General features: G+C 35.5%; 5 protein-coding genes, 1 long non-coding RNA gene and 1 pseudogene across 6 annotated transcripts; 4 read left to right on the top strand and 3 right to left on the bottom strand.

The window, feature by feature from the left end:
• The first annotated feature begins 10923 nt into the window (after positions 1-10923).
• On the top strand, positions 10924-12827 carry LOC142523033 (cyclin-D3-3-like). Its single transcript, XM_075626675.1, has 4 exons — positions 10924-11649; positions 11765-11966; positions 12137-12267; positions 12359-12827. Exons 1-4 carry the CDS (start codon positions 11149-11151, stop codon positions 12620-12622), a joined length of 1098 nt encoding a protein of 365 aa, XP_075482790.1. The 5' UTR covers positions 10924-11148; the 3' UTR covers positions 12623-12827.
• Positions 12828-17282: 4455 nt separating this feature from the next.
• Positions 17283-20341, bottom strand: LOC142523062 (putative LRR receptor-like serine/threonine-protein kinase At4g37250). The gene is made up of 2 exons (XM_075626701.1): positions 18510-20341; positions 17283-18026 (listed from the first exon to the last, which is right to left on the bottom strand). Exons 1-2 carry the CDS (start codon positions 20095-20097, stop codon positions 17329-17331), a joined length of 2286 nt encoding a protein of 761 aa, XP_075482816.1. The 5' UTR covers positions 20098-20341; the 3' UTR covers positions 17283-17328.
• An 11738-nt stretch (positions 20342-32079) lies between these two features.
• On the top strand, positions 32080-33648 carry LOC142522751 (uncharacterized). Its single transcript, XR_012814520.1, has 3 exons — positions 32080-32503; positions 32737-32792; positions 33348-33648. It is a non-coding gene; the product is annotated as an uncharacterized LOC142522751 (long non-coding RNA).
• A 1252-nt stretch (positions 33649-34900) lies between these two features.
• Positions 34901-43332, bottom strand: LOC142522140 (putative cadmium/zinc-transporting ATPase HMA1, chloroplastic). The gene is made up of 12 exons (XM_075625290.1): positions 42726-43332; positions 42285-42620; positions 41058-41204; positions 38385-38580; positions 37958-38070; positions 37420-37658; positions 37012-37117; positions 36589-36753; positions 36187-36403; positions 35624-35811; positions 35451-35537; positions 34901-35267 (listed from the first exon to the last, which is right to left on the bottom strand). The coding sequence occupies exons 1-12, from the start codon at positions 43203-43205 to the stop codon at positions 35088-35090; spliced, it is 2454 nt and encodes an 817-aa protein (XP_075481405.1). The 5' UTR covers positions 43206-43332; the 3' UTR covers positions 34901-35087.
• Positions 43333-44971: 1639 nt separating this feature from the next.
• Positions 44972-51580, top strand: LOC142523467 (putative cinnamyl alcohol dehydrogenase 1; annotated as a pseudogene).
• Positions 51581-57448: 5868 nt separating this feature from the next.
• Positions 57449-59985, top strand: LOC142522763 (putative indole-3-acetic acid-amido synthetase GH3.1). Its single transcript, XM_075626293.1, has 3 exons — positions 57449-57811; positions 58203-58304; positions 58436-59985. Exons 1-3 carry the CDS (start codon positions 57489-57491, stop codon positions 59814-59816), a joined length of 1806 nt encoding a protein of 601 aa, XP_075482408.1. The 5' UTR covers positions 57449-57488; the 3' UTR covers positions 59817-59985.
• A 639-nt stretch (positions 59986-60624) lies between these two features.
• On the bottom strand, positions 60625-62069 carry LOC142522737 (uncharacterized). The gene is made up of 2 exons (XM_075626271.1): positions 61517-62069; positions 60625-60906 (listed from the first exon to the last, which is right to left on the bottom strand). Exons 1-2 carry the CDS (start codon positions 61994-61996, stop codon positions 60826-60828), a joined length of 561 nt encoding a protein of 186 aa, XP_075482386.1. The 5' UTR covers positions 61997-62069; the 3' UTR covers positions 60625-60825.
• Positions 62070-71032: the final 8963 nt, after the last annotated feature.

The raw sequence follows: 71032 nt of genomic DNA, 5'->3' as shown, positions 1-71032 counted from the left end.
ATTTGGGGATTAGGGTTCTTATTTTTGTGGAGAATGATATTGGGAGAGCATATCACGATTGATTTGAGACTAATATGGGCAAGCACATGGGTTTATCAGGAAGATAACGTTAGGGATATTTTTGTAAGAAATTGGAAAGTTAAGGGACGAATTACGCAGCCAACAATGAAGAGAACACTAACGAGAAAAGGTGCAAACACTGATGAAAGAATTTCTTTTTAATGTTGGCATAAAATAAAATATTCCATATAAAAATAATGTATGCACAACAAAGCTGGTTTTTTTCACAACATGAAACTCGTAGACATTATTATTCGGTGTGTGCTGGATAAATTTTTCAGTCTAATACAATATCTTACAAACTAAGTTAATCAGGTAAACCGTATTGAAAGACAAGCACGACCGAAAAATTATTTGTAAGGATAATCAAACTCTTGACCATTGATCAAATACTCACGTGTTATACCAATTCAGATATCCAATTGTTCTAATGTTTTTTTATTTTAGACTTGACATTGATTCTTTAGCATGCGAAAGTCTTAGAATACACGGTTTCGGTAAAGAAAATTTATATAGTGATACCCCATGGATGGGCCCATTACCCTTGGCCCATCCCTAGCTCAAAAGGAAGACAAGCCCATCAAGGGCCCATGTATTCTCCTATAAATACCAGGTTTGAATGTTCAGTTATTGAATTCACTATATTATTTTCAGCAGCGCCCTTAGCTGCTCCCCCATATATCCTCAGTCTCTGACTTGAGCGTCGGAGGGGCTACGCCAGGATACCCTCCTGGCCCCCTCCTAACGGTCTTATTTGTGATTTCAGGCCCAGGGTGATTTTGGAGCCCGTGTCTGGATTAGTGACGCTTGCGTGGATCGGACCCTAAATTTCCCGTGAGTATCACTTGGCGCCGTCTGTGGGAACACTTGAGTTGAGACGTAGAGATGGTAGGCAAGAAAGGAAGTAGAAGAGTTACCTCGGCATCATCGCGTCCTCAGAGGGGACCCGAACAATCTCATGTTGAGACAAGACAAGAACAACCGCATCTTGAGACGAGACATGAACAACCTCGTCAAGAGGCCAGAACTGAGCAGCCCATCCACGAGACGAGGGTCGAGCAAACCCATCCCAATGAGAATGTGGGAAACTTGACCCTGGAACAGCTGGGCCAATTTATCACTCGAACAGTGGATGAGGCCATGAAGAGGAATCAAGAGTCTATGTTTGCAGAAGAGCAGGCCGCTCGCCAGGAGCGAGAGGAGAATGTGAAGGGCAGTCAGAGTAGGGTGGAGGAGACGCGACCCCTCCCAAGTGAGGAGAATCCGGAGATGGAGGAGATGTGGAGGGAGATACAGATGTTGAGGCAGCAGTTGGGAAGCAGAGCACCGGCACCCAAGAGAGGAAGTCCCTTTTCACTAGCCATTTTAGAAGAAGAACTTCCTCCAACTTTTCGACAGTCGAATGTGGGAGAGTACGATGTACATACTGACCCCGAGGAACACTTGGGGAGATTTGAGAATGCGGCCATGTTACATCAATATTCAGATGGAGTCAGGTGCAGGGTGTTCCTGGGCACGTTGGTGAGGTCAGCCCTGCAATGATTTAATACCCTGCAGCCCAACTCCATACAGTCTTTTGACGATTTTGCTACAGCTTTCTTGCACAGATTTGCCAGCAGCAAGAGGCACCAGAAAAATTATTTGACCCTGTTCGTGATGAAACAGCAAGAGAATGAAACTTTGCGAGAATTTGTCCAGCGTTTCAACAGTGCAGCGCTGGAAATACCAGCGGCTACCCCTGACATCATGATAAGTGCCTTCACACAAGGACTGAGGGGAGGGGAGTTTTTCAAGTCGTTGGTCAAGAAGCCTCCGTTGAGCTATGATGATCTGTTGGCTCGAGCTGAGAAATATGTAAACTTGGAAGATGCCCAACGGTATAGAAGGATGGAGAGCCGGCCCGGAGGAAGTAGAGTTGAGGGAGCGGAGAAAGGAGGAAGGAAGAGGGGTGCGGGGGAAAGAGAGGAAGACAGAACTAGTAGTAGAAGACAATTCTCATCCCATGTTCCCCTAGATAGGAGTCGGGACGAGGTGATGGAGGTGAGGGAGCCCGCGGGGAGGTGGGAGAAGTCGCGAAGAGTTGGGTACAGTGCTAGATTATCTTCACGGGATAGACGAGAAGGATCCTCATTAAGGAGTCGACAAAGGTCTCGCTCGCCCCCTAGGCGTGGTGAAGGCCCTCCATGGATAAATCAGAGGATGGGTGAGCAGAGAGGGGAAGGTGGATGTCAAGATGTCCCTCAGGAGCTCGTGGAACCGAGGAGGGGAATGAATGAGGATAACCACCCTACGAGAGGAATGATTCATATGATCTCGGGGGGTGCTACTGATGGAGACTCTGGGCGAGCTCGGAAAGTACATGGGAGAAAATTGGAGAACTTTGAGATATATAGTGGTGCAGACTTACCACAAGACCCCGTCATCAGCTTTGGGCCGGAAGATCTCCGGGGCGTTGTGACTCCACATAACGATGCCTTGGTGGTGACGGCCACCATTGCCAATTATGATGTGGCAAGGATATTTATTGATAATGGAAGCTCCGTGAACGTCTTGTTCAAGAGCACGTTGGATCAAATGAAGATGAGAGGATTTGAGTTTGAGCCGGTATCCACCCCGCTGTATGGGTTTGCAGAACACGTCATCTTGCCTTTGGGTCAGATTGTTCTTCCCCTATCCTTGGGGACTGATCCTCGGCGGGTAACAAAGGTGATAGCCTTCACTGTAGTAGATACCCAGTCAGCGTATAGTGGAATTCTAGGACGACCAGCCCTGAAGGATTTTAGAGCAGTAGCTTCCAGTTATCATCAGAAGCTTAAGTTTCCTGTGGGAAGAGGAGTTGGAGTCCTGTGCGGGGACCAAAAAGTCGCACGTCGTTGTTATGAAAGAATCGTGAAGGAAGAAGAAAAGAGAAGTCACGAGCATTCGCATGGAAGCTTGAGCTCAGTCTTGCAGTTGTAGAGTCATTCGGAGAAGCTTCAAAATGGGTAACTTTGTCCTGTGGAGGTACAAGAGGAGCTGAGAGGAAAGTTGGAGAATGCGCTGGGTAAGGCTCTAAAGAGGCATGGGAACGCTTACCACCTTAGAGAACATCTTTACTTCATTTTTGATGTATTTCGTTCCTGAATTTGTCTTACGTTATCAGTTGATATTTAATAAAGCCAAGTTCTTATATTAAGTTCGTGGTTGTTCTTGTATTATGAGGATTATATGAATTTTATTTTACCTGCTTAGGCTGCGCCTAGTAGAGGAGAAGAGTGGGGGGGAGAAAAGTTAAATTTTTCCTGCTAAGGCATCGCCTAGCAGAGGAGTAGAGGCTGAGGTGGAGAATATTTATTTTCCTGCTAAGGCATCGCCTAGCAGAGGAGCAGAGTCGGCGATGAGAGGAGCGGAGTGGAAGAGAAGAATTTTTATTTTCCTGCTAAGGTATCTCTTAGCAGAGGAGTTAAAGGGTGGAGGTGTTGATTCTATTTTCCTGCTAAGGCCCGGCTTAGCAGAGGAGTTAGGAGATGATGAGGTGAGAGTTTGATTTTTCTTGCTAAGGCCCGGCTTAGCAGAGGAGTTAGATGGTGGAGATGTTGATTTTATTTTCCTGCTAAGGCCCGGCTTAGCAGAGGAGTTAAAGGGTGGAGGTGTTGATTCTATTTTCCTGCTAAGGCCCGGCTTAGCAGAGGAGTTAGGAGATGATGAGGTGAGAGTTTGATTTTTCCTGCTAAGGCCCGGCTTAGCAGAGGAGTTAGGAGATGATGAGGTGAGAGTTTGATTTTTCCTGCTAAGGCCCGGCTTAGCAGAGGAGTTAGATGGTGGAGATGTTGATTTTATTTTCCTGCTAAGGCCCGGCTTAGCAGAGGAGTTAAAGGGTGGAGGTGTTGATTTTATTTTCCTGCTAAGGCATCGCCTAGCAGAGGAGTTAGAGGATGGAGGTGTTGATTTTATTTTCCTGCTAAGGCCCGGCTTAGCTGGCTTAGCAGAGGAGTTAGAGGATGGAGGTGTTGATTTTATTTTCCTGCTAAGGTATCACCTAGCAGAGGAATTAGATGGAGGAGTTGAATTTTATTTTCCTGCTAGGGCCCGGCCTAGCAGAGGAGTTAGAGGGTGGAGGTGTTGAATTTAAATTTTCTTGCTAAGGTATCACCTAGCAGAGGAGTTAGATGGAGGAGTTGAATTTTATTTTCCTGCTAAGACCCGGCTTAGCAGATAAGCTAGAGGGTGGGGGTAGTGAATTTTTATTTTCCTGCTAAGGCATCACCTAGCAGAGGAGCGGAGTTTGAGAGGAGAAAAATGTTATTTTCCTGCTAAGGCATCGCCTAGCAGAGGAGAAGAGTGGATGAGGAGAATTAAATTTATTTTTCCTGCTAAGGTGTCACCTAGCAGAGGAGTTAGAGGGTGGAGATGTTGAGTTTTTATTTTCCTGCTAAGACATCGCCTAGCAGAGGAGCAAAGTTTGGGAAGAGAAAAATTTATTTGGTTAGTCGATAACAAAAGATGTTTACGGGGAGCAGAGTTTACGGGGATCGACCTGCCCGGTCAGGTCGCGGGGATCGACTGGACGAGCGCTCGATGCGTTGGGCGAGCGTGAAGAGGCGAGCGAGTGGCTGCGGGCTGAGCGGGTGTGCGAGGCGAGATGGGGGGCGCTGGACGAGCAGGCGCACTTGGGCGAGGGTGGAGCGGCGTGAGGCGTGCTAGGGGCGCCGGGCGAGCGCTTGGCTGGGCGAGCGTGGCGCTCTGCGGGGGCGAGCGTGGCGCTCGGAGGGGACGAGCGCTTGGCTGGGTGAGCAGGCGTGCTGGGGGCGCCGGGCGAGAGCTTGGCTGGGCGAGCAGGCATGCTGGGGGCGCCGGGCGAGAGCTTGGCTGGGCGAGCGTGGCGCTCGACGAGGGCGAGTGCTTGGCTAGGCGAGCGTGGGCGCTCGGCTGGGCGAGCTTAGGCGAGGGGGCGAGGTGGCGAGGGCGAAGCTTGGGCGAGGTGCTGGCAGGCGAGGGGGCGAGGGGCGAGCGTGGCGAGGAGCTGGCGCGTGGGCTTGGGCGAGCTCGGCTGGGCAGGGAGACGGCGAGGCAGGCGAGGCGGGCGTGTGGGCCTGGGCGAGGGGCTAGCGTGGCACCCAGCAGGGCGAGCGGGAGGATGGCGAGGCGCGACGCGCGGGGCTGGGTGCCTGGGCGAGCGAGGGGCTCGGATGGGCGCTCGGCAGGAGACGAGGGGCAGGGGCTCGGCTGGGCGAGCTCGGCAGGGCGAGCGGGAGGATGGCGAAGCGCGGCGCACGGGGCTGGGCGCTTGGATGCGTGGGGCTGGGAGAGCTTGAATGGGGTTTCGGCGAGGGTAGCGAGGCGAGGACTCGGGCATGGGTGGGGGAGAGCTGGTGAACGAATTGAAGAGAAAACTATAACAAGATTGCGATATGATTTAATTTGTTTCCAAATCTTTGGAGACTGACAAACGACCGGAAGAAAATACACAACTCGTATCCGGTGACCCGAGGACAACACATCTAATCGAACTTTGAACCTACGATTCAGTTCGACTCGGGAGGGGAGACTGGTGATACCCCATGGATGGGCCCATTACCCTTGGCCCATCCCTAGCTCAAAAGGAAGACAAGCCCATCAAGGGCCCATGTATTCTCCTATAAATACCAGGTTTCAATGTTCAGTTATTGAATTCACTATATTATTTTCAGCAGCGCCCTTAGCTGCTCCCCCATATATCCTCAGTCTCTGACTTGAGCGTCGGAGGGGCTACGCCAGGATACCCTCCTGGCCCCCTCCTAACGGTCTTATTTGTGATTTCAGGCCCAGGGTGATTTTGGAGCCCGTGTCTGGATTAGTGACGCTTGCGTGGATCGGACCCTAAATTTCCCGTGAGTATCATATAGTGATTGTAAAATATTTTCTTATTAAATTTTAAAAATAATATATTCGTATGGTAATTGGGTGTCAAATTTACGTTGACCTAAAATATCTTGGATCTCGTAAACCCAGGTAATCGGTACCAAAATGTTTTATAATGAAGCATTTTATGCATCGTAAATAATGTAAAATTGTGTTTGATTTAATGGATTTGAGTGGATTTGAGTCAAATCTACACATCAAATTTATTGTATTCATTTGGTTCAAAATTAAAACAAATGATTAAATCTCTTGTGTTTGTTAAGTAGATTTTTTTGTTTCAATTTAAAATACAATCTCAACTTGGTTACTTCAAAATCCATCAATTTCGAATGTTTTGATTTGAAATCCTCCGATAAATCAAAATTCAACTTAAATGAAATACTAGAATTTCAAAGTAGTTAGAATTTTTGTATAGATCGAAGAGTTGAAATTTAAATGGATTTAGTCCTCCGCTAGGGCCTATACGAGCTCACGGCAGGACAAAAATTTCCATAATTTGGTCTATGCTTTCCTGATTCGCAGCTTGACAAAGAAAATTAGGGCCACGTCCATTATTTTATTTATATATTATTTATTGTGAGCCCATTCAAGAGTGGACTGACTCTCGAGAGAGATGTTTTTCCTTGTAAAAAAAAACAAGGGGATGTCTGATTTTCGTAAGTTGGAATGTCATTTTCTTGAACTTCGATTAATAAAAACAATATTTTTTTTGTCTATTAATTTATTTTATTTTATATTTTAACTTTCTAAGTATTTAAACTTTTTTCTTGGTGCGATTTTTTTTAGTTATATTTCGCCGGATATGCTCATGTAATAATGTTGAAAATTGATGGTGAGCATCCAAAATTTTTTATGTGTGGTGTGATCATGTCATTATTCAGACCAAAATAACCGGAAATAAAAAATTAATAATGTACCAAAATCAAACATAGAATACATGATAGGACCAAAACTGTTGAGGATAAAATAGTGGTAGAAAGAGTTATTTACCTGTATTATATATAGAGATATGAAATGAAACTTCCATGTTAATTTGTAGGTAAGCAGAATGACCGGACAATCGAGAGCAGAGAACTTCGGTGAAAATTCCTAGCTAGACCGAATGAGGTTGAAATAATATACACAAATACTAACAGTAGGTATGTTACGTTGTCTTTATATATGATTTCATGAGGCATATAAAGTTAAAAAAATATATTCCAATTTCTAGTAAATTACATAATACTTTTAAATTTAGAACCTTTTTAGAACCTGTTAGGACTTGTTCTATTTCTTCGTAAAAATAAGTATTTCATCGTGTCTTCGTAGGTTGTTGTTCAGTTTTCGGTTGAGCTCTATCATATAGAGGTAATCACCATTCATTCCTATGGTCGGGGTGAAGCCGAATCATTATGTTTGAGTTAAATAACTCGACATTCAATTGGAGAAAGATTAATTTATATAAAATAATGTTTTCCTCTAGTTTTATATTTTGCATTCTATCATGTTTTAAAAATCTAATAACATAGATTGTTTATTTTCAGTACATACATCGATCCTTTATTAGATTATTAATTAATAATTTGATCAGTTCAATTGTGATTAATATAACTTCGAATTAGCCATTTAAAAAATTTGGATAGAAAACAAAAGCGACACTTGACTTGAACAGCACCAACCATCTCGTGGGCCGAGGCGAAAAAGGATATCGAAGACATAAACAAAAGTCTGGGGGTACAGTCTCCCTCTGCGCGCGTGTGTGTGTGTGTGTGTAAATAGCATACGAAAAGCAAAGCACCATTTGACCCATTCTGTTTTTGGGCAACGTTATTCTCAAGTAATTCGGTTCCCACCCGTGTTTTTTTAGTGTATGGCCAATGCATACGCAACTTGTCCCTCGTCACAGACAATCTTCAAGCAAGATGCATTGATACATATTCGTTGTTTTCTCGTTCGGTAAAATCTGACAACACGGCGGTCATGTGAAAGTGCATGGAGAATATGTAACAGATTTAAATTTAAGAAGAAGAAAAAGAAATTGAGAAAATAAAAAATTAAATGGTTGGCAATGGCAGGCACAGATTGATTGATAGAGGAGGTAGGCTGTATAAAAAGTATACGCAAGTGAGGAGAAAGGGGTGTTGGCAGAGCAGCAGCATTGGCGTATGTTATATTCTACCACCACCAGACTAAAGGACTCGCCCCATGCACGTAACCTCGGGAACTTGGGCTTTTAATTTTTTTTAAAAAAATATATACATATAATTTCGGTTAAGAAATATTTCCATTTCCCCGACAAATGGCCCAACATGTCCACATTTATGCAATACTGTTTTTGAGAAATATATTAATTCGCATTCCCATGCACGAGTTTCAAATCTTTATTAGCCTGGCATGTTTTTATTAAAAAATAAGAATTTACCTCGAAACATGAACAAATAATATAAACCTATGGTTTCCAGAAAAACTATTTATGTATTTTAATTAGCATTTTTTTATATATAAAAAAGTTCAGGGATTGAATATATATAAATTAAAGCCGAGGACGGATGAATATTACTAACATTTTTTATATTCGAATTTAAATTTACTTTGCTCGAGATTGGCGTTGAATTTAAAATTAATTAGTTTGGGATCATGTTATTGGGTTTATACTATAGTTGGAATTAACTAAACTTAACTTATTTTGTTCAAACGACACATAGAAAATGTCAAATTAACCATGATCGAACATACGGGCTTGTTCGATTTTGAAATATATTTATGATGTGGCAAACATGAATGACTAGCAGTAAATAACCTACTGATAAAAATTGTGAACGAAATTAATTATCTTCAAGTTGCTTGGTTCTTCCTTACGATAGTTAACCAAAAAACAATACAAAATTATTTTTAGTACAATTTAAAAAGGAAGAAAATATATATAATTGAGACGAGACGAAATCGTGAAAAAATAGTTAGTACTTAATAAATGATTAATAGACCACATATACTCATAATGAGTTCATATAAAAACTCTCTATCATGGTCTCAAATTTAATTTATATATTTTTTCATGTGTGATTAAACACATAATCTAATGTATAAATCAGTGATAATTATTAGATCCCCATTGGTAATCTCAATAATCACCTTCTGATATATTACTGTTGTGGTTTGTGGTGGTGCATGTTTAAACGAAACTAGTACAATGAATCCCCAAGTGAAACGTACATCACCCCTCTTCTCTCTCTGTCCACACCTGCCGACTAATTTTAACTTACCTGCTCATTCTGATAATACAGCAAGTGTAACAGCTCAAACCAAGATAAAAACACATTTATATTTATATATATATAGAATACAAAAAATTTGTGAGACTAGGATGTTATTTTGTGAGGCATATTTTTTATTTGCATTATCAATGAAAAATATTATTTTTATGCTAAAACTATTACTTATCATTGTAAATATGGACATGATTGACTCATCTTACAGATAAAAATTCGTGATAGCATTTATTTTACAAGAGACAGACTGATATATAAAATAGTCACGTCTGGATTTTATGAGATAATTAGGTAGATGAGAGTATTATAAAATGCGAAATTATAACAAAAAAATTTCTTTTAAACTTGAGAGAGACATGTTCGTATGTAATATGTTCGATTTCGAAACATTGCAAAAATATAATAAATGATTTGATGTGGGACTGTTTGATATATATAGATATAGAGTAGGTGAGACAGTCTTAGGTACATTTTCGAATTGAATATCCGAATAAAAAAATTGGCACGTGAAACGTCTAACTGGATTTTTTTTTGGATATATTATATAGTAGTTAGAATATTGTCATGATTATTGTCGTATATATATCACAAAAACTCATATAAGACCGTCTAAATAATTAATTTTGTCAAACAAATCTACAACTAGATCTGATTTATATATACAAAAATATTATTTTTCCCAAATGCGAGTGCTAAATTAGTGTGGTGGCTAAGAGTTTTGACTAGTGGGTTGAGTAGCCCTTTGTTTGTTAGAGACTGGATTTCGATCGATCCAATCAATTATCGCTTTCCTCAAGATTGGCATTGTTGAATTTGTTTTTCTTTGCAACGCAGTGGATCTGTCGTGCTTGTGATGCATCGATTGTACTCTGATTTACGTTTGATCCAAGCTCAGATGGCATACATTTTTTTCCAAAGATTGATGGAGGAATACATGGATGGGATCTCAATTAAAAATCTTTTTAATGTGAAACTTCGACCCGAGTTAACATCACAAATATTAGTTTAGTTTGAGTTTATCTTTTATTATTATCATTAAAAGGCTCGAACATCTCCCGAGATTCTCATGTAGGACAAACACGTCCTAAATTGTCAACGTTCAAAAAACCACCGAATTCTTCAATACATTCAGATCGATGCATGAGTAAGACATAATTAGTAGTTTAGTTCTAACCACGATTAGATAAATAATTAAGTTAAACAAGTTGTGATTTGCAATGAGGTGGTCGGAATTTGTACTGGCTTCCTTCTACTTGAGTGGTGTGTGGATCCGCGGGTCTTCCAATGCATCAAACGCCAGTGGAATTTTTTTGAAAAAACTTAACAAGATCATATTGCGCTTGGGAAATTGATAACTTTATACCAGATAATTAATTAATTTATTTCAAAGTGCAATATAATTATTTATATATAATATAAGACTATAGATTTAAGTTTATTGGAAGATATCATACAACGAAATTTCCACTTAATTGAAGAAATAGTCAATAAATGATTTATTTATATTGAACTATTCTTAGTTTTAATTAAAATCAATAAAATAATCGAAATTATGATGTAAAATTGAAAAAGTTTATAAGAGAGTAACTAATTATGTAATTTTTTTTAGCAGTGAAGGTTTATAAAAAGATAATAGAAAAGTTATATATAAATAATCAGTCATGTAATAATCAATAAAACTAAGACACAATTACTCGGAGCGAAATTTGCATTTTAAAAGATTTGTTAAACAAAAAGTGGGAAAAAAGGACAGGCGTGGAGGGTCACTCGGATAAAAGCCCTCTCTGCATTCTTCTTTAGGTTGCCTCCGACGCTCGACCTCCTCTCTTTCCTGCGTCAAAGGGGGAAACGAAAGGGCAAGCCAGGGTAAATCCATACGTAAGAAGATATGATTCAGAGCTCAAGATTGAATCTTTAAAGATAATGAGCAGAGGCTCCAGTGTCTTCTTCTTTGAAGAAGATGGTATCTCATATCCAAGAACAAGAATCCCTTCTCCAGAATTCAATATTTGATGCCCTTTACTGCGAAGAAGAGCATCTTGACGAAGATTCGAGCATTGGGTTTGACTTGAAAGAGCCAGAAATTGAAGATTTTCTCGAGATTTGCGGAAAGCCCCCCATTTTTCTGTTTGAGCGTGACCTTTTCTGGGAGGATGATGAGGTTTCGAGCCTTTTGTCTAAGGAGGAAACACAAGCCCGTTGGAGTTTTGAAGAAATAAAAGTAGATGGATGTTTAAAAATGGTGAGACATGAGGCCATTGTATGGATTTTGAAGGTGGTTTCCCACTATGGATTCAATGCCCTGACCGCGGCTTTAGCTGTGAACTACTATGATATATTTATTGCTAGCCCTTACTTTCAAAAGGATAAACCATGGATGAGCCAGTTGGTTGCTGTGGCCTGTGTTTCGTTAGCAGCAAAGGTGGAAGAGACTCAAGTGCCTCTTTTGATAGACTTTCAAGTATGTTTTCCCATCAACATTTCATTCTTTGTGCGTCTTAATTGCAGGTGTTTGTTTAAGTGCCTCTCTGATTTGATTGTGTTGTTATCGACTTTTGATTGTGTGCGCGTTTAAGGTAGAAGAATCAAAGTATCTGTTCGAGGCAAAGACTATTCAGAGAATGGAACTCTTGGTGCTTTCTACACTTCAATGGAAGATGAATCCTGTGACACCGATCCCATACTTTGATCACTTTACGAGGAGATTTGGATCGCTAATTAATCCACATTGGGAGTTTTTGGGGAGATGTGAGAGTTTGATTCTCTGTGTACTCACCGGTAAGTAGATCGGATAATTTTGCTATAAACTTATCATAAATCGGTTGGATTGTAGATTATGTCAAACTTCTAATGTGTATCAATGAGAATCTCTCTCTCGTTCTCTGGTTCTTTTTTTCCTTTTTTTCGTATCAACTGCTAATGTTGTCCGGTTATGTACGCTATCACAGATTTTAGTCTCCTTCGTTATCTTCCATCTGTTGTTGCTGCCGCTACAATGATGTATGTTATTAGAGAGATTGAACCTTGTAAAGAGTTGGAACTCCATAATCAGTTTGTGAGTGTGCTTAAAGCTAGCAAGGTTAGCTGTACTTTGGGTGATAATATTTTGGTCTTTCCTTTAAGAATGAATGGTTATCAGACCTTAATTCTTGATTATGAATTATAAACAGGAAAAAGTTGATGAATGCCATAAACTGATAATGGAGATAATGGATGATCATTGCATTAAGCTGCATTCCAAACGTAAAAATGAGTCCATACCGAGCACTCCAACCGGTGTAGTCGATGCTTATTTTAGCTCAGATAGCTCTAATGATTCTTGGGCCTTTTCATCATCCGTGTCATCATCACCAGAGCCATTGTTCAAGAGAAGGAAAGCTCAGGATCAGCACATGAAATTGGCTCCTCATGGACTGAACCCTGGTTTCTTATAATCTGATAGTAGCAGTGGTACTTTGTAAGAACTTTTTCATTATGTTTTATATCATAATCTAAAGGAATTATGCAACATTTACTCCGTTTCTTGCCAATTCGACGATGGATGAGACCTATATTTATGATTACTGTCTTTGTTATATTTGATCGGGGGTGGAGATTTATATCTGAGAGAGATGCTATCACAGTTTTATCTTATGTTAATTGAATATGAATTCAAAACCCCTTCTTGTGCAGCATGAGGCCTAATACTGGCTTATGTATGTTTGATCAAGAATCAGCGACAGGGACGACTGATGAGTGTTCCATGTCTTTGGTTGTTTGCAAATAGGATGGATTCTTGAATTAAGAAAACTTTCCCATGTATATGCCAGATTGGCAATCTTGGGATAACTTGGTTTATTTACCTTAAAATTTGTATTTTAAAAAAAATTATATATTAAACTGAACTACCGTCGAGTACGTAAACCTAGTATTTTGTTTTAAGTTTTTATATTAATATGATATGTGGAGTCATGTTCTTGAAAACATGAAAAGATTATCTGCAGTGTGATCTAAGTTGCTGTTTGACGGGGCTTTTCTTGCTTGGTTTTGACCTTGGATAAAATATCTGAGAGTTGCATATATGGACTTGATAGCTTTTGAGGTTAAGTTAAGTCCAAGTTCTAATATTTAACAATTCTCTCAATATTTTTTTCTTGATTGGACTTGTTAAGTTTTCTTGGTTCTTGTTTACTGTGAAACACACCAATTGTTTGCATTACAGATCTTTTTTAAAATATGTTATCGAATAATATATTATATTGTATGAAAATTCTTCAGTGTTCTACAGTGGGACACATGATGTGAATTGGAACACTTTGAAGATCAAGTTTTATAAAATGTCGTGCTCGTCTGATTGACTGCGTAATTTATTTATATGTATTTTCAGTTGATACGTGATAACAATCCAAATACGTGAAATAGATTAAAGAAACACGATTTTCACACCAACTATAGAGGCCGTAGGTATCAAGGGAGAATTCCAACCTATTGTACTATCATAGTCTTGTGTTAGATTCAACGAACTTAATTAATGTGGATCTCATGCAGAAGAACGAACCGGCATCAAGTGTCTTGTGATGATGATGTCCCCTTTAGACTACTTGATTGAGGAGATGGAACAATAATCATGGTAATCCTCGTGGGTTTGGAGGCCAATTTTCCAAGAAATATCAAATATGAATGAATGAATTATGTATAGCTATTCTGCCTATTGATTGATAGAACCAATAAATGAAAATAATGAGAACAATTTCGATAAAATCATTTGAAATGACAAAAATATTCGTACAAGTAATTTATCAACAAATAAAAAAAAAATTAGCATATGATAGAATCATGCAGTTCAATATTGATTAGAAGCATTTAGAAAATCTTGAAAATTTTGGAATACCTTCAAATGATTGCCACACTTTTCGACGGTACGGGCTGCAGGGTTTTTTTTTAAAAAAAATATTATAAATTAATAAAATTATTGTAAAAATATGGTAAATTATAAAGTGTTGTAAAACTAGTATAATCCCGGATTTATTGTCCCGGATTCATATTTTTTTATTTATTTTTTTAAAAAAAGAAAAGAAAGTGGGGGCACGGATTTAAAAAAAAAATAAAAGAGAGATCGGCGACAGTTTTATCAAACACCGTCGCTATTGGCGACGGTTTAACAAAAAACCATCGCCAAACCAAATCCGTAATACACTGTCATGGATTCTAACAAGCTGTGTGCGGGTATATTCTTTCCATCGTCGTCGAAAATAATTGTTCTTCATATTCATTCTCGCAACTTATTTCTTTCATCCGATTTATATGTGTAAAATCCATCTTTTCTACTTCAATCATATATTAATATTATTTGTTGATTTTATCATCAATTTCATTTGAAAAGATACGAAGATATAATATTTAATTTCGTTGATAATATTATAATTATATATTAAGAAGTAATTTTTTTGTGTAATTTTTTTTATAATACATATCATTTATTTCAGATATTAGTATCGTCCGTTGATATTATTACAAGTTCCGTATAATTACGTCTGAGAATATAATTTAATTAATTTTTTTAATATTTTGTTTGTATTATTTATATTATATTAATGTAATTATAATTTTTTTCACTAACATTATATGATTAAGTATAATTTAGTTAAATAGTATACTTTTAATATTAATCGCGATATAATAAAAATAGTTTGAATATTAAAAAAATAATAAATATGATTTATATAAAGCCCGTAATTTATATCACGTAATTTACGTGATATAATATTATATCACGTAAATTAAATATAACTATTGTAATTATTGTAGATATAATATTATATCACGTAAATTAAATATAACTATTGTAATTATTGTAATTATGGTAGATATAATATTATATCAAGTAAATATAATTATTGTAATTAAATTAATTATAGTTATTAAATATTGTAATTATTGTAGATATAATATTATATCACGTAAATTAAATATAACTATTTTAATTATTGTAATCAGTGTAGATATAATATTGTATCACGTAAATATAATTATTATAATTAAATTAAGTATATTTATTATTATTCGAAAAATTCTAAATTACAGTATTACAATTACAATAATACAATTAATATTATAACTATTGTTATTACTTAAAACTTAAAACTTGTATAATGAACGGGCTTTTTAAAAAAAAATATTATAAATAAAAAAACTATAACATGTAAAGTTATTAATATAATTACAAAATTGTGTATTAAAATTTTGTATTTATTAATAATTCTTGTTCATTGCAGGTACCATATTTATTATTTTTTTAATATTCAAACTATTTTGTAACATCGCGATTAATATTAAAAATATACTATTTAACTAAATTATACTTAATCATATAATGTTAGTGAACAAAATTATAATTACATTAATATAATATAAATAATACAAACAAAATATTAAAAAAATTAATTAAATTACCTTCTCAGACGTAATTATACGGAACTTGTAATAATATAAACGGACGATGCTAATATCTGAAATAAATGACAATGATTTAAAAAAAATTACCCAAAAAATTACTTCTTAATATATAATTATAATATTATCTACGAAATTAAACATTAACTCTTCGTATCTCTTCAAATGAAATGGACGATAAAATCAACAAATAATATTAATATATGATCGAAGTAGAAAAGATGGATTTTGCACATATAAATCGGATGAAAGAAATAAGTTGCGAGAATAAATATGAGTAACAATTATTTTCGACGATGATGGAAAGAATACACGCATTTTTACTTAAAAGGAAGAAAAGACACGGATCGAATCGGCCACAATCACGGATTTGACTTGGCAACGGATTTCGTTTAAACCGTCGCAAATAGCGACGGTTTTTTATTAAATTGTCCGTCGCCAATAGCGACGGTATTTTCCCAAACCGTCGTCGATCTCCCTTTTATTTTTTTTTAAAATCCGTGCCCCCACTTTTTTTAAAAAAAAAATAAAAAAATGAATCCGGGACAGTCCCGGATTGTACTAGTTTTACAAAATCTTACAATTTGTCATATTTTTACAATAATTTTATTAATTTATAATATTTTTAAAAAAACCCACGGGCTGCACGACCTATTGCATTGGGCCCGCCCGATGATTCTGGTATAATTTGATGACCGTAAATGCAATTTGCATAAAGATATGGGGTTTCTTGAAATAAGAAGATTTATTCTAAGCTACGTCTCTCGATTTTAAAAAATAATGGCTACTGAAATAGGATAATATTAATCTTCGAGCCTCTTTTTTTGCTTCTCGTGATAGAACCCTAATCGTAATTTTAAGATTTTCACGTATTTACAAAAAAAAAAATTTAATATTTTCACCCTCCCTCGAATTTTTTTTAGTTTAATTGCATGTTATATGGAAAAGGAATGGGTATAACTTTGTGTTTCTTGTATGTTCGGTATGAACTAGTTTCTTGTGAAGTGTACATACACATGATGATTCTTTATAAGATTTGGACACAGGACGATATTTTTTCAACTATCACGGGCGTAAAAAGCGTCAAAATCAAGGCTCGCTCGATTGGAGCATAAATTAAAAAATTAATTAATATCTAAGGTAAAATATCAAATTATAATTTAAATAATATAAGCATGGTCCCCAAATCCAATTCACGTTCTAAGAAACCTTAGGCTGAGTTCATCAATCAGACCATGATGCATTACCAGAAGTATAACGATTGGAGTTATTTTGATTGTTGCTCACTAACAAGCTAGAGGATTCCTGTCATTACAACAAGCCTTGATAAGATTATTAATCGCATAATATAATGTGGGCCACACAATGACTCCAATATCCCAATAAAATATAATGTGTCTCGAACTCGTGACCTAATGTTATACCTCCTCTATATGTTGTCCATATATTGTGTCTATCAATGAAATGCCACTCATCTATTGAATATTTAATTTCTATATATTTCATCGTATCCAATATATTACTGTCATCTCATTGATGGACACAAAATTGAGTTTATCCCATAACAAAACTATATATAGACACACATAATAGAGACCGCCTCTTTATTTATGAGCAAGTCCATGATTTTTATTGAGGTCATATAATATCAAACCCAAAAAATTAAAATACAGTCGAATTATACTCATATATTTGGGTCAATTTATGATCACAATTGGCCATAATTGTCAGACGAAGAAAATGAAAAGCATTCGATCTTTTCAAGCGATTGGAGGACCTCTTTCATTGGTGGTCTTTTTTGTGGCACACTACATATGCAACTACACCCTAATTTTAGTAGTGCTAACAAAGCTTCCTCTTTCCCCTCCACGTCTGCACGTATCGCCGCATCAGCCATCCTCAAAATCTTGTCCTTGTCTTCCTCTGCTGAGGTGAAATTTCTGATGGCTAAGCCGGGAACTGTTTCATCAGATACGATTGCTTTTCCCGTCAGCAATTCGAGCAACACAACACCGAATGCAAAAACATCCCATTTTGGATTGGGCTTGAGATTTCGAAGAGATTCGGGTGCGTGATAGAGATAAATACCTATTACGCTCGGGCTTGGGCTCGGGCTTGGAGTAGGCCCAATGGTTGTGCAATCGTGGATACTATCCTTTGAGGTTGTGGATCGTTTGCTCCCGAAGTTTCCGGCAGATCCACCGGCCTTGGAACTGCTATCACAGGTGGCGAGCCTTTCGAGGCCGAAGTCTCCTATCATGGGCTCCATTCCAGGGCCCAACAGAATATTGCTGGGTCCATGCACATGTTTTTTCTCGTGGATGTAACAAAGTCCACGGGCCACCCCTTTTGCTATCTTGACCCGATTTCCCCAGGGTAAAGGACAAGGGGAGGACCCAGCTTTTCCTACACAAACGAGACCAGCAAAGAGCATGTTAGACTCCATGAATATCTTATTCGTCTAGGCCTCTAGGGCCAGGCATTCTGCTTGCAAAACGTTGACTTCGTTATCATGCGCAGTTGGCGAACGATAATAATTCCAATTGCAACAAGACAAGGTTGACTTGCAAATTTTCAATGTTTCAGTCACAATAGTTTCATTCAAACAAACTATTATCTTTCTCGTTACAATCTAACCCTTTCAAAAATAAATGACTCCTTTCATCCTATAATTTTCGTATACATCAAATCAAATTTGAGATTGATCGCATGAAGAATGCTGGTTAATCAGCGGGTCTCAAAATAGAAGATCCTCGCGGAGAATTCTTGGAAAAATCAAGTGTTACGAAATTTGGTAGGAGAACCATTTATTTATTTAATCATTCAACATAAGTTTACTAAAAACCGAATTGCCCAAAAAATATAAAAGAAAGAAGAATGAGAACTTACTGTAACGAGCATTAGCGAGACTACCATTGGGCACAAAATCATAAATAATCAGCTTCTCATCTTCACCCCAATAGAACCCTCGAATCCGAATCAAATTCGGGTGCACCAATTTCGCGATCACTCGAATCTGATTCTCGAAATCCCTGAATCGCTCCACGCCACTCTCCCCAATTCTTCTCACAGCCAACGTTGTACCATCCTCAAGCACAGCTTTGTAAACTATGCTGGAAACTGAGGCGCCTAAAATGTAAGCCGAGGCCTTCAGCAATGTCTCCAATTCCAGGTCCTTTTCTCCGTCGACAGTCACAAGGGATCCTTTTTTCTGCTCTCGGGGAACGTGGGATTCGCAGTTCTTAAGCGAATTTTCGGTGTCTCTGTTGCAGGGAGTCGTGATTTCTGATGATGTTTCCGCTTCATCTTCGGTGGCGGCGCCGTGTCTTTGTTTCTTTGAGCAAGCCCATGATCTTAGACAGTGGCATTGGCGGGGGGATGTTTCAGAGGATGCCCACTCGAAGTGATCTTTAGCAAGTTCTGTCTCCTTTTGGATAGTACGATCCTCGTGTTTCTTTTTCTTCAGATGATAAATGTAGATGAAAGTTAGAGCGAGGATTCCCATTCCGGCGACGTCCCCGATGATGATTCCCAGGATTTTTCCGGTCCTGAGCCCAGTTCGCTTTCCTGTAGATGGAGCTGAACCAGGGGCGGTGTCGGTAGGTAAGGCAGCGATTGCTGGTGGAGAGTCCGGTGCAAAAGAAGAATCAGGCAGAATTGCAACAGAAGATGGAATCGAGCAGAGATTGTTTAATGGTTTCCCGCATAATCTGGGGTTGCCGGAGTACGATTTGATGTCTTGGTGAAAGAAAAGATTAGAATTAGGAATCGGGCCTGCAAAATCATTGAACGACAGATCTATTGTTGCATTTGCGGGGATTTTGACCGCAAATTCAGGCGGAATTTCACCGGAGAGTCTGTTAACCGAAACGTTGAAATACGAAACTATAGCGCCACCAAAATCTGGAGGCAAAGATCCGTTGATCAAATTGGAAGACACGTCTAAACTCTGAACTGAATTAAACCCACCTGGCAGTGAACCAGAAATCAAATTGTTCTTCAAAGAAACCACTGTTAAATTCTGAAGAGTTGTCAAATTTTGTGGCAGTTGACCCGAAAAGTTATTGTACGAAAAATCAAGAACTCGAAGCTCTGCAGCGATGAACAGAGAGGAAGGAATGGGACCGGTAATGAAATTTCCAGAGAGATTAAGATTTCTGAGATGTTCGATCATTCCAAGATTCGAAGGGATTGAACCCAGAAGCCCGAGACCCGTGAGTATCAATCCCGTAACCCGAAAATAAGCTTCCGCAGAGCCAGAAGTTCCACAGCTGACTCCATTCCACGAACATGGCATCTCATCATTTTCATCCCAGTTCTTCAAAACTCCTAACGGATCCCTCAAGATACTATTTTTAAAAGACAACAAGAGTAGGCCGTCAGTATTCAGCCCGAAAGATTGAGCTTGAAGCATGAAAAAGAAAGCGAGATTCCTCCACCTCCATAAATGGAGTACACCAAAACTCTTGGTGCCCATTATTTATCACCATTCATCGACTGTAGTCTGTACACAGCTAGAACCCGAGGATTTGAGCGGGAATTTGAGGCATATAGAGAGTGCAACGATATAGAAACTAATTAACTGGTATTTATTTTGCAGAAGGGGCGGCCATGTGAAGGGAGCTTCGCGTGAAAGAGAAAGAATGCATGCATTGAATGAAGAGTCACAGCTCATTTAATAAAAAGTCCAAATTTCTTCCCCAAATTAAAACACTTTTGATGGTACTTTGGATATCTTTATTTTTCTTTTCTTTTCTTACAACTATATACATATAACATTATATTTCATTTGAACGATGGATTTCGTTCGATCAAAAAAATTGTATGAATTTATAATTTTTTTAGTAATTGGAAAGTTACATTGTAAGATTACCAAACATCTAATTCACTTTCATGTACTTGGAACAATTACTTTCAATTTTTGGTGTCTTTATTAAATATTTTATTTTAATAATAATAATAAATCTCACTTATCAAATTTCTTTGATATTTTTCAATCACACGGTACTCCATCTAATTTCCTACTTTTGGGATTCATTTGTCGATCAATACTAGTCTTGCCGATATTTTGGCCCAATCGATGAGATTGTACTTTAGAATATCAAACTAATAAAAAGAAACCCCTTTTCTATATTTTAAGTGAGTAAGAATTACACTGTCGTCATGTTACTTTCAGTTTCCAATTTTCAGTTTTTAATGCCAACATAATTGATCACCTCGGAGAGGCCCGGGTCATGGGTATTGGATGATCCCAAGTCATGTATCACGGTAAGAGAAGTTTTGGGCCAATCCGATAATAGCCGGGCAAATGAATGCCTTAGACATCATCTTTCCGGGCTACCAGAAGCCCGGGCTTCCGGACGAGTTCCCAAGTGATGGCTTTCTACCCGGATTACATCGATAATAGCACATCACTCGAGTACACATGTATGAGATATTTTATCTTGGTAATCATTACAGTCAAAATCGCATGGATTTGACAAAGCGAAAGAGACAGTTTTGCATGTCAGAAAAGTAGGGAATTGACAACCATCTTGTCATAATTAGTAAGCGGGCACTGGAAACAAGATCATCATTGAATTTCTTTCTATAAATACCAGGTTTGTTTAAACATTAAAGGATTCTTTCTATAACTCTTGACTGACTTGAGCGTCGGAGTGGTCACGCCAGAGAATCTTTCGGCACCCATTAACCTTCTTTCTCCCTTGAAAGTGCAGGTCCAGATGCCGAGCAACCATCTCCATCTCCATCTCCATCTCATCAACCTGACAAGGTGAAATCGTCCACCAAGCTCTTACCCGGTTCACTCGGTCATCAATGATTTTGACGTATTACTTGTGTACTAGACAAATTCCATACTAATAGGTCAATGTGAAAATTTTGGATTAATTTTTTGGAAATGCATACCCAAAAATTTCGAAGTGTGCTATAATGAAAAAGCAAACCTTATTAAAATAATTTTTTTAACAAAAATGCAAATGAATTTCATAAAATATCAAAAAAGATTTTCCTTGGTCGAGAATGCATGGTTTGATGTGGTTCATCCTCAACATTAACGAAGAGTTCCCAGTTCGGATTGCAATAAAGTAAAGCGCAAACTTAAATTTTTTGCTTGAGTTGACTAAAGCAAAAAATAAAAAGAAAAATAAAAAGACTTTTTAATGTCGGATTGCCTTTTTTGTAAGCTATTGTTATATTTCCATAATCTTCCCATTTTAATTTCCTTTTTCCTTGTTTATTTTTGTAACACCCGTCTTTTCTTATTGAGAAAAATGTGTTGTGCTAAAATCTCATGCGCAGTCGGTTTATTGAACCAAAGTTAACATTTATTGGCAAATACTCAAAATTTTTACTGTTGTAAAAACTTGTAAAATATATTATATTGTTGAAAATAAGAGTTGAAATTATTGAATATTGAAAATAAGAGTTGTAAATATTGAAAATTAGTGTATGATAATGTATGTAATAATATATTTATTTTTGGATTATTTCCAAAAAAATTCTATAAATATGTCTCTCAATTTGTGAAGAAAACACACAATTGAGTAAACAAAATTTTATAAAGTGTGTAATTTAATATATGTTGTGAGTTTGAGATTTTTTTTACTTTTTACCGTAAATTTTTACTTTTAACACGTTTTGAGCACGAATGCACGATACTTGAAGGTTCGGTTCTCCATATTTTTCCAAGCTCCAAAACACAAGAAAAATGTAACAATATTCAAAATTAAGAATATTTATTTTACTGATTATTTATTTTTATTGTGTATATATTTAATATATAATATCATGTTATTATATAAAAGGAGCCTACGACACCTCATTATAACAATGTGATGTGATTACACTCCTTATATAATTTATTGTGTTACTGTTTAATTATTGTATATATATATATATATATATATATATATATATATATATATTTGAATAATATCATGTTATTATATAAAATGAGTCTATGACACCTCATTATAATAACGTGATTTGATTATTTCACCGTTTATATATTTTTCTTGTGCTATATATATTTGTATAATGTCACAATATTATATAAAAAGAGTCTTTGACACCTCATTATAATAATGTAATGTGATATACATAACTATTTAAACATGATTAACATTATATATATCATATTATTAGCATAAAATTTACATATACATACATTTATTTTTTTAAGATTTTGTAACGATCATAAACGGCTAGCTTTCACCCTACAAATATGATTTTACAAACACATTCAATCACTCCAAACTTACTCTTCCTCCCTAAAAATTTTCTACATCAATTTTCGAAGAAGAAGATGATGATTCTTTCAAGGTTATTTTGTATAATTATTTCGGTTATTATACTCACTAGTCTTGTATTTATCGGAGAATATCTGCCCCGCGTTTTTTATTTTATTTTAAAAATGCTTGTACTTATTTTTTAATATGTTACTCTGTATTGTCTTATTAATAGATTTGGAACTTAACTACTAAAATAAATTGTTATTTTTATAGTATCACCATGTAAAATTTGACAAAGCTCGAATTTGTTGTGCTAGACATTACGAGAAAAAATTATATGTCATGGACTATCGATGTAGAAATGAATCTTGAGTCATTGGGTCTAAATAAGACTATTAAAGAAAATGATATCTAATCATCACAAGAAAAAACAAAAGCTATGATATTTTTGCGTCGACATCTTGATGAAGGATTGAAATGTAAATATCTCATTGAAAAGATCTCATGGCTTTATGAAAATGATTAAAAGAAAGATTTGAACATATAAGAGAAGTTATACTTCTGAACGTCCGTGATGAATGAAATACGTTAAGATTCCAAGATTTTAAGAAAGTCGGTGACCACAACTTGGCGATGTATCGAATAATCTCGCAATTAAAATTTTTTTGACATGAGATTACGAAATCAGAAATGCTTGAAAAAACATTTTTCACTTTTCACACATCAAATATAACTCTACAACAACAATATAGAGTGTGCTGATCTGCGATATATTCTGAACTTATCGCATGTCTTCTTGTGACGCAAAAGAACAACGAGCTGCTAATGATAAATCATCAGTTACGACCCACTGATCAACATCATTTCCAGAAGTAAATACTGTAAGTAAAAATGAATTTAAACCTGAAAACCAAAATCAAATTCAAAGACAAGGTTTTGGTCGAGGTCAAAATCGAGGTCGTGGTCGTGGTCGTGGTCGCGACCATGATTTTGAAAACAATCGAGATAGTTACTTCTATGACTCATCTCAAAAGGGCGTCACGAACCACCCGATAAAAAGGCATCATGAGAACATGATTGTTAATGAAAATCACTCAAAACGATTTGAAAGTTCTTGTTTTAGATGCGGTACTCCAGGACATTGATCTCGTATTTGTCGAGCCCTTGAGCACCTTTGTAAGCTCTATAAAGAATCAATAAAGGGAAAAAAAAGATACCAACTTCACTGAATACAGTGGCTGTTTGAGTGATTCAACTCATTTTGATACTGCAAATTTTCTAAATTATTTCTCTGAAAATGATCAATATATTGGTGGAATTGAAATGTAAAATATTTTATTTTTCATGTGCTCATATACTAATGTTTTATTGTATAATTATGATATGCCTTATATTTTTCAATAAATTACATATGTATTGTCAGTAATTTTTTCATTGCATATTTTTTGAAGTTCAAATATGGAAATTGGTATGAACAAAGCTAAACAAGGAGGTAATCCAATGGAAGTTTGCAATACTTGATAGTTGTACAACACATACTATTCTCCGAGATAAAAGATATTTCTTGGAACTAAAACAAAAAAAACAATGATGAATACAATATCAGATCTTGTAGACTTGATTAAAAGTCGTGATAAAACACATTTTTTGAAACCTAATGGTACAAAATTTTTTATAAATGATGTTTCGTATTCACCACAATCAAAAAGAAATTTGTTAAGTTTTAATGACACATATTACCATGGATATAATACTCAAACAATAAATTAAGGAAATGAAAAATATATGTCTTATCACATATAAATTAGGAAAGAAATATGTAGTTGAAAAACTATCAATGTTTCATACTGGATTGCTTTATACACATATAAGTCCAATTGAATCAAACATGGTAGTTGATAATTCTTCGATATTAATCAATTGACATGATCGATTAGGACATCCTGTTTAACAATGATGCGAATAATCATAGAAAATACACATGGTCATCCACTGAAGGACCAAAAGAACTTTCAAAATAATAAGTTTCAATGCAAAGCATGTTATCTTAGAAAATTTATTATAAGATCATCACCAGCTAAAATCCAAACTGAATCACCTATGTTTCTCGAATGTATTCAAGGTGATATTTGTGGGTCAATTCATCTATCATGTGTACCATTTATATATTTTATGATATTGATTAATGCCTCCAGTAGATGGTCACATGTATGTTTATTATCAACTTGGAATGTGACATTTGCATGATCACTTGCTCAAATAATAAATTGTGGAATCTATTTTCCGATCATACAATCAAAAAAATTAGACTTGATAATGCTGATGAATTTACTTCCCAGACTTTCAATGATTATTATATGTCAATAAGACTCATTGTTGAGTATCTTGATGCTCATGTACATACACAAAATGGATTAGCTGAATCATTAATTAAACGTATATAACTGATTGCTAGACCAATGATCATGAAAACATAACTATCTGTTTCTATATGAGAGCATGTAATTTTACATGCTGCTGTATTAATTCGCATCAGACCAAATGCATATCATAAATACTCCACGTTGCATTTTGCCTTTGTTAAAGAACAAGACATTTTTCATTTGAAATTTTTTGAATGTATGGTATATGTGCATATTGCACCGCCTCAATGAACAAAATAGAACCTCAAAGAAAGATCGGAATTTATATCAATTATGATAGTCCATCAATCATTCGATATCTTGAACCTCTGACAAGCGACATATTTACAACACGTTTTACTGATTGTCATTTTACCGTAAATTTTTACTTTTTAACATATATATTTTTTTAGAATTTAAATTAGTTATATTTAGAAATAATTAAAGCGAGACAAAGTATGAATAAACAAATATTAGTGGGATCATTATTGCAGAATCTCACATTTTATTTCTTTCAACCCGTCTCCTTAGGATCCTTACATGTGACAAATAAATAAAAAATGTAACAGGTCATCCGTTATGACATAATAATAATAATAATAATGATAATAATAATAATAATAATAATAATGTATACATCCGTGTTGAGAGACAAAATTGGTTTCAAGAGAAATTTTAATTTTTGGAAAATTATTTATAAATTTTGGTAATTTATTTATTTAGGCAGAAGGTTAGGTTAGATGTTTGGATCGAAGTAGCCCTCTAAATTAAAGTATCAGTTGGTATATTGTCACAAATTAAATTATAAATAAATTAAATGTATATACTCGACTCCATTTTAGAAATGGCATGAATTGACATGCGTCACGTAAACTAATATCTTCTCACCTTACAAGAAAAGTAGCTTTCTTCTGTTGAAAAATATATTTAAAATGTGAGTATTGAATATTTGAATGTTGAAAATAAGAGTTGTAAATATTGAAAATTAGTGTGTGATGATGTAGGTAATGATGTATTTTATTTTTGGTTTATTTGTAAAGATTTCCTATAAATAGATCTCTCATTTGTGAAGAAAATCACAATTGAGTAGAGAGAAAAATATTATAAAGTGTGTAGTTTGGTAAATTTTGAGAGTTTGAGATTTTTACTTTTTACCATAAATTTTTACTTTTTCACAACACGTTATCAGCACGAAGCTCTAAAAGTCCTCCATATTTTTCCAAGCTCCAAACAGAAGAAAAAGGTAACAAAAGTAATAATATTTATTTTACTGTTATTTATTTATTGTGTATATATTTAATATATAATATAATGTTATTATTAGAAATAATAAAAATAAATTTTTCAAAAACTTGTTATAAATCCTGTGAGGATGTTAAGACGACATCCCACACTCCCGGTAAGGGATACGACAAGTATAAAAGCCTATAAGATTTTTAAACAAAATAACTTACGACACCTCATTATAATAATGTGATATGATATACATAATTATTTAAACATGATTAATATTATATTCACCATATTATTACCATAAAATTATATAAATACATACATTTATTTTTTGTACACCAACGGTCATAAACGGTAACAAAACGGCTAGTTTTTGCCCTATAAATATCATCTCACAAACACATTCAATCACTCCAACTTTCTCTTCTTCTCTAAAAATTATTCTTCATCAAATTTTTCGAAGAAAAAAGAAGATGACTTTCTCAAAGTTATTTTTAATTATTTTGGTTATCATACTCACGAGTCTTTTATTTATCGGAGAATATCCTCCTCGTGTGTTTTCTTTATTTTTACAAATACTTGTACTTGTTGTTTATCCATTACTTTGTATTGCAATATTCATTAACTAATAAAATGCATCGTAATTTTTTTTAGTACCACCATGTCAAACTTGGCAAAACTCGAATTCATTGCTCTTGATATCACGGAAAAAAAAAATTATATGCCATGGACTCTCGATGTATAAATGCATCTTGAGTCATTGGGTCTAAATGAGACCATAAAAGAAAATGGCATATCGACATCCCAAGAAAAGGCAAAAGCCATGATATTTTTGCGTTGGCATCCCATGGCTTTGTGGAAGGGATTAAAAGAAAGATTCGAACAAATGAATTTAGTGAGAAATCATCAGGCACGACCCACTGGTTCAACGGCATTTCCTGAAGTAAATGTCGTAAGCAAAAATGAATTTAAATCTGGAAACCAAAATCAAAGTTATAAACAAGATTTTGGTCGAGGACGAAATCGAGGTCGTGGTCGTGGATGTGGACGTGGAAGTGGTCGTGGTCGTGGTCGTGGACGCGGCCGTGGTTTTGAAAATAATCGAGATAGTTACTTTTATAACTCATCTCAAAAGAACGTCCCAAACCATCCACAGAAAAGGCATCATGAAAATATGAGTGTTAATGAGAATCACTCAAAAAGATATGAAAGTTCTTGTTTCAGATGTGGTACTCCAGGACATTGGTCCCGTATTTGTCGAGCCCCTGAGCATCTTTGTAAACTTTATAAAGAATCATTAAAGGGGAAAGAAAAGGAGACCAACTTCACTGAACAAAGTGAACCTTTGAGTGATTCAACTCATTTTGATGCTGGAGATTTTCTGATTGATTTCTCAGACAATGATCAATTTGCTGGTGGAATAAATATGTAAAATATTTTATGTACCCATATGATAATGTTTTATTGTGTGCTATATTTTTGCATTTTATTGTCAGTAATTTTATTTCATTGCATATATTTTTTGAAGTTGAAATATGGAAAATACTATGAGCAAAGCTGAAGTTTGCATACCCGATAGTGGTACAACGCACACTATCCTCCGAGATAAAAGATATTTCTTGGAACTAAAACCAACAAAAACAAGGGTGAATACAATATCAGGTCCTGTAGACTTGATTAAAGAATGTGGTAAAGCACAATTTTTGTTACCTAATGGTACAAAATTTTTTATCAATGATGCTTTATATTCACCACAATCGAAAAGAAATTTGTTGAGTTTTAATGATAAATATTCCCATGGGTATGATACTCAAACAATGAATGAAGGGAATAAGAAATATATGTGTCTTATCACATATAAATCAGGAAAAAAATATATGATTGAAAAAATACCAATGCTCCCTACTGGATTGCATTATACACATATAAGTCCGATTGAATCAAACATGGTAGTTGATAATTCTTCAATATTAACCAATTGACATGATCGATTGGGACATCCTGGTTCAACAATGATGCGAAGAATTATGGAAAATACACATGGTCATCCGCTGAAAGACCAGAAGATCTTTCAGAATAATAAGTTTCAATGTAAAGCATGTTCTCTTGGAAAACTTATTATAAGACCATCACCAGCCAAAATCCAAACTGAATCACCAATGTTTCTTGAACGTATTCAGGGTGATATTTGTGGACCAATCCATCCACCATGTGGACCATTCAGATTCTTTATGGTATTGATTGATGCCTCCAGCAGATGGTCACATGTATGTTTATTGTCAACTCGAAATGTTGCATTTGCAAGATTACTTGCTCAAATAATAAAATTGAGGAATCAATTTCCCGATTATACAATCAAGAAAATTAGACTTGATAATGCTGGTGAATTTACTTCCCAGACTTCCAATGATTATTGTATGTCTATGGGAATCATTGTTGAGCATCATGTTGCTCATGTACATACACAGAATGGATTGGCTGAATCATTGATTAAACGTCTGCAAATGATTGCTAGACCAATGATTATGAAAACAAAGCTCCCTATTTCTATATAGGGACATGCAATTTTACACGCTGCTTCATTAATTCGCATCAGACCAAGTGCATATTATAAATACTCCCCATTGCAGCTTGCATTTGGTAAAGAACCAGACATTTCTCATCTGAGAATTTTTGGATGTATGGTGTATGTGCCTATTGCACCACCGCAACGAAAGAAAATGGGACCTCAAAGAAAGGTTGGAATTTATATCGGTTATGATAGTCCATCAATCATTCGATATCTTGAACCTCAGACAGGCGACGTGTTCACTGCACGTTTTGCTGATTGTCATTTTAATGAGGAAATCTTCCCAATGTTAGGGGGAGAACAGAAACATACCGAAAAGGAAATTACATGGCATGTATCATCGTTGTTACATCTGGATCCAAGAACAAAACAATGTGAAAAAGATGTACAACAAATTGTACACTTGCAAAGAATAGCCAATCAAATACCAGATGCATTTGCTGACACAAAAGGGGTAACTAAATCATATATACATGCTGCAAATGCCCCTGCTCGAATTGAAATTCCAAAGAAACAAATTGAAGATACTCATGATGTCATTAAACGCCTGAAGCGTGGAAGGTCAGTCGGTTCCAAGGATAAAAATCCTCGAAAAAGAAAATTTATAGAGAAACACGATGATCACAAAATAAAGAATGATGTTCCTGAAAAAACACATGATGATCACAAAATAGAGAATTGTGTTCCTGAAGAAACACATGATGATGAAAATATTCTGTCAGAACCACAATCTGACGAGAATCATGAAATCTCTATCAATTACATTAATACTGGAAAAATATGGAACCGAAAAGATATAGAAGAAATTGATGATATATTTTCTTATAATGTGGCAATCGACATCATAAATGATAATGAAGATCATGAACCAAAATCTTTTGGTGAATGTAAAAATCGGCAGGATTGGATAAAATGGAAAGAAGCCATCCAGGTTGAATTGGATTCGCTAAATAAACGTAATGTTTTTGGACCTATAGTCCTTACACCTGAAGGTGTAAAACCTGTTGGATACAAATGGGTTTTTATTCGAAAGCGAAATGAGAAAAATGAAATAGTGAGATATAAAGCTCGACTTGTTGCACAAGGTTTTTCTCAAAGGCCTGGAATTGATTATGAAGAAACGTATTCTCCCGTGAGGGATGCAATTACGTTTTGGTATTTGATTAGCTTGGCGGTATCTGAAAATTTAGAAATGCGTCTTATGGATGTTGTTACAGCTTACTTATATGGATCACTTGATAGTAATATATATATGAAAATCCCTGAAGGATTTAAGATGCCTGAAGCACAAAGTTCAAAACCCAGAGAATGTTATTCTGTGAAATTACAAAGATCATTATATGGGTTAAAGCAATCTGGTCGAATGTGGTATAATCGACTAAGTGATCACTTGATGAAAAAGGGATATGTAAATAATTCAATATGCCCTTGTGTTTTCATTAAGAAAACAACATCAGGATGCGTAATTATTGCTGTATATGTTGATGATTTAAACATCATTGGAACGAATAAGGAAATTCAAGAAGTTGTGTCATACTTGAAGGAAGAATTTGAAATGAAGGATCTTGGAAAAACCAAGTATTGTCTGGGTTTACAAATTGAACAAAAAGAATGTGAAATGTTTGTTCACCAGACAAATTATACAGAAAAGATCCTTAAACGTTTTAATATGGATAAATCAAATCCTTTAAGTACTCCAATGGTTGTTAGATCATTAAACATAGAAAAGGATCCATTCCGACCATGTGAAGAAGATGAAGATATTTTTGGTCCAGAAGTACCATATCTAAGTGCTATCGGTGCCCTTATGTATCTTACAAATTATACAAGGCCTGATATATCTTTTGCCGTAAATTTGTTGGCAAGATTTAGCACATATCCAACAAAGAGACACTGGAACGGAATTAAACATATATTCCGTTATCTACGAGGAACGACAGACTTGGGATTTTTGTATTCAAAAGATGCTAATCCAAGTATAATTGGTTATGCCGATGCTGGATACTTATCTGATCCACACAAGGCACGTTCCCAAACTGGATATGTTTTTACTCGTGGAGGCACTGCAATTTCTTGGCGTTCACAGAAACAAACGCTTGTAACAATTTCATCAAATCATGCCGAGATTATTGCACTACATGAAGCAAGTCGTGAATGTGTGTGGTTAAAATCAATGACCCAACATATCCAAATCTCATGCGGATTAACATTCGACGAGAAGCATGTGATACTATATGAAGATAATGCTGCATGTGTTGCTCAAATGAAAGAAGGATACATAAAAAGCGACAGAACTAAACATATTCCTCCTAAGTTCTTCGCATTCACCAAGGAGCTTGAGAAGAATAAATGTATTGATGTTCGTCACATTCAATCAAGTGAAAATTCATGAGATCTCTTCACAAAGGCGCTTCCTACGTCAATATTCAGAAAGCATATATATAATATTGGGATGCGCAATCTACGAAATTTGTGAAGAATTGTTCGTGTCAACATGAGGGGAAGTTTACGTGACTGCACTCTTTTTCCCTTGCTATGGTTTTTATCCCACTGGGTTTTTCCTAGTAAGGTTTTTAACGAGGCAGTATAAAAACACGTAATGAAGACAATCATTATGATCATCATCACAAGGGGGAGTGTTGAAAAATATATTTAAAATGTGAGTATTGAATATTTGAATGTTGAAAATAAGAGTTGTAAATATTGAAAATTAGTGTGTGATGATGTAGGTAATGATGTATTTTATTTTTGGATTATTTGTAAAGATTTCCTATAAATAGATCTCTCATTTGTGAAGAAAATCACAATTGAGTAGAGAGAAAAATATTATAAAGTGTGTAGTTTGGTAAATTTTGAGAGTTTGAGATTTTTACTTTTTACCATAAATTTTTACTTTTTCACAACATCTTCTACTATTTTTGTTTATTAGATTAATTGTGAGAGCCCAAAAGTCTCAAGCCCAGACCAGCCCAATTGGATTAAGTTAAAAAAATATATAATTAAGTTAAAAAAAATAAAAAAAAAGAAAAAAAAAAGAAAAGAAGAAACGAGAATCTCGTTCTCTCTCTCCCGTAATAAAAGTCAAACGATTTCTTCTGCCTTTGACCGCCCGTAACTCCACCGTCGGTCAGCGATTTTCGAAAGTAAGCATAGTTTTGGAATCCTCTCGACGAGAGCTACGTTTTGGTACCCATATTGAAGTGTTTCTCGACACTTTTCGAAAACCCGTCTTCCATTTCTCCGTCAAATTGTCGCCCGTACGTCGCCGGAATTCGGAAATTGATTGAGAGGTTTTGTTCCTTATGTCGTAGGCTTCATTTTGGTATATATATATTGATGTACAAATCATGATTCCAGCAAGGTGGTTGTATTTTTGGGTTAAATTTGATACCAATATTGATATTTGTTGTATTATTGATTGTAGGTGAATTATTGAGTCGATTCGAGGTATTTATCGACTTTTTCAGAATTTAGTTTGCTGAGTTTTGAATTTTCAGATTTATAAATTGGGATATTTCGACTTTTGAGCTGTACATGCGCTAGTCGGACACCGTTAAAATGTTGTAAATTGAAATTATAAGTTCTGGAAATTTAGTGTGAATTTTGGAATTACTTTCGATAAATTCCTTGATTATTTAACTAAGATAGGAATTGATGTGCAATAAATAATTTTGCCACAGGATTGGAGTTTCAAGAAATATTTAAGATATTTTGTGGTAAATTAAAGTCAGTTGAGGTACGCATGAACTGTTTTATTATGACGTCTATATGATGTGAAATGACGTTAAGTACTTTGTAATGAGTTGTGGCGTGCCTTATGTGTTTCTGTGAATACGTGATTTCATTCACGCATTTATTTGAGTTGATACTATTGTGGCATAGCATTTCGAGCCTTGACTCCTTTGATTGCTGTTGATATTGATCTATCGAGTTGTTGCGTCATCGATGGAGTGGGTGGGTAGGATTAGCACTCCTGATGACTTGCATGAGGGCTGAGCGAGTCGCTCCCGTACCCTCGATGCTACGTGCATGGATGAGCGGCGACATGATATTACGTTGCTGCAGTCCTGGCACGGGTGGCCACTGTTACTGTTGCTGATGCGTTTCATTTGGACTCCGCTTTGGTATCCATTATTTTGTTGTTACCGACACGCATTGCATTGCATTTCATTGCATTTTACTTGATTTTATTTCATGTCAGTTATATTTGTCGTAATATTACTGGTTTGTCGTACTGAGGCCCGACCCCTCGTTTCTTTTTATGCTGTGGTTGTTTTTGATGCCATAGCAGGTTATCCAGGAGGATTTGACGCGTCTGGTGGAGCGTCAGGTAGTGGTGCCCAATCGTCGAGTCATGGTTGAGAGTTCCCAGATATATATACTATATTATGGAGTTATACATTTACCGGGGAGATGCCCCGTGTAGCTGTACTGTTATTTTTACGATGTTTTGTATTGATAGTTGTGTGATCGAGCCTTGTCAGCTCTATATGTGTTTAGTCCTGGCCAGTGCGGCTATAGGGTTGTGAATTGATGTTATGACTTTATTTCGAGTATATAAATGTTGTTTGTGTGGTTTGGAAATTTTTGGGATGTCCTACTTACGTGAAGGTCATGTCGAAATTTCTATTGGCCCAAAAGGAAAATTTTTAATCGCTTTCACTGTTTACATTAATAAATCCTGGTTGTTTTGTCATTAAAGATTAATCAGGAGCACGGGCCCCCACATTAATCGTTCCATATTATATAAAAAAAATACTATTTTTAACATAAAAAATACAAAATTTTCATAGTTGACAAAAATAAAATGGCAAAAATTTATGTGAGACGATCTCACGGATCATATTTTGTGAGACAGATCTCTTATTTGAGTCATCATGAAAAAGTATTATTTTTTATGCTAAGAGTATTATTTTTTATTGTGAATATCGTAGGGTTGACCCGTCTCATATATAAAGATTCGTGAGACCGTCTTACAAGAGACCTACTCAAATAAAATATATGTATCATAAAATTGACAAGTAAAACCTTATCACAAGAGTTTTTTTGCTGTCTAAATTATTAAGCGGACATTTAGGAAAAATATATTTTCTCATGTTTTAAGAAAATAACATTCTCAAATGCATTTGAAATACATTATAGAAGATATTTTTTAAAATAATTATTAACTAAAATTATATAACAAAATACCCCATATTAATCACTACCGTCGACTCATATGAAAGTGTGACATACCGTCAACCTCTTTGAAATTAATTAATATTTTTCTAATGATGAAATTAATCAATATTTGACATTACATGAAGTTCTGTTGTTTCAAGGAATAACCATATCAAACAAATTTTCCATTCAGAAAAAATAATAACATTATAACTTCACTAAATAACATTTATAACTCTTCGAACACTGATACGATGAATAATAAAGTAAATTATTTTGGATCACTGTTCCATATAATATAATTTATATATATATTGATTGAGTCTCACGAACCAAATGCCCAATACAAAAAGAGATTTTTAGTCAGCCAGAACCAAAACTAAAGTTTAAATGTCCCTGGTTGGCCCGTTACACAATTATTTTATGTAGAAAAGTGACTTCTAATAACATATTTTGCATATTATATGGCGTACACGGTATAATTAAGTTGATTTTATGGTGCTAAAAAAATAATCAGTTAAACACACCACATATTTTTATATAACAATTTTTCTGTCCGACTGTTATTTCAACTGATCGTTTTTCAAGATAAATTGATTCGATCATCGATTAAATTATGAAAACAATTATCACCACATATGCCAACACTCCACCTTTTCTATTCAAGTTACGTCATACCAGTAATTCATGCCAACAGAAATTTATTATCGATTTCTTACATAAACAAATACTCTGAATTTCTGCATTTTCTAGTACAATTAATATATATTACATTTCAAATTAACCTGCCAAACATAATCTAATTGCTCACGGGCGGACATGAATTCTGGGGATTTATTTGTCTATTCACAATTGCATATTGAATTAATAACTACAAAGGAGCAGCCTGAATGGTGTCATTGCCAGTTTCACCATTCCTTGAGGATAAAAGCAGCAATTTAAATTTTTCAAAAAGTCGGAGAAGATCGTTCCTCCAGGACCACGACGGAGAATTTAGAGCTCGAACTGAATTCAAACAAACTAGAAGAGTTCCCCCTTCATGCAGAAGCACCTGCATGCAAAGCACATTCATGTGTGAAGTTTGTTTTGTAGTTCAACAATATCATTAACTTTTGACAAACGGCATAAAGGGATACCCGGAACACCAAGATTTTTGACAAACGCAATTTAAGAATTAAGGAAATTTAGCAGGCAAAACTCAGCTTTTCTTTTAAAATACCATGCCAAAACTTACTGTTAGCCAAAGAGGAAGAAACCCCGAGACGGAAGTAAGGGAGGCTACAGCAATGCTAGATAATGCAATAGTAACATTTTGCTTAACCTGCGATCCAGCCTTGTTATATTATCAAATTGTTATAAGAAAATTAGAGGTAAAAAGTATGGTAATGGTGAGGAAATTATATATACCAAGGAATTAGTTTGTCGAGATTTTGCAACACAAAATGGAACCCCAGAAATATTGTCCTGAAGTAACAACACATCAGCAACAGCTACAGCAGTTGCACTGGCACGCTCTGCTAGAACAATACCAACAGTGGCAGCAGCCAAGGCCGGAGCATCATTAATTCCATCGCCTACCATGATAAGACCTCCACCTGCCGTGAAAATGAAAGATCAGATTATCACAAGTCAGGATTTAAGTTGTATATGCGCTGCTGAAGGGATGATTGACTACGTATTGCAGAAAACATTTACTGATGCTGACGAAGCATCTCAAATCATTTTTCAAAAAGAAAATGGTACAATAGTTCAAGGATAACATTTCAATTACTACGTCGTACAGGTATCCACATAGGAGAAGAGAGGTCATTGTTGCTTCCAAATAAAATCCAATCGGAAAAACAATTTATGCTACTAAACAGTAAGAATATGTTTCAGGTGAACGTTCTACCAAAAAATTACACCCACATATAAATAAAAGATTAATTTACCGACATTTACTGTGTTGGGCAGATAAAACATATTGCTACCTGTATCTCTGGGTATACTTGTCACATGATAGAGTTTGTCCTCTGGCTTTAGGCTGCAGTGAACTTCTTTGATGCCCACAGCATTGGCTACTCGCGAAGCACTCATCTCGTGGTCACCAGTTAGCATCATAACACGGAGATTTCCTTTATCTTGCAATGACTTTATTACATCCAAAGAATCTGCTCGAGGTTTATCTTCAAAGTGAAACAGTGTCACCTTCACATGGAAGTAAAAGAATTTAGGAGCCTCGTCAAAATGTCAACACAATAAAGAGTTTCTAAAGGAACAATACTATCATCCACAAAATTAGAATGGAAAAATAATGAGTCAAACAAAATGTCATCATGGATTCCAAGAAGCTCTTTATCCTGAAAAAATCAGTCAATATTAAAAAAAGTCACCTTTTTATCGACAGAAAGTGCGGCCCGAACAAAGTCACCTCCATGAGAAGAAGTGTCAAATGCCTCCTTAACTTTATTCGATTCACCATCCGACTGAAAAAGTGAAGTGATGTACTCCACAGAACCAATTGAAGCTTTCGATGTTTTACCACCTCCAAATCCTGGCTATAATGAAAAGAACGACTGAAGACTTAATTCACAGTTACCAGGCAATAATAAAGGGCATCTAGACACCTACTATAATATTAACTCATCATCCATCTTTAACCAACAAAGTATAAGTATGACAAAAATAGGGATTATGGTTAAAGTAAGATGCTGAATAATTCATGACATTTTCAAAATATTTCCACAGAAGTGCTGTGCAAGTTCATATTTTAGATAGTGGTCTCATAAAAATTCCAAACAATTTACAATTAATACCTCAGTGGTAGATATAGTAGCAAATAGACCTCTGCCAGGTAGATTCTCAAAACTTTTAATTGAAACTGAAGGGAGATCTTTCCCAACACTGTGATCCACAACAGCTCTGCAACAATGACAAAACTAAGATTATCCTTCTTTACAATGTTGTTCAGGTGGCACCTTGCTTGCGTACAAACTGTCACCGCAAAAGTTTAAAATAACATATAAAATAACCTACGAATGATATAAGACCCAATATCTTGTATATTACATTTCTCCTTCAATCTCATTTTTGTTTGTCCAAAAATTATTTTTGATATCTTGTTAGGAAAGTAATCATCAAATGCCATATATCATAATAGAGACTGAGATAAAGCACACTCAGCCTGCTATGCCATGAAAGATGTTTCCACAAAATTAAAAAACCTTCCAATAGGGTGGGTAGTTCCCTTCTCCAAGGCAGCAGCAACAGCAAGAGCTTCTTTCTCACAGCTGGGTACACAACATGAAGCTATTTGTTTATCATTGTCTCCAAAATGTCCATGTATTGGTTCAATTGCTTTGCACATGAATTCTCCAGTTGTTAATGTGCCAGTTTTGTCAAATGCAATAGTCTGGCAAGAAGCAAGTGCATCTAGGACATGTCCCCCCTTAAGCAAAATGCCCTGTTTTAAGGGTGAATTTGTTTATGTGCCTATAAAGAGCGTGAGAGATGATGGTACACATTTATTTATGCAAATAGAGATTCATAAAATTTTGTTTGAATATGATCAAAATCAAGTGTGCTTTATCGGGCAGGAGTATTTGTGAATATGATAATCAAGTAAGAACGATATGCCACTATGACATGTCTGATGTCTAAGATTTTAAATAGCAACACAATATGAAACTCGTGAATATATTGATTTATGAACATCTATCAAATTAGCAGCTTAGCAAACAGATTATAAAGATGGGTAAATACCTTTTTTGCACAAGCACTTATTGCTGTGGCATATGCCAAAGGCGCAACAGCCAATGCACATGGTGATCCAGCCACCATAAGCCCCAATGCCCTATAAACTGATCCTCTGCAAACTATAGATCTAAAGCAAATGATTAAAGTAGATATAACAACTACAAATTCAAATATAACTCGTACGCAAACACAATAGCATCCACACACACATAAATAGAAGAAAATGAATGGCTATTTGTTAGAAATTCACATTCGCATTCACTTTGAACTTTTTGTTATTTGACTTCTAAGATCAATATTTTTTTCTAATGGCTTCGAGTAGAGTAGGAATTGGAGTGATGGATGCTTCTGCTACCAAGATGGAACCCTACGAAATACTTTCACAAAAACAAGAGAAGGAAAATTTATCGACATAAGAAAATCCACAGCATACCTGATGTACTGAAAAATGGCCACTTAAACAGAAATGGCCCCATGAATGCAACAGCAAAGGATAAAATTATGACAGCTTTGCTGTAACGCTCGCCAAATTTATCAAGCCATCTTTGAAGCCTTGGTTTACTCAATTGCGCTTCTTCAGTCAATTGCACAATTCTACTCAACATTGACTCTTTCCAAGTCTTCTTTGCCTGAATTGAATGTTAGAACTTCAAAAAGGCGAAATCTGGACAGAGAGTCCATGCACTGAGGCATGTTTATACTTCTAGGATGATCATTACAGTAAAATGCAAGAAGTAAAAAAAATCATTACCACAGCTGCAACTGTTATAATTGTATTAAGAAACTTTAAACTTGTAACGCCTGAAAATTCCAAGCGTCCGCATAGACCGCATGATATTTATTTTTAATTGCTAAATATAATATATTTAGTGAACTAAATTTTTTTAAGGATTTAACTTTATTTTCGAGGGAGTCATTATTTTCAGATGAGATGGATTCAAGACGGATTTCTGGAGGAAGATACCCGGATACGGTAAAAGTTTTATCTCATAATTTTATGAAGAAATTTTAAGTGAAGTATCAGCCTCTTCATTTTTGTTTGAAAGAAAGAAAATATGTGATTTTACTATCATCCTATGGTTTTTTTTCCAGCACAAGTTGATTAACACGTTCTAAGTTATAATGTTTCAGCACTTTATTTACAAAAAAAACACACTTTCAAGCCATAGTTTTAGCACTTTTAAAACTAAGTTTCAGCCTTTCATTTCTGAAATATAGTAAAAGGAAACCTTAATCTTCCCACCCCTACAACACGTATAACACAAGAAAGAAAAAGATAGGGGAGGGCTTGATCTAGGGTTCTAAAGGAGGCAGAAATTTGTAGATCCAAGTGGGTTTCTGTCGTGCTCGGGGTATCGTCCATCATCTCGAGATCATCTCTAAATAAAAAACAAAGCAAGTCGATTCCATTCTTTTTGACGTATAGTTGAAATCATATTATGTTTGAGATTGTGATGTTTTCGAATATATATGATCATTGTGGGAAGGAAAATCTTTCAGTTTTGATATCTATGATTAAAGTTGAAGGTGTACAATCATATATGTATATAAACCCGCGTGTGTGCAGATTTAGATATAGAAGTGTGTGTGAAGATTTACAAGTGCATGTGTGCGTGTGAGATTGTGCAGACTGTGCGAGGAGCCGAAGAGGGAGGCGTGGTGCGAGGGGCGTGCAGGAAGGCTGGTGAGGGGGCTCGAGCCGACGCCGCCCTGCATGCACAGGTGTTGTGTGCGCGGTTGTGTGCGGTGGCTTGGTCTCTAACCAAGCCCCGCATCTCGTTGCACCGTAAACTCGTCTTCGTGAGCCTACGTAAGGGAAATTTTAAGGAAGCAATGCCGTAAAATTTTTAGCAAAATAATTTCTGGTGAAACAGAAAATTTTGAAGAAAAGAATATTTTAAGAATTTATGTCATGTGGCGAAGTCATGACTGTTTAGGGTTTTGGATTTCGGCTTTCGAGTCGGGCATCTCTACCAACTTGACCAATAACGGGTTTTGGGTTTTGGATTTCGAGTAAGGCGTCTCTATCAAAATGACTGATTATGGCGTCGGCCTTCGGGTTAGTGCGCCTCTTCCAAACCTGGATACATGGTATTTTATGTTTCGCCAAACGACCGTAGTGATGACTCTGAGGAATTTCTGAGCTACATTTCATAAATTTCATGAAAGCTTTTAACTGATGAAATTTTGAGAAAAATTTCACTAGTTATTTTCATGGGGGTTATTTTATGCTTGAAGTTTGAGGTGTCAAGGGACTGTCAAAGCTTTGGTGTCAAATTTTCGAAAGTATACTTTTGAGGAAAAAATGTATTTTCATATGCTCCTTTTTATGTATTTATAATTTATTATTTTCGGAACTGCTTGTTGAGTCCTTGTACTCACTAGATTTTATCAATGCACATGAAAAGGAATAAGGTGGTGCTTGCTGGCGAGGATGAGCGGTTTGGGATGAAGGGCACTTATCCAAGCCTATTTATTATTCAGCAAAAACAGTTAGGAGTTTAATGTTTGCTAGATGAGAGATTTACATTTTATGTCAAAGTTTAAAGTTATGTTTGGATGGTGAACTTAGAGGTTGATTCTTATTTATTTGAGGTTTCATTTTTTACACAATTGGTGTAGAATTTTGCATTTAAAAATAACCGACAGATTTTAGAGCATTGTGATGCCGTTATCGTGCGGGGCAGCTCTTGCTGTCCAGGAAAGGTCCCAGTGCATGGCGACGCCCATATCAGGCGTGGCGCTGTTCTTACTGTTAATAAAATTACGAATTTGTATATATCACAATTTGTAAGAAAATTACGGAAGTTACAAAACTCCACCATATCACAATTTGTATATCACCAAAAAGAAGCAATTCAAGTAATGACTGACAAGTTCAACCAAATCGTGTCACAAGAAAATTTACTTCGCAAGTTTCAGGAAAAATGTTGGGAAATTTTTTTAAAAGAAAACTTAGTGCTTATGTGTCATTTCAAGATAGGTTATACATCATAAACGTAAATAAAAAATATACTGCAATTGATGAATATTCAAAAATCTGTTACTTGATAAGATCCACCCATCCAATTAAACAGGAGAATGCTTAAATAAATCAACTGCATACCTGCACAATCATCATCCCTTCCAAGTTCCGAGCACCACCAGGAATGCTGTCTCCAACTTTCTTTTCCACAGGTTTGACTTCACCAGTCAAGTGCTCGATTGTTATGGTTGATCTACCAAGGAAAACTTCACAGTCCACAGGCACTGACTGAACATAGCAAATACTAAGATTATATCAATAAAAGATAATTTTTTGTACGGACATTGATAAGAAAAGAAAGAAAACAACCCTAAATTTCCACTGATCAGTAATTTTGCATCAAATAAATCTAATAAAACCGATAAATAATATACAACCCCTTCAAGAAGAAATCATATCATGTATAATTGAGAGAAGCTATTGACACCTAAAAAACATTGAGACGTCATCAGACAATAAAATAAAATCATTCAAGAGGAGGTATTAATAAGAGGTTTTTGCAGTGCAGCATTTGACGTGCTTGCAAAAATGGCCAACAGATTGAATTATTGGTTATGAAAAACAGCCAAAAGGTCTCAGGTTTGAGCCCCGACGCATCATAATTCACTGCATACAAAATATATTTCCCATCTGTGGTAGCCTGAAAGACTACTGGCAAAATTTATTCTTCAACTGTTTTCAAGGATCAGATAAAACTGAAACAAGATAAAGAAAAGAAAGACACAAACTATTGCAATTATTATTGTGCATTATCATGTGAATAGCAGATTCATTTAAATATCCTCAAAAAGAAAAAAAGAAAGGATGCAATCAAATTCAAACAGCCAGGTTCTATTAAAGGTGGGGCCACAAACTCGAAAATAAACCAAATAATTTGCTAACAACTTCACGAGAATGTGATTAGGTGGTAAGATCAAGCATTATCTAATCACAGAGAGATTTTTTTTCAAACGAGACATATCTCAATTCAATATAACAGCGTTCCAATCATGATTTTAAATTTGAAGTTACAATGGCAAATCCATCCCCCATAAACGAGAGAAAGTCAATCATCACAACTCTCAAAAGGTCATCTTAATGGTAATGATTTGAACACATACACATGAGTTTTGATGAACCAGGGTAATTTAGTGTTTGCTTAAGCTGAAAGACAAGACCAAATAGATAGCAATTAATGAAAGGTAATATTTAAAACTCGTCAGCCCAAATTTGTTCTCAAAAGCATCAAGGAACATGAGCAAAGAGCTAAACGCAACCAAAAAAAAATTGGCATAGAAAACGTGATGATAATGATTGACAAAGACGGACCTCACCAGCTTTGACCAATAAATACGACCCAACCTCCAAATCACTAACAGGAACCTCGGTATAAGTTGAGGCTGAAAAACTGGGCAACTCCCCATTCTTCACGTCCAAAAGTAAAGCAAATTCAGGATGGTTTTCTTTCAATTCCTTGACATCAATTTTGGACCTACTAGTAAAATACTCTTCCGCAATGTGAGACAAATTGAACATTGCTAAAAGCATTCCGCCTTCTAAAGCATTCCCCATAAACACTGAAGCAAACGCAGCCAAAGCCATTAGAACATGAATGTTAATTTTCCCAGCCATGATATCCATCAGAGCATCAAAAGATGCCGAAACCTGCACACAAGTATCAGAGAAGGAAAGATTCACATATACGAAAGGTGATAAACTGGTTTCCACTGAAGCAGAAAAAGAAAAGTTCTTTCCGGAAATCTGCAGTACCCCAACAAGAGGGAAGGCAATGAACGTGAAGGTTTGCTGAAAAGGCTTGACAGCAGGCTTGGGGAGCAAGTAGGGGCACACAGCAGTTGCCAAAAACAGAGCAGCTGAGCAGCAGCAGAGTTCCAAATGCTCCCTTAAGAAATTAGCCAGATCAGCCCATTTAATAAACTTGGCGAACTTCAGGAAAATTTCCTGAGATTTTGTCAGCGGAGCATCACATCCGGCACAAAGGCCATGACTGTGACCGTGATGATGATGATGATTATGGCCATCATGCTCGTGGTCATGGTGATGGTGGTGGGTATGATCGTTGTGGTCTGTGGAGCAATTGATGAGACGAGCATTCGACATATTGCAGAGGCAGATCCGAGTTCTGGGTTTTCTGTAGTGGCGAACATTTTGGTGGAATAAAGATTTGAATTTTTGGGTTCTCCAGTTGGATGGGAGTTGACATACGGTGGGGAGACGGAGAATTTCCATGAATTGCAGGTGAAAATCTAGGGTTTCACTCCATTGATTTTGGGGCAAGCGAGCTAGTATACTAGTGGTCGCGGGGTGAGGACGGAGATGGTGGCTGGTAGGTGGTGACAATATGTTGCCATGTTTTGACATTTTCTCATATTATTGTTTTCCCTATTCATAATTTAATTAAAAAATAAAATTAATATATATTATATCGTAAAGTTTGACGTACTTTGACTAAATATTTTTAATGTCATGATCTGTTTTTATAATAATATGTATTAACAAAAATACTAAAGTGTTGAAATTATAGTGTAAGTCACATGTGGCGCAGCAGATAGAATTTTTGTATTATAAATATTAAGTCGTAGGTTCAACTCTTACGTATTCGATTTTTTTTCTTTTTTTTCTATTTATATTTTAATTCATATATCAAAATTGTAGTATAATCATTTGCTATTTGTTACAATTACATTTCGATCCTCATTTAAATATAAACCAAATTAATTTTCAAAAAATATTGTACAAGCATACAATGCGTACGTCGATACACTGATATATATTAAGTTCTTAACATGTTTTCATAAAGTATGATAATAAATAAATTTAATTTTTTCATAAATATTTATTATGAATAAATAAAAATACTTATTACGAACTTTTATTAAACAACAAAAATTAAATAATATACTTGGACTTCGAATTTGATGACCTTTTTCGAATCCATCGCATTCTTCTTGCGTTTTCCATCCATCTATATACCCCCATTAAATGCTTAAAAATCAAAGGGGAATCGACCCCAAACTCAAATTTTGCATGCACCCAGGCTTGGGAAAAGATATAAAATTTATTTTTGAAACATAAATTCATTAAAGAACTATAAATCAGATTTCCAAAAACATGTGAGTGAATACTAGCTATATTAATTCTTTTGAAGGGAATAAAATATATTCTAATCATAAATAGTTTTCGATATCTTCTGCTTGCTGAACCCGTGCAAGCCTTGAGTATTTGGCATATGAACAATCGACGCATCAAAAGCACAGTATGGACTAAATAAGAACGTGCGGTTTTCCCAGAATGACAAAGGAGATGCATTAATGTAAGTTTATATAAAGGACGAAGAATAAAAAACCAGAAGTTTTGAAATAATTCAATCTAGAACAAATAAAACAACAACATAGTTTAGTATAGTGTGAGATAGATTGAATATGTTCTCCGTATTGGTTGGGAGATCTATTATGTCCATGCATCACCACTCAATTGTGCTAATTTCAACTGCTATATTAAGTTAATATTATTATAGAATAATATTAGCCGCCCACAGTAATCCATTATTATGCAACAAAAGGGGAAGTCTTTCTTTCACGTCGTTGTTGATTGTAAGATGATTGACAAATACTAAGTATATTATTATTTCCATAATTCCGCATGATACTTTATGGATGGGCCCGTTACCTTTTGCCCATCTCCAGCTCAAATGGAAGACAGGCCCACCAAGGGCTTAGGTATTCTTCTATAAATAACAGGTTTGAGCGTTTGATTATTCACTATATTGTTTTCAGCAACACCTTTAGCTGCTCCCCATATATCCTCAGTCACTGACTTGAGCGTCGGAGGGGCTACGCCAGGACACCTTCCTGGCCCCCTTCTAACGGTCTTCTTCGTGATTTCAGGCCCATGACACTTTCAAAATCCTGCGTCTGTACTAGTGACGCTTGCAGGAATCGGATCCTAAATTTTCCGTGAGTATCACCGCAGCATCACCAGTGTTTTCCGGTGCAATGGGAAGAAAGGTCAATGCTTGGGCTGCCATGGATTCATCGGGTCGTCTTTCTTCTTACTCATTTCATCTCAGGTATGATCTCTCGTTCACCAGAAAAGACTAACATAATAAATTAATAGTGAAACATCGAAACTCACCCACCTGAGTTTGCTTCTCATGATTACTTGTTTTGACAAAAAAGAAACGGGGCCTGATTATATGCTGCTGAGGGTGTTATATTATTGTGGAGTAGACCACACAGATCTTCATCAGATAAGGGTGAACTAACAAGTAACACTACCCAGGACCTTTTGGTGCCAGGGTACGTGAAATAAAAATAGTACTACGTCATGTATATTTTTAGCTATTATATTGTGTATATATACACACATTTATGGATGATTAAGCCATGAAGTTGTAGGAGAAGTTATCAAACTATTGTCAGAAGTTAAGGCCTTCACATTAGGAGACATTGTAGGAGGTGGAGGAATCATTGGATCGTGTGGTGAATGTAATTTATGCAACTGCAATCTAGGGCAATACTGTAATCATAGAATCTGGGCACACAATGATATCTACAAAGATGGAAACTCCGACATGCGGAGGATTCTCTTCTTTTATATCTATTCATAAGAGGTTCAAAAATTATCTCTTTTTTGTCGGCAAGAGTTTTCAAAGAAGGTGTGAGCACTCAAAGAAAATTAAATTGAAAACGTGGTTGGAGAAATTTCGAGGAAATTTCAGAAGACGCGTTTTATACGCGTCTTCACAATGACAGAGGTTCTATAAATAGAGCTCCCCCCTTCATTCTGAAATCATCCCTTCTTCGAGTTTTCTCTCATCTTATAAGCATTTGAGTGCTTAGTTCTATAATATTTGTGAGGTGTTTTGTTCTCCCGTATTAAGAGAAAGTGTGTTCTCTTTGGAAACACAGTGAGTGAGTTGTACACCACAAAATATTATAGTGAAATCTTTTCATCTTGCCCGTGGTTTTTACCCTAATAATTTTTAGGGGTTTTCTACGTAAATCTCGGTGTCCATTTTATTCTTTATTTTCGGATTTTATTATCTCAAATTCCGCACGTGGGATCAACAAGTGGTATTAGAGCCTTGGTTTAAAATTTCTTAAAATTCTGAGTATGCTCTGTGGTTGCAGCCTAGACTGATCTTCCACATCAGAAAACATTTTTTGAGATTTTTTATTTAAGGCGAGATTATTTTGTCCAGTCTACTAAAATTGGTGTAGGCATAATGGTGGGAAGGTACGAGATAGCAAAGTTCAACGGAAGCAATTTTATGTTGTGGAAAATAAAGATACAAGCAGTTTTAAGAAAGGAGAATTGCTTGGCGGCTATTGGAGATAGACCGGTGGAGATTGCGGATGATGGAAAGTGGAATGAGATGAATGATAATGTTGTTGCTAATTTACACTTAACTATAGCTGACGAAGTTTTGTCAAGTATCTCTGAGATAAAAACAACCAAAGTTATCTGGGATACTCTGACAAAGATGTACGAGGTCAAGTCGCTACACAACATGATTTTCCTAAAGAGAAGGCTTTATACTCTTCGGATGGTGGAATCTTCATCAATGACCGACCATATCAACACACTCAATACTCTATTTGCCAACTCACTTCCATGGGGCATAAAATAGGGGAAAATGAACGTGCGGAGCTTCTACTTCAAAGTCTACCAGATTCATATGATCAACTTATCATCAACATAACCAACAATATTCTTATGGCCTTTCTAAGATTCGACGATGTTTTAACTGCGGTTCTCGGAGAAGAAAGCCGGCGCAAGAATAAGGAAGATAGGTTGGTAACCTCGAAGCAAGCAGATGCTTTACCGATGATAAAAGGAAGATTCATGGACCGTGACTCCAGTGGGAGCCAAAGGCGAGGTAGATCAAAGTCGAAAAGTAAGAAGAAAAATATTTACTGCTTTAAATGTGGCGGTAAAGGGCACTTTAAGAGAAAGTGTACGAGTATCGATAAAAGTTCTCAAGGAAATGTGGGCAGTACTTCAGGCAGTGGTGAAATATTATTCAGCGAAGCAGCAACTGTTGCAGAAGGCAGACACAAATTTTGTAACACATGGATTATGGATTCAGGAGCGACGTGGCATATGACGTCTCGGAGAGAATGGTTTGATCATTATGAACCAGTCTCAGGAGGATCTGTATTCATGGGAAATGATCATGCCTTGAAAATCGCTGGGGTCGGTACTGTCAAAATTAAAATGTTTGATGGCACCATTCGCACCATACAGGAGGTACGACATGTGAAAGGACTGACGAAGAATCTTTTGTCCTTGGGGCAATTGGATGACATCGGGTGCAAAACTCGTATCGAGAACGGGGTCATGAAAATTGTGAAGGGCGCGCTTGTGGTTATGAAGGCGGAAAAGGTTGCTGCAAATCTGTATGTACTTTTGGGAGAAACACACAAAGAGGCAGAACTAGTTGTTGCATCAATTGGTCCAGAAGAAGAATTAACGGTGTTATGGCATAGAAAGCTCGGGCATATGTTAGAACGGGAGTTGAAAATTCTCTCAGAACGGAAGCTGCTGCCGGGACTTACAAAAGTGTCACTACCCTTTTGTGAGCATTGTGTTACCAGTAAACAACACAGATTAAAGTTTGGCACTTCTACTGCCATGAGCAAAAGCATATTGGAGCTGATTCATTCGGATGTTTGGCAAGCACTGGTTGTATTCCTAGGATGAGCGAGATACTTTGTCTCGTTCATTGACGATTTCTCTAGGAGATGTTGGGTGTATCCAATCAAGAAGAAATCAGATGTTTTTCAGATCTTCAAAGATTTCAAAGCGCAGGTTGAACTTGATTCTGAAAAGAAAATCAAGTGTTTGAGGACTGAATGTCAACATGAGGGCATCAAGAAACAATTCACGATGGCTTACACACCTCAACAGAATAGAGTGACGGAGCGGATGAATAGAACCTTGTTGGACAGAATAAGAGCTATGTTGAGGACTGCGGGTCTAGACAAGTCATTTTGGGCGGAGGCAGTCAAAACCGCTTGTTATATTATCAATCGTTCTCCTTCAGTGGCGATTGATCTGAAGACTCCGATGGAGATGTCGACCGGGAAGCCGAAAGATTATTCTCATATGCATACATTTGGAAGTCCTGTGTACGTTCTGTACAATGGGCAAGAAAGATCGAAGTTGGATTCGAAATCCAGAAAATGTATCTTCTTGAGCTATGCTGATGGAGTTAAGGGGTTTCGCTTGTGGGATCCTACTGTTCACAAGCTTGTCATCAGCAGGGATGTTATCTTCGAGGAAGATAAAGTAAAGGGAGACAAAGGCACACCGAATTCAGAAACTACTATTTTTCAGGTGGAAAATAACACGGAAGAAGGTCAAGTTTCTTGTGAAGCAGTACCAGAGCACGAAGAACAAGAGCATGTTGAGTCTGAGGTTTCCAATGCGAGGCAGTCAACTCGAGACAGAAGACCACTAGGTTGGCTTTCAGATTATGTCACTGAAAGCAACATTGCATATTGTCTATTATCAGAGGATGGTGAGCCATCGAGTTTCCACGAGACTACTCAAAGCTCGGATGTATCCTTGTGGATGATAGCAATGCAAGAAGAATTGAAGGCATTGGACAAGAATAAAACTTGAGATCTTGTTACACTACCAGGAGGGAAGAAAGCCATTGGAAACAGATGGGTCTATAAGATCAAGCGTGATGGCAATAACCAAGTGGAGCGGTATCGTGCTAGGTTGGTGGTAAAAGGGTATGCTCAGAAAGAAGGCATTGACTTCAATTAGATATTTTCCCCTGTGGTTCAGCTTACAACAGTCAGAGTGGTGTTGGCATTGTGTGCGGTGTTTGACCTACATCTAGAACAGCTAGATGTGAAAACGAAGTTTCTTCATGGAGATCTTGAAGAAGAAATCTATATGCTCCAGCCAGAAGGTTTTGCGGAAAAATGCAAAGAGAACTTGGTTTGCAGGTTGAAGAAATCTCTGTACGATCTCAAACAGGCGCCGAGGTGTTGGTACAAGAGATTTGATTCCTATATCATGAGCCTTGGATACAACAGACTGAGTGCAGACCATTGTACATATTTCAAGAGGTCTGGTGATGATTATATTATTTTGCTGTTGTATGTGGACGACATGTTGGTAGCAGGCCCCAACAAAGATCAGGTCCAAGGATTGAAAGCACAGTTGGCTAGGGAATTTGATATGAAGAACTTGGGACCAGCAAACAAGATTCTAGGGATGCAAGTTCACCGAGACAGAAGTAACATAAAGATTTGGCTTTCTCAGAAAAATTATTTGAAGAAAGTCTTGCAACGCTTCAACATGCAAGATAGTAAGCCAATATCGACCCCTCTTCCTGTTAACTTCAAGTTATCCTCCGAGATGTGTTCTAGCAGTGAAGCAGAGAGGATAGAGATGTCTCGAGTACCGTATGCATCAGCAGTGGGAAGTTTGATGTTCGCTACGATCTGTACAAGACCGAACATTGCTCAAGCAGTGGGAGCAGTTAGTCGGTATATGGCGAATCCTGGAAGAGAGCATTGGAGCACTGTTAAGAGGATCCTTAGATACATTAAGGGTACCTCGAATGCTTATGTTATGGAAGATCGGATTTTACACTCAGGGGCTTTGTCGATTCAGATTATGCAGATGATCTTGATAAGAGGAAATCTACTACTGGTTATGTGTTTACACTTGCAGGGGGAGCAGTAAGATGAGTTTCAAAACTGCAGACAGTTGTGGCGTTATCTACAACGGAGGTAGAATACATGACAGGTACTCAAGCTTGCAAGGAGTCAATATGAATTAAAAGGTTATTGGAGGAGATCGGACACAAACAAGAAAATGTTCTTTTGTTTTGTGATAATCAGAGTGCCTTGCACATCGCAAAAAATCCAGCCTTTCATTCCAGGACGAAACACATTCGAGTACAATTTCACTTTGTGCGAGAAGTAGTAGAGGAAGGAAGTGTGGATATGCAGAAGATCCATACGAAAGAAAACATAGCTGATTTTCTGACCAAGCCAGTGAACACTGATAAGTTTGAGTGGTGTAGATCCTCAAGTGGCCTAGCGGAAACGTAAGCAGCAGGGAATGACAAGATTGAAAGGATGTGTGGAGATGTGTTTGATTCTCAATCAAATCTCCAAGCGGGAGAAATGTCGGCAAGAGTTTTCAAAGAAGGTGGGACCACTCAAAGAAAATTAAATTTAAAACGTGGTTGGAGAAATTTCGAGGAAATTTCAGAAGACGCGTTTTATACGCGTCTTCACACTGACAGAGTCTCTATAAATAGAGCTCCCCCTTCATTCTGAAATCATTACTTCTTCGAGTTTTCTCTCATCTTATAAGCATTTGAGTGCTTAATTCTATAATATTTGTGAGGTATTTTGTTCTCCTGTATTAAGAGAAAGTGTGTTCTCTTTGGAAACACAGTGAGTGAGTTGTACAACACAAAATATTATAGTGGAAATCTTTTCATCTTGCCCGTGGTTTTTACCTAATAATTTTTAGGGGTTTTCACGTAAATCTCGGTGTCTATTTTATTCTTTATTTTCGGGTTTTATTATCTCAAATTCCGCACGTGATACCAACATTTTTTGTGTGCATTAGGACAACATATAAATATATTACTTAATGAAGATACATGTTGAACAGGTTTGCCGTTAAAATCCCACAAAAATTAGCACCAGAACAGGCAACACCGCTATTATGAGCAGGGGTTACGTACGGCTTATAGTCCTTTGAAACAGTTTATGGGTTCTGAAATGGTTTTCAAAGGGGGGACATTGAGTTTGGGAGGAGTTGGTCACTTAGGGGTTATGATAGCAAAGGGAATGGGTCACCGCTCTTCGGACAAGAAAAAGGAGGAAGCATTTGCGTGCTGACGATTTCTTGTTGAGTATCAATGAGGCTGAAATGGAAAAAAGCAGCAAATAGCCTCGATTATATTCTTGACATTGTGCCTGCCTTTCACCTCCTGGAATCGTACCTTCCGCTGCTGAAGCCAGAAGGGAAGTTGTTGATAGTTGGGTCAATCCCTCAGAGACTTCAATTTTTTGCTAGCGAATAGATAACAGGTATGCATAAGCAATTTAGGATCCAAGAAGTTGAGAGATGGTGGAGAGCGAACGATTTTTAGAGCGAAATTTGTAATTTAAGAAAAAATCGCATGTTAATTTTTAAAATCTTTTAGTCTTAATGGTTGTGATTCTCCATCCCCTTGCACCTTTTGCCATCTATATCGACCCGATGCATAAGAAATTAATCTCTAATGTAATATCATTGTCATTAGAAACCTTGTTTCTTATAATAAACCCTATATATTTCTTAAAGATATATATTAGTCAATCTACCTATTCAAATTTCATGTTCAATATGTAGGAAAAAAATGCGATAATGGCGAGTTTTCTTGGAAGCATAATGGAGACAGAGGAGTTACTGAACTTCTGGGTGGAAAAGGGTTTAACAACTATGATAGAGATGGTGAAGATGGAGTATGTTAATGAAGCAATTGAGAGGATGAAAAAGAACGATGTGAGGTACAGGTTCGTGCTAGATGTAGCCAGCCGCAATCTTGAGTAACAATGCATCTCTGAGTTTCATTTCCTGTTCCATAAAGAATAAATCATTTGTCTTGTCCATGATCTATGCTCTAGTTACATAAATATATTGATTTAAATCATTTGAACTCTGATACACTTCTATTGTCTCTACTATGCTATTACTAAACTGTAGACATGCATTGAAATGAAGCTGTAGATATTCTGAATAATCTACCATATTTAACAGTGACAAGTAATAACTAGAGTAGACCTTCTTGTTCCAAAAGTGGACGAAGAGTAGAGGTAATTGTTACTAAAAAGTGGCATGTATCCCTTTAATTCATCTGCTTAACAGAGAATCGAGAGGAAAATGGCAGTGAAATTAAATGCGAATTGAATTAAAGGCGTAGACATTGAGATTTTTGGAGCTCTTTTGTCCTTTTGGTTTTCCATTACGAAAATAGAAGAAGGTATACGCACCAAGGGGAGGACTAGGTGGAGAGGCCTGGACAAGTTTTTGGTTTTATTCCTGGTTTCAGAGCTTCTTGTCTCTCATTGTGTGGGGCCCGTGCTCCTGATTAATCTTTAATGACCAAACAACTAGGATTTATTAATGTAAACAGCGAAAGCGATTAAAAATTTTCTTTTTGGGCCAATAGAAATTTCGACATGACCTTCCCGTAAGTAGGACATCCCTAAAATTTTCAAACAACACAAACAACATTTATATACTCGAAATAAAGTCATAACATCAATTCACAACCCTATAGCCGCACTGACCAGGACTAAACACATATAGAGCCGACAAGGCTCGATCACACAACTATCAATACAAAACATCATAACAATAACAGTACAGCTACACGGGGCATCTCCCCGGTAAATGTATAACTCCATAATATAGTATATATATATCTGGGAACTCGCAACCATGACTCGACGATTGGGCACCACTACCTGACGCTCCACCAGACGCGTCAAATCCTCCTGGATAACCTGCTATGACATCAAAAACAACCACAGCATAAAAAAAACGAGGGGTCGGGCCCCAGTACGACGAAACAGTAATATTACGACAAATATAACTGACATGAAATAAAATCAAGTAAAATGCAATGAAATGCAATGCAATGCGTGTCGGTAACAACAAAATAATGGATACCAAAGCGGAGTCCAAATGAAACGCATCAGCAACAAGAACAGTGGCCACCCGTGCCAGGACTGCAGCAACGTAATATCATGCCGCCGCTCATCCATGCACGTAGCATCGAGGGTACGGGAGCGACCCGCTCAGTCCTCATGCAAGTCATCAGGAGTGCTAATCCTACCCACCCACTCCATCGATGACGCAACAACTCGATAGATCAATATCAATAGCAATCAAAGGAGTCAAGGCTCGAAATGCTATGCCACAATAGTATCAACTCAAATAAATGCGTGAATGAAATCACGTATTCACAGAAACACATAAGGCACGCCACAACTCATTACAAAGTACTTAACGTCATTTCACATCATATAGACGTCATAATAAAACAGTTCATGCGTACCTCAACTGACTTTAATTTACCACAAAATATCTTAAATATTTCTCGAAACTCCAATCATGTGGCAAAATTATTTATTGCACATCAATTCCTATCTAAGTTAAATAATCAAGGAATTTATCGAAAGTAATTCCAAAATTCACACTAAATTTTCAGAACTTATAATTTCAATTTACAACATTTTAACGGTGTCCGACTAGCGCAGGTACAGCTCAAAAGTCGAAATATCCCAATTTATAAATCTGAAAATTCAAAACTCAGCAAACTAAATTCTGAAAAAGTCGATAAATACCTCGAATCGACTCAATAATTCACCTACAATCAATAATACAACAAATATCAATATTGGTACCAAATTTAACCCAAAAATACAACCACCTTGCTGGAATCATGATTTGTACCTCAATATATATACCAAATCATGATTTGTACCTCAATATATATACCAAAATGAAGCCTACGACATAAGGAACAAAACCTCTCAATCAATTTCCGAATTCCGGCGACGTACGGGCGGCAATTTGACGGAGAAATGGAAGACGGGTTTTCGAAAAGTGTCGAGAAACACTTCAATATGGGTACCAAAACGTAGCCCTCGTCGAGAGGATTCCAAAACTATGCTTACTTTCGAAAATCGCTGACCGACGGTGGAGTTACGGGCGGTCAAAGGCAGAAGAAATCGTTTGACTTTTATTACGGGGGAGAGAGAGAACGAGATTCTCGTTTCTTCTTTTATTTTTTTTTCTTTTTTTTTTAACTTAATTATATATTTTTTTAACTTAATCCAATTGGGCTGGTCTGGGCCTTGAGACTTTTGGGCTCTCACACATTGTATTAGTTTAAAAGATGCAGCAGTTCCAAGCAACTTCTTCAGCTAATTGTCAAATTCATGGTAAGCTTGAAAGTGTAGCATATTCATACTTTTTTTTTCTACGAACCCGCAATCAAGACCTTTCAATGTGTATTGGATAAATTCTCGAACTAACACATTAGCCTACAAAACAAACTATCTTAGTAAATTTCGCTGAGTTTTCTATTACAGACTCGTGTTTGTAAGAAAAATCGAACTTATGATTATTAGTCAAGCGTTCACATATGATTGTATATTATAATTTGCTCCCAAACTTGCATCCGTTTATTAATATTTTATAAATATAAATAAAATTAATTAATATTCGACTTTTATGTTTTACTGATTGATAACTAAGCTCGAACAAATGAACTGGGCTCAAATATAAACTTCAATTCGAGCCGAACTCCACAATGCAATTAATATAGCTTATCTTTGGGAATTAGCTCGTTAAAAATTTATTTCAGTTTATATAACAAAAATATAGAAGTGTTTGATTCTTCCGGTTTGTTTCAAAACTTTAACAACAAAAACGCCCAGGAGTGACATACTTTAGAAGAATATTTTTACAAAACTTTACATATAAATTTTATATATGAAGTGAAGTGTGAATAACATTGACCATATAATATGTCTTTTATATGTGTATATGAAAAATAAAAGCAATCTAATTATAGATTAGAAAGTGTACAAAAACATTTTCTTATAAAATATTTCTTTCAATTTTGATCTACTTCTTCTTTTTTTGCCCGTCAATGTGGCAACATCGAAAAAGGAAACGTTATCATTAATGTCAAATTTAAATGATTGACGCGTGAATTATATAAAATGGTTTGTATTACTTACACATAGCCATAAAAATAATATGGAGCAGGTAACATTAGGGTGCATATATTTAGATACCTATTTATGTCACGAGATCAAAGTTTAAAATAATGTAGGCTAGTCCCCTACAACAATTTTAATATCAAACTAACATAATTGGTTTTATTATTAAACATGTATAAAAATCCGGAAAATGAAAACCTAGCCCTATATATAAGTCGTCTTATATCGTTTTGAATATCAGGTTTGTTTATTTTAGTTATTTATTCGACGGAGGTTTTTAAGCTGGGAAAAAACTTGTGTGTGACGGTCTCCTGGGTCGTAGTTTGTGAGACATTATCTTATTTGGTTCATCAAAGAAAAAATATTACTTTTTATGCTAAGAGTATTACTTTTGATTGTGAATATCGATAGGATTAAGTCGTCTCACAGATAAATATTCGTGAAACCGTCTAACAAGATACATACTGGCTGTATGGTCAACATGAGAATTATGGTCAAATTTGGCTCATGGCTTTTAAGTTTTCTCCATGACAAAGTTTTAAATTATCGCAATAATATAAAGACCTCGCTACCAATAATATAAATTTTAAACAATACAATCTAATCTAATCTAATATTGTGTCCAGCGGTAATTTTTTTAAATTATTGCATTTTGATCTTACATAGTTTATTATCATTATATTCTTTCTGAGAATATGTCTCTTGTGAGACGGTCTCACGGATTTATATTATAAAACGGGTCGATCATGCTCATATATAGATTGAAAAGTAATATTTTCGATATTAAAAGTAAAAATTTCATGAGTCGGATAGATAGAAGACATGTCTCATAAAATCGAACCGTGGGGCGGTCAAATAAGAGTTTTTGTGTTTATTTAATATTTATGTTAATTTACGTAAATTTCATTCATAAAAGCATTAATTATATACAATTTAGTCATCAACATTCCTAATGCATATAACATCTTAGAACAGTTTAGCGTATTATAAAATGCATATAGATTAAAATTTAACGGTGCAATCATTTGGGTCGATTGGGTTTTCAATTGATTCTACTCAAGTAGGGGTTGAGATAATGGCTCAATCATTCGCCCCGAGACTAAGGATTCCTTCCAAGCATGTGATGGGCATTTAAATATATCAAACCAAGCAACATTTTTAGTTGCAAAAGATATATATATACATATATATATATATATATATATATATATATATACAAACCAAGCAACATTTTTAGTTGCAAAAGATATATATATATATATATATATATATATTTTTAGTTGCAAAAGATATATATATATATATATATATATATATATATATATATATATATGTGTGTGTGTGTGTGTGTGTGCGCGCGCATATATGCACCTCTTTGCCCAAAAAATGTTTTTATTATATTTATTTTATATGTAAATAATTATTTTTGTATATCCAAAAAATATAATTTGGTTTATTTTTTATCATGTTATCAGTCAATTTACGATCTTAGTCCACTAATTTTCACTTTTTATTTCAATCATTTTTTATTAGAATGTTAATATGATATCGGAAAATGCTAAAATGACGACAATGATTGTTGAAAAAAATGTAAATTAGTGAATCAAGACGATCAATTGACCTATAAAATGGCGAAAATATAAATTCTCTCGCTCCGCTTCTATCGTTTCAGTTTAATATTACACGAGAATTTGTTTTACTTTATATATTGAAATTTTAATCTTTAGTATATGTTTGCTATCTCAAGTTGCTTGTTAAATTTATTTAATTTAATTATAACCCCAACATAATCTGACGGCACATTAGGTTATTATTGGATGATAAAAACAAAGATAAATCGTTAATGGAATCGGCCCTTAGACGTCTGTTGACGTCAAAGCCATCCGACAGAGATTAGAAAATATATCGTAAATGACAACATTAGGGATCCCTACGCGATTAGTAATATATTTAGTGCTAATTAACCGATTATTAAAAAATGCAATTGTCCTTTTCTGCACACGACAGGGTGACGTCACAAGGTCCCACGTGTCACCTTTAGATGGAACACTTTGTCGGTCCGGCGGATATGTTTTACATAGGTCTGTCCCAAGTACACACCCGGCTGTCCACGTTTATAATCTACGTGGTAATATTACTTTGATTCAATATTATATGATCGAAAATATATTTTTTGTAGACGAAATAATAAATGTCAATTATATATATATTGAACTCTATTAGCTGATAACTTGTAGTCCATGAAAAAAAAATGTCTCAAAGTTAGCGATGAGTCTCGAATTCGATATCCAATTATAACAAATCGAATATTGATTACTGTAATATAGAATATCGTACAATATAAATTGTATACTCATTTAGTATATTGTGTTTGATAAACATTTGATACATTTAAATTATTTTCCATGACATGCACTTTCAATAAATACGTGTATTCATTGTACTTAAATTATGAGATATGGTTTTTAATTTAAGCAATTAATACTTGAAATAAACGTCCTAGGATTGTGCTCGATTGTGCTCTATTTTTCGGTTATTTAATTTAATGTGCAATACAATATTAAGTAGACAATATGGGAAAATTTAGTATGCATGAAATGTAAACCTAGGAATGTGACGTCGCCGCTAGTGGAAAATTTCAAAGTTGTTTCGCTATATAAACAACAACGGACTCGTTGTTAGAACTCGCACCACCAACACAAATTCTTAACATTCGATTTGATTTCGACTTGATAGTTTTCGCATAATGGCCGTCGATTCTTCTCCACGATCGGCTGTGAACTGTCCGGAGCCGAACGAGAAATTTGCAAAGGCTCTTCAATTTATTGAAGAGATGACAAAAAACACAGATTCCGTACAAGAGAAGGTGTTGGCCGAAATACTAGGCCAGAATACTGAAACTGAGTATCTGCGAAGGTTCAATCTCAATGGTGCCATGGACCGGGATTCTTTTAAGTCACGGATCCCGGTTGTCACCTACGAGGATCTACAACCTGAGATTCAACGAATCGCGAACGGGGATTTTTCGCCCATCCTTTGCTCTCACCCCATTTCTGAATTCCTAACTAGGTAACCTTCAAAAGAAAAACGAGCAATCGTTGTACTATACATAATTGATTCATGTTTTTTTATATCAAGGCTGGGAAAAACCGCGGATCGACTTCCTTAAAAAGGGGGGGAAAAAGACAAGACAGATCCGAGGAACCGGTGCAATATCTTCTTGAGTGAATTTTTGGATATACAACTAAATACAGTGGCTGGAAGTTAAATGACTAGAATCGTGGATTTGCTGTTTGAATTTTGTTTTGTTTTAATATAATTACATTTAATTTGAATTTCTGAAGATAAATAACTTCTCTCCAGTGTTTCTTGGATTTCTTTTCACCTTTTTTTTTCAATTATCATACATGCACACAACTCGTAATCCAACTGATCCACTGTATATTGACTGAATTTGCAGTTCTGGAACATCTGAGGGTGAAAGGAAACTCATGCCAACAATCAGTGAAGAGATGAACCGCCGCCAGTTGTTGTACAGCCTTCTCATGCCCGTAATGAACCTGTAAGAGTATTCACAATCTTTGGTTTCCCCCATTAATTTACTGGTTTTTAATAAATGAAATATCTCAAAGTATAGATTATGAAACCAAATTTTTTAACTATATACTAATTACTCTCTTAAACTGTAAGCAGATACGTTTCAGGACTGGACTGTGGAAAAGGATTGTACTTTCTGTTTGTGAAGGCGGAGTCTAAAACTCCAGGCGGGTTGGTCGCGCGCCCGGTTCTCACTAGCTACTACCGGAGCGAACAATTTAAGACCCGACCCTACGATCCGTATAATGTCTACACAAGTCCAGATGAAGCTATTCTCTGCGTAGATTCTTTTCAAAGCATGTACACTCAGATGCTTTGTGGCCTTCTGATGCGTGAGGAAGTTCTGCGGGTTGGAGCTGTTTTTGCTTCGGGACTTCTCCGGGCCATTCGATTTCTCCAACTAAACTGGAGACAACTCGCGCATGATATTTCCACCGGCAGTTTAAACCCTAGAATTACTGATTCCTGTATTCAAGAAAAGATGGCTACGATTCTAAATGAACCTAACCCTAATCTGGCTGAATTTATTGCAAGAGAGTGCGAGGATGAGATTTGGGAGAGTATAATTCCCAGAATCTGGCCTAATACTAAATATCTGGATGTAATTGTTACAGGCGCCATGGCTCAATATATCCCACTTCTTGATTTTTACAGCGGAGGCCTACCACAAGCTTGTACCATGTACGCTTCATCGGAGTGCTATTTCGGGCTCAATTTGAAACCGATGACGAAACCCTCGCAAGTCTCATACACCATCATGCCTAATATGGGATATTTCGAGTTTATACCTCACGGCCTATCAGCCCCGGTGAAGCTTTCTCGGGACTCACCACCCCGATTGGTGGATTTGGCCGATTTAGAAGTTGGTAAGGAGTACGAACTCGTTGTGACAACCTACTCGGGGTTGTCCCGCTACCGAGTAGGCGACATCCTGCGAGTCACTGGATTTCACAACTCTGCACCACAATTCAAGTTCATTAGGCGGAAGAATGTCTTGCTGAGCATTGACTCGGACAAGACCGATGAATCTGAGCTTCAAAAGGCCGTTGAACATGCGTCAGCTATGCTGAGCGAGTTTAGGACAAGTGTGGTGGAGTACACTAGCTATGCTGACACGAAAACCATTCCAGGACATTATGTGATATATTGGGAATTACTTGTAAAAGATCCAGCTAATGCCCCAACTGATGATGTTTTGGCCAAATGCTGTCTCACCATGGAAGAAACTATGAATTCGGTTTATAGACAATGTCGAGTCGCAGATAACTCAGTTGGACCACTCGAAATCCGTATTGTGAAAAAGGGAACGTTTGAGGAGCTCATGGATTACGCAATATCGAGAGGCGCATCAATAAATCAGTACAAAGCCCCAAGATGTGTAAGTTTCACGCCTATCGTTGAACTACTCAATGCTCGAGTTTTGTCAAAACATTTCAGCCCATCTGCCCCGAAATGGACGCCAGAACGACGAATTTGAACGCCTGCAATATATTTGGAGTAAAAGTAGCATAAGGACTTGATCTTCTAAGCTACCAAGAATCTGTATATTGTGATTTCTTTGTGTGATGTTGATTGTTATATAAGCTTTGGAAAATGCGCTTCTCTTGTGTTTTCTTTCCGAATGTTATATGATTCGATTGGCTTTGTTTGTGTGCGTATAGGTTCAAATAATATGTACGTACGTATATTGTGATATATATAGTCCATGTACGTAGTAGATATATGTATGGAGGCAAGCTGTCTAAATTGTAGAAAGCGAAATGTGATCGTTCCGGGTGGAGTCTGATTTGTTCTTTTTTAATTTAATTTCCATGTAAAAAAACGGTAGAATTTATGTAAAAATTAAGGTTATGATTAAAAATTTTTGCTATTTTGTTAAAGTGCTTTTGCATTATTAGTTGCCATCAAATATTTAAAGTTTTCTATAATAAATTATATATTTATGTATATATAATAATTTAAGCATGATTTATGTCTCTGGTGACTGATAAGTAGGAAATAACTGGAATGAATTTTGTTGTTAGAAATGAAAATAAATAGAAGCAATTTAATGATTTTGATTCGCTCCAATAATCACATTTTAAATATTGTTATTTAATGATAAAAATAATATACTAAACCTTGTTTATAGATCAATATAAAAATTTCAAAATTAATTAATTAAACTTCAAGATTTAATATGTGGGTAATTCATATATATATATATATATATATATATAATATGTTCATAATTAAATAACATAAATAAAATAAATTAGGCATGAGACAAAATATTAAAAACTAATGGAACCAAAGAGATGAAAAGAAAACAAAAGAGTTCCCTCAAATTTTGGCCACTACGTACCAAAGAATAGAAAGAGTACTGACAAATGAGGCATGTCCAAATGAAGTTAATTAAGCCCCAAATCCAAAATGTAATATCAAACTCAAACAAAAAAAATGTTAAACTGGACACAAAATAAAAGATCGAGAAGACATATGGTTCTTTATAACAAGAAGATTAAACCTCCGCCAATTGCCAAACTTCCAAGCAACTTCTGCATGGTCAACAATTTCTCTACCCCATTCTGCAATGTACATAAAAGTTTTTTAAAAAATAATAATAAAAATCACCAACCCAAACCTTATCCCGTGAATATTGGACAAAGTCAACCTAATCCTCGTATCTTGAGCCGCAAAATTTTTAAAAATTTATAATTTCAATAGACAAGTTGGCATGTTTAATATACCTAGGCATGGTGTCCATAATCATAAATATTAATTGTCTGTGTGTCTGTGATTTTTAAATTTAATGACATACATAATTCATAGTTGTCAGCTTAAAAAATATGTTACCTAGACGTTCGTGAAGACAGATTTACTTGTTCAAATGATGGAACAAGTGCAGGCTCATAAAAGACATTAAAAGAAAATTAAACATGCAAGATTCGCGGTTGTTGGATCGGCAATGCGGGTGTGTAAGCGTTGAAATGCAGGATATCATATTCCACGAAACCCGAATCGCTTTGGTCAGAGACATTATTTAAAACATGTGTGTTTTGTCCTCAGATTACTTTGATATCTCAAGCTAAACGTGCGTTAGCAGAAAATGAGAGGGTGATATCATGCACTTGTATCGGATCTGGGATATGATAATGGATTAATGGAGCTTTTTTGAGAAGATTTGGTGATGCGTACCAGATCGTTAGCATCTGTCGTCGGACTAGGAGAAATGGAATCACTTGGTAGGGTAGATCCCGTTGGTGGCGCTGGCGGGCCAAGCAGCTTGGGCGCAGGAGCAGGCGCCTTTTTGACATTCTTTTTGCTAGGAGCTGGAGCCTTAGCCGGGGGCGTGGGAGCCGGTGCTCGTACGGGAGGAGTGCCAGCCTCTGGAGCGGGAACTGGTGGGGACTGAACTGGAGCGAGAGTTGGTGGGGAGGTGACCGGCACTAATGCTGGAGGCGAGCTTACCGGTGCCACAATCGGTGGAGAACTCACCGGAACTGAAACCGGGGGAGTTAAAACCGGTGCGGAGGCCGGAGGAGTGGGTGTAACAACAACAGGTGAAGCAGCGGGACTAACGGGGATCGCAACTGGGGCAGAAACCGGAGACTGAGCTCCGGCAGTAGCCAATGCTACGCAGATGAAGGCGAGTAGAAATCCCGTTTCCCGGTGCATGGTTTTGGTGGATTGATTCTGCGCAGGGATATATTTTCAGAGAGTATAAATAGTGAAAAGTTAGGGAAAATGGACATGGTAAACTTGACTGGGCCCTACTTTATGTGAGTAGGTTCGGATTCTTCGACATCATCCGATATTTTATATGTATTCCTTGCCCATTACTACAACCACCGAATTTCATATATATATATAGACTATAATTTTTAATAAAATGAAAAACATTTGATTATACAGAACGAGAGTAGTACTCTATCTTTGAATTCGTATAAAATAATATATAATGTCCCATTCGATCCATTTCCAGAAATATTTTATTTTAATTTCATAATAAAGCATCTCTTTAAGCTGCATCTGAAAATAATATATAAATATAAACCTTATACATAAAACAACAGATTTTCAATTTGCAAAATATTTGTTTTGTAAAATTAATACACAAAAACTATTGTAAGACGATTTCACGAGTTAATTTCGTGAGACGGATCTCCGACCCGACGTAACTCATAAAAAATAATAATTTTATGTCAAAAATATTATTTTTTATTATATAGATAAATCGAGCCTATTCATCTATATTTTTCTCCCAATATACTACTCAAATTAATATATAATATGATTGACTTGATCGATGGTTCAGTATCCTTAGGTCAGTTTTTTTCCCTCTGTTCCATTTTGTTGTGCTTTCGGAGTTGAACTACAGTTGTAAATAAACGTGTGGGACAGTAAGCTTAAACAAATAAAAAGCCAATCAAATAGAAACACGTTGATTCGTCGGTGGTGATTGGCCGGTAATCATGCACGCCACCACTCTTCTATGAAAATTTTGACCAAAATTATTCAAATGATATATTGATTTTAATATCATAACTGTAAGTATAAAATTGTAATTTTTTTAAAAAAAACATAATTAAAAAATAGTAATAACAGGTCTCCTGTAAACGATCTTATATAAACAATAATTTTAAAAGATTTGCATATTTTAAGCGATATACCTTAGAGTTACAGCCCAATTTTGAAGATTCCCACATTAGAGATACAAACGTAAAATATTAAACATTTTGAAAATCATAATACAACGTGGATAAAAAAAATGATATATGAAATCCTCTCGATCTCCAAATAAAGCGTACGGAAGACCTCTTATCAATGGGTTGGATGTATATTTGATAACAAAAAGAAAGAGGGAAATAATGTAACGTGGAATCAAACCAAATTCTTAATAATGGAATTACACCAAATTTCGGATCATCGATAGCTTGTTCTGCGCTGGAAGAACTAAGGTTCGGTCGACCCTATCCCTGCGGGCACTGCCTGCAGGGGTCGATCCAACGGTTCGGATTTTTTCGAGTCAATTTATTTTTTTTTTAACAGGGAGGTGTGAGTGATCCGGGCCGTTCATAACAAACCAAGAACTAATGCAACAGTATTATTATTATAATAATGATGCAATAATGTGATGTGGATCTTTTCATATGACTGACTGCATTCAACTTATTGCATGTTACCAATCATTATATTATTACAACTTGTACATAAATAATATTAATTTTTTGATTTTGAGTGTTTCAACAATGTTATTTGACATGAATATGACAGTTGGACTAATATTGTATTAGCACATTGTCTATATTTTAAGGACTACGTTTAAATAGAAAAATTCAGATTCATTTGTTTATTTTAATGAATTTATGTTACGTGAATCTCAAATTCATATCTTGGTAATATATATATATTTTGATTATTATTATAAATTTGCTGATAAATGGCCCCAATAAAGCTCACCCAAACGGCGACGTGTCCGATTCTATTTCCTTACACGTGACACCATCCCAAACAGCCCAAGAAAACAACATGAGCCATTCAGCCCAAGAAAGCAACATGGGCTTTCCGTCGTTCTTAAATTTTTATTTATTTTACAGCATACAGTCGAAATATTTATATAGAAAAAATATTCAACAATCAACTCATGATGTATAATCTATGGTAGATTTATACCAAATTATACCAATTGGTCATCCCAACATTTTGGAAACTATCGATTTTTTAGTCGGAAATGTGATATATTTGTCTCACATTAATTAAAATGAAAATTTAAAATATTTTATAAAAGTTTGTTATACACTTCAATAGCAAGTTGTGTTAACTATTTTCGTTAAATGATTACAACTACAAAATGGTTTCTATAGGTCATATTGTTCATTCGCGCAGGTGCGAGTCTGAGCTCGGGACATGAGATAACTGTATCAAAGTCAGTCACTAGCAAGAACACCGGAAAATAAGTATTATGCAGTGCTAAGTGGTTGGGAGCCATATCTTGAACTTGCAGCATGCAGTGCTACATCACATGAGTCACCTCTTGAATATCTATGAGTTGTTTCTAGATTCTTGACGCTAAGGGATCGAGGGGCAGACAGTGATAAGGACGTCGCGTTCTGAAGGAGGATTGATTATGACATTCTAACTCCACATTTGGTTGAAAATGAAAGTTTAAAAATGAACTTATAATAGACTCTAGTAATTAATGTCGATTTGACCTCTAATAATCTAATGGCATCCGATTCTTATCTACAGGTCGATTTAAAATATCTACATGCTTGTTTTTAAAATGCGATATTTCAAAATTTTATATCTTTATCTTGTTCCATGTCTTTGTTTATTTTATTTTCTGATAATAGCTGTGTGATACACACACTCTTCGGCCGGTCTCACCGGAGCACTCATCTCTAATGGATGTAACATGCTCCTACCTTCCTTGAAAAATATACCGTGGTTGTAAGAGAGTGAGCAAACACTCGAGAAATTTGGGCAAAGGGTTAGTATTGTGAATTACCTTATTGTTTAAACTCGTGTTTAGATTAATATAATTAATATCGAGAAAGAGATTTGGTTTGGGTAAATATTTGAAAAATGAATTTTAAATTACATCTATATTTAGTTTGTTAGAAATCCACTAAACTTATTATTGAAAATGCCTAACTTGTAATTTTTTTTATATATCTATCCAAACAAATAAAAAAAAAATCGAAATATATCATTTCAAATACATCAATGCCAACACAATCTAACCGAGAACATGTATATTATTACTGTATTTTCAAAATATTATATGGATATTTTAAAAAAATAATACTCAATAGTCATACTAAAATAGTGATGACATGCATATATATTGTCCGAGCTTTTGGGTGTTGAAAGTGGGGACAAGAATATTATTATTCCACAACGTCGGGACGTGAGTTTGGGATAATTTTGAACTCATCAAACAGAGAAGAGGACCACGAACTGCGACATCTCCTGATGGAAGAATTTAGGCCATAAGAAATAATTTTCTGCAATCCAATCTATCATCATATATCCATGCATGTATGCTTTTCTTGCCTTTATTTATAAGTGTCTCCCGTGCTTCTTGGCAGTGATGAAATGCCTAAAAATGATCGAAAGTGCTACCAAAATTTCACACTTTAATCATGAAGCCACCCACTCCCACCGCCTTCTCCCACTCTTTCCATCCAATTTTAAATTTTCTTCTTTGCTTTTTTTGATGGAAAATATTTCTAAATAAATTTATATTTGAATTTTTATGTGAATCATGTGATCTGAGATGATGGTTTCTAAATCTATTAATTTTTTCAAAAAAATTACTTTTTATATTGAAGTAAATTTCAAATACACTCAAGAATTCGTATCCAAATCAAACTTATCAATAAAAAACAACCTCATATACTATATTTATATCATATTATCATATATAGATACAGTCGTATATCATAATATTAGCAATCATTGATCCCAACAAGAACCATTACGGGAAATGCTATCAATTTGCAACACAAAATTGAATACATTGCCTTATAACTCCGACGCTATTAGCTTAAACAAGCGTGTGCCACTAAAGGAAAAATTAAAATCTACGTCCGACTCGAGTCTAGTTACTTCTTATTTACAACTACCTAAATGTTCGATTTTCGTGTCATGGGATATTTAGAGGTGCTCCGAACATAATATATATAAAGTTAGAATATTATGATCGAAATTCTATTTGATTTTGTTCATAAAAAATATGTAAGATATATTTTATGAGAATAACATAGGATATAGTATCACATCCCAGACCAGAAGATTATACTGATTTGATACAATCTTAATATAAAATTGGATGTTATTTAGCCCAACTTAAAAAAAAATGTAATAAAACTTAGATAATTATTACAAAATATATTTAATATAATCCTGCGAAGAGTTAAAAGTTCATTTATGAATAATGGGTTTAATTTGAATTAAAGAATTTGATTTCATAATAGATTTGAAGTTTAGGTTCAAGTTGTTGCCAATCTTGTATGTATGTAAAATCTACTTGTTTTCTCAATTGATCTATATATAATTATATATCATTTCCACTTATATTTTTACTTCATTATTTGGTGTTAAAGATCATTGACTTGTGTTTAATTTTTTACTAAAAGTTAGTTCAGGGAAGGAGAGATTTATCATGTTCATATATATAATACAACTTCGAAAAACGTAAATAAACCGATGTGAAACATTTAGAACATAAATTTCAACCCGAACATAATCATTTAAATACTACAAATTTTTTTCAATTATGATCATTTCAGATAGATATCGTAGTTAGATAAGCAAACTACTGTTCAATGAGATAATACTCCAAACTAATAATTAGTGAAATAATACCCAAAAAATTAAAAGGTAAACTAAATTAAATAACACTAATATCCCAGAAAAAAGTAAATAAGCAGGTAAAACAAAGTATTTGGAATCAAGCTTCATCGGCCGGGCCTTCTACGGAAAGCTGCTTTAACCATTCAAACGTTCGATGATGGGACAACTGCTTTTTTGCCGCCTGCGGTTTCATCTGTTCCACATTCTCATTCTCATCTTCAATCCTCCGAGCTTGAATGTCGCTCTCACTGGCGCTTTTCTTGATTTGTGCGATTTTAGAACTAACTGTACCGACCACATCATTTGTACACATGCATCCATTAAGAAAACCTTTCTTCTTCTTGTCTGGGCTGATCTTGTTGCTGCTACTGCTTAATGAACTGGTGTTGCTTCCCGTGCTGTTACGGCTCCAGAAATTCTTGCAATTCGTGCTGTTGTTGGGACATCGTGTTTTGAGATCCTGCAATGCCATTTCAGGCGGAGCTGTGACTAAGCCTAGTCGGAAAAGGTTCCATATGGCCGATGATGTTTTCTTGGTGCAGTTCCGGTTGTTTGAATTCACAATTCCAGGTCTGTTTGAAGAGTTTAATCTGGGAGATGGGCTCGGGTGGGAGTGGAATTGGTTCTGCGGGGGCTTCGGCCGCTTATGGTGGGGCTTCGGATGAGTGGCGGCGGAGGAGCTGCCGCTGCTGGATGACTGGTGGCTGCTGCTGATACTGCTGCTTCTGCTGGAATAATATTCCATGGATTCTGACCTGGAAATTGAATCGCTTCCGCAGTACTGTAATAATCCTTTCTCAGAGCTTACAGAATGGCGTAATGGCAGAATTTGGCCCTGGAAAAACACTTCGTCCGCGGCGCACATTTCTGATTCTTTCGACAGAGAGCAGAAATCGAAATCTTCTTGAATTTCAATTGCTCTTAGAGGAATATTACTCGGGCTTTTTTCCTCATCTCTCTCTTTTCTTGAATTCTGAAGCATTGGGAGATCACATAGAGACGGGGCTTCCTCCTCCTCCTCCTCCTCTTCTTCTTGCCGTAAATTAACAATTTTTTCTGTAGAATTCTCCATCTCCACTCAAGAATTCGGTTCGGAATTCAAATATTTCAACTTCTGTCAAGAAAGAAAGAAAGAACTTCACTTCTAATTTATAGTATTACTGTCAACAATTACATTGAGAATTCAAGAAAATGATAGAGAGACAAGTGGAACATAGAGATGAGGAAAAAAAAAGGAGCAAAGGTTTCAGATTAGAGGGAGACTATAGAAGATTAGATTACAAATGGAAATGAATGCAGGCGACCCAAAAATTTTGTACTTTTCTTGTTTGGGAGGAAAGAGAAGTCTTATGGGGCACCTAAGCCGGCTACCCTTTATTTAACTGAGCGTGAATAAATTTCTAGTTCATTGTTATATAACAAAAAGCTTAACTTTTTTCTAGAATCACAATGATTAACAAGCTTATGCCTAAAGTGGGTCGGCCTGGGATTATTTTTTCCCCTTGCTTTATCCAGAGAAATTGAACTGAGAATGGCTTTTAAATTATTAAAAAAACCTGTGGTAACTGTAAAAAACACGGCTTTTGCTAGGTGTGCATGAGAAGAAATTATTCTGTCCACGTACTCCCATTGTCGTGTCTGGTAGGTTTACATGAGTTATTCTATTTGGACTATCTCAACTAAAAACTCACATCCCGAATCCATTTTGGTCATGATACGTGGAGAGAACGCTCCAGATTTATCATATGAGCTGCAATTGGGAATTTTCTTTACATTTTTTTAATGATTGGATTATTTTTTTTAGTGATGATATGTGATGCAAGAATGTTAATCGGTTTACATTTTCAGCGATAATATTTTGATTATCTATATAATTTAAAACTCCAAAAAACTGAAACAATAAAAAAAGATGATCATATGAATCTTTGTGATATTCTCCGCAATGACATGATATTCTCTATTTTAGGGATAAATATTTGTAGATTTATTTTTGCACTTTATCCAAACCATTCTGTAAGAGTAGAAATATTTTATCAACTTTTGTTGATTTCACTTGTCTCGTCACATCAAACTCTCCAGATTTCAAGAAATAAATTGTTGTGGGGTTTGAGATGCGAGATAAGAACTATTGTTGTCTTTTTTTTAAATGAAACTTCAATTCGAAGTTGGTCTGTTAGAATGTTGATGCACGATTATTAATGGAACAGTTAGTGATGTTAGCTGACTAGCACAGGGAAAAATATTAAATTAAACCCGAGACAATATAGAGTCGCTGAAATTTAATATTTGGCAAAGCTTGTGAAATTAAATGATGTTGTAATAACAGTAGTGGTTTTGCCTGTGTGTGTGACAGGTAGGGAATAGCCAGATATGTGTATCATTTAATGGTTCACGGAACCCCGCTTCGTGCCTCAGTTTGTCTTGTGGAAGACATTCGAACACGAGATGATAACGTAGAAGGTATTTTATTCTTTGGATTTTTTTTATCCTGTTTCACTTACTTCTACGTCACATATTTTGGTTATGAGATAAATAGGGTCAAAAGAGGGGTTTTTTTTTATAATTAATTTAAAAATAAAAAAAATTCAAAAATAATTCAAAAAAAATTATTTTACAAAAGTACTTCAATCCGTGACTACAAGACGCGGACTCTCCATGTGGACGAGCGTCCACGCTTACAAAGAACAGACGCTCGTCAACATGGACGAACATCCGTGCTTACAAAGCGCGGACGCTTGTCCACGTATTATTATTATTATTATTATTATTAATTAATTTAATTCGAATAAAAAATATAATATTTAAGTTTTATTATTATTATTATTATTATTTATAATTTTGAATAATTAATTTAATTCGAATGAAAATTATAAAATATAAATATTTATAATATATATTAATTATTAAATATTTTGTATTATTTGGATGAGTGATTGAAAAAATAGAGATATGAGATGATTGAAAGGAAAACGTACATAAAATCAACATTTTAAAAATATGAGATGATTCAAAATATATTTATTGTTCTATTTTAAAAATATGAGAGGATTAAAAGAATTAGAGATATGATAGGATTGAAAATATTTTTTATTTTTAAATTATTGTTCCATTTTAAATTATTGTTCCAAGAAAACGTAAATAAAATCAATTGGTCAAAAAGATATTTTAGGAAGACTCATTTCGAATTCTCTCAAAATTATATAAACACATATTTCATAAAAAAAATTAATTGTAAAACATATAATTATATATAATTATTTTATTATTATTAATATATTTTTAAAAAAAATCAGTCTATAAAAATGAGAAGGCCAACAGTGAAGGAAGCAAGCAAACATTAATAATTATTTGTATAATATATTAATATTGTATTTTTATGTTGTGATTAATATTTTAATTTAATGTTGTGATTGAAATTCAATTAATAATAATAGCTTAAATAGAAAATAAACAATGTATATTTAGGAATATAATGAAAATATTGTAATTCAGTGTAAGTTTTATCGATAATATATGCTAAAGTTAATCATCTTATTGATGTATTGATTAAAGACTAATATTTTTATTCATCTTAATTTTCTCCTTTCAATCCTCTCATATCTATAATTTTTCAATCATTCAACCAAATAATACAAAATATTTAATAATTAGCATATATTATAAATATTTATAATATATGGTAATAATAATAATAATAATATAATATTACGTGAACGAGCGTCGGCGCTTATAGTCTACGTGGAGCGTCCACGCCTACAAGGCGCGGATTGAAGTACTTTTGCAAAATCATTTATTTTTGAATTTTTTTTAATTTTTAAATTAATTATAAAAAAACCCCCAAAAGAGGTCATTCAAATTTTTAAATAAATGATTATGTTTACGAATATAAGATTTATAAAAACTTGTGTGAGACGGTCTCACGAGTCTTATTTTGAGAGACAGATATCTTATTTAGGTTATTCATGAAAAAATATTACTTTTTATGCTAAGAGTATTATTTTTTATTGTGAATATCGGTAGGATTGACCCGTCTCACATATAAAAATTTGTGAGATCTTCTTGTAAAAACCCATTCTATAATATTTATATTGACAAGATTGATTTGATTAGTGAAAAATAATAATTGTGAGATAACAAGACAATAGTTGTACAAATTTATGACTAATAATGGATGGGCCAAGGATGTGTTCATCGGGAAGATTAGACTTTGACAGTACTCCACACGTACACACACTCATTGTTCTTCGCATCTATAGACAGACAAACCAAAATTTAAGTGGCTGATATTTTTCAGTCCGATTCCATATAAGAATAATTCATTTGTATAATCGATCTTCTGATCGTTTAGAAAAT

Source organism: Primulina tabacum, chromosome 13 (assembly GCF_025594145.1).
Source record: "Primulina tabacum isolate GXHZ01 chromosome 13, ASM2559414v2, whole genome shotgun sequence".
NCBI classification, from domain to species: Eukaryota; Viridiplantae; Streptophyta; class Magnoliopsida; order Lamiales; family Gesneriaceae; genus Primulina; species Primulina tabacum.
The sequence above is the reverse complement of the archived record's forward strand: the minus strand, read 5'-3'. Positions and strand labels throughout refer to the sequence as shown.

Bases quoted from the DNA above. Each gene is read 5' to 3' on its own strand.
- LOC142523033 (XM_075626675.1), top strand. From the start codon at position 11,149: ATGGTATCTCATATCCAAGAACAAGAATCCCTTCTCCAGAATTCAATA. The intron at 11,967-12,136 runs GTAAGTAGATCG...ACGCTATCACAG, and splicing joins GATTCTCTGTGTACTCACCG to ATTTTAGTCTCCTTCGTTAT. The intron at 12,268-12,358 runs GTTAGCTGTACT...AATTATAAACAG, and splicing joins GTGTGCTTAAAGCTAGCAAG to GAAAAAGTTGATGAATGCCA.
- LOC142523062 (XM_075626701.1), bottom strand. From the start codon at position 20,097: ATGGGCACCAAGAGTTTTGGTGTACTCCATTTATGGAGGTGGAGGAAT. The intron at 18,027-18,509 runs GTAAGTTCTCAT...TCGTTTGTGTAG, and splicing joins TCTCGCTAATGCTCGTTACA to GAAAAGCTGGGTCCTCCCCT.
- LOC142522140 (XM_075625290.1), bottom strand. From the start codon at position 43,205: ATGGAAATTCTCCGTCTCCCCACCGTATGTCAACTCCCATCCAACTGG. The intron at 41,205-42,284 runs GTCCGTCTTTGT...TGCTATGTTCAG, and splicing joins TATTGGTCAAAGCTGGTGAG to TCAGTGCCTGTGGACTGTGA. The intron at 35,268-35,450 runs GTAAGTTTTGGC...CTTTGCATGCAG, and splicing joins TTCTTCCTCTTTGGCTAACA to GTGCTTCTGCATGAAGGGGG.
- LOC142522763 (XM_075626293.1), top strand. From the start codon at position 57,489: ATGGCCGTCGATTCTTCTCCACGATCGGCTGTGAACTGTCCGGAGCCG. The intron at 57,812-58,202 runs GTAACCTTCAAA...CTGAATTTGCAG, and splicing joins ATTTCTGAATTCCTAACTAG to TTCTGGAACATCTGAGGGTG. The intron at 58,305-58,435 runs GTAAGAGTATTC...AACTGTAAGCAG, and splicing joins CTCATGCCCGTAATGAACCT to ATACGTTTCAGGACTGGACT.
- LOC142522737 (XM_075626271.1), bottom strand. From the start codon at position 61,996: ATGCACCGGGAAACGGGATTTCTACTCGCCTTCATCTGCGTAGCATTG. The intron at 60,907-61,516 runs GTACGCATCACC...TGTACATTGCAG, and splicing joins CGACAGATGCTAACGATCTG to AATGGGGTAGAGAAATTGTT.